The 72089-nt window shown below is 43.4% G+C and overlaps 2 long non-coding RNA genes across 2 annotated transcripts; one reads left to right on the top strand and one right to left on the bottom strand.

The window, feature by feature from the left end:
- The first annotated feature begins 6351 nt into the window (after nt 1-6351).
- On the top strand, nt 6352-52351 carry LOC311607771. The gene is made up of 2 exons (XR_014782734.1): nt 6352-6435; nt 52218-52351. It is a non-coding gene; the product is annotated as an uncharacterized lncRNA (long non-coding RNA).
- Nucleotides 10769-18613, bottom strand: LOC311607081. Its single transcript, XR_014782525.1, has 3 exons — nt 18150-18613; nt 17503-17647; nt 10769-11248 (listed from the first exon to the last, which is right to left on the bottom strand). It is a non-coding gene; the product is annotated as an uncharacterized lncRNA (long non-coding RNA).
- Nucleotides 52352-72089: the final 19738 nt, after the last annotated feature.

Consider the following 72089-nt stretch of genomic DNA (forward strand, 5'->3'; position numbering starts at 1 on the left):
TTCACAGCTGGAATTACAGATGTGCCACCACGCCCATTCTCCTGTTCGACACCTGTAGGACTTCTGTGCATCTGAATTCTGGTCCTCACACTTGCTGGCCAACACTGTGACTACCGAGCCGTCTCCTCATGTCTGTCATTCTCTAAATCCATGAGACCTCCTTCCCTCTTCGTGGCCTATCGTGTCACGCAAAGAGCTATAGGATTCCGCACTTGCGTGGACACCGAGCCGTGGCTTACCACAGACCTTCTGGAATGCGAGATAGAAATCATTCAGGTGAGTTTTGCACAGGAAGGGGAAGGGTTGCTTCTGTACCTTCCGTTTCTGTTACAGACACATGTGGCGATGCGGGAGGTTGGCATTCGGTAAGGAGTCTGCTATGGACCCCTTCGTGTGGCATCTAAGAGCTGCCTGCGCTCTGCCACTGTCATTCTTCTCATCCGGCTTCTAGATGCCCCTCTTCTCAGGGGGACATGGACACGGACTCTTTATGTCCCCAAGCATGTCTGGATGTTCCTTCTCTATGACTTGCTCCCTCCTGCCCTATGGCCTTGGTTTCTTCTCTGTGGGGGAAATTCTTTATTTTCCACACCTCAGCACCAGTAGTGGTTCCTTAGCCTTCTCCCTGGGCAGCGTTATTTCTATAGTTTTCCTTATTGTGTGTACACAGGATCCTCATCTCTCACCACTGTTGGCCTTTTTGGAAAGTGATTTATGCTGATAGGTTTTTTTTTTCTTCCTCATTAGGCCATGTAAAGGGTGAAATGTGAAGTCAGTTTAATTTTTGTATCTTTGGGCCTGGGACATAGAATTTTGGAAATATTGGAAATTGTGTGTGTGTGTGTGTGTGTGTGTGTGTGTGTGTATGTATGTGTGTGTGTATGTGCTTACATATACATGTACATAAGAACATGTGTGTATAGGAAAGTGTGCATTGTTACCATGGCAGTGATAGATGTATTCGTAAAACTCACTAACACTGAGTTCCTTGAGTACCTTGTGGTATTTACTTCCTGAAGCCAGATACTGGGCATGAGGTTGGACTTCATCACAGTATCAAGCAAATGAGATGCAGACTTTAGTAAAATTGTGCAAGAATTTTGTCAGGTGACAGGAGCAGTATGACACCTGTCTCTGTCCTTGTCTTGGGTCTCTCATCACCTATGGAGGTCAGTGACTGGTGTCATTGGGTCTATGTCTTCATAAAGCTAGAGACTGATTATACCATGGCCCCAGGCTGTTGGAATAAGGCATTTATATACCTAAAAATGGGGAAGACATGATCCTATTTTCTTGGCATTCTGAATGGATGTGACTTACAACCAACCTAGGAAGCTCAGATGACCGGCGTATCTTAACTGCTTATGGATAACTTTGGATTTGTTTCAAAACACACCTGCTACCTCTTTGTAGGGAGATCACATGACACCCATGGGCATCCTTCACTGTCAAGGCACACTTGGTCCTGGCATGGCACAAATCCAGTTTTGCCTGAGCCACTTTGGAACTTGGTGGCTTTAATGAGATACTTCTGTCTCTTAGCTTTGGTTTTGCTCTTTGAGAGTAAAAGATAGGTGCTTGTCCCTGCAGAAGTGTGGACAATCACATGGATTAAACAGCCTTGGGCTTTGGACATGCCCCAAATGTGACATTTCAAGGAATAGGGAAAGACTAGGAAGTAGACCAAGATGGGGTGAGGAAATGGGGTGGTGGCAAAAGGAAGAATTGGGAGACAGTGGGGGTGAGAGAGAAGAGCAGGGCTATTATTGGTAATTTCGTCAGCCCTGGCCCAGGACACCTTTGGCTTTGGGGGCGGGGTCTGATAACACTCTGTCACAGGGGACTGTTTCCTGCATTCCCATTGGGTGCTAGCAACCCCCTGTCTCGTTCCTTTAGTAGTTACTACTCTACATGTTTCTAGCCCTTGCTCTCTGTCCCCTGGAGACAAAACCCATACTATGGAGCAGCGCTGCTCCAGACTGCACACTGCAGCTGCGGGGGAGATCTGATGGTGTCAGGTAGGCCACCCCCTCCCCCAAACAACAGACCTGAAAAAAAAACCGGTCTTTTAGTTTCTTCAGTAAAGACCCTACCAAACCCAGAGGATTCACACCATTTCCCAGATAGGCAAAGAGGCAGTGAGACATCTGATCTCAAGAGAACTGGTCACCGCCCAGGTGTGTACACACTTGGAATCCTAGTACTAGGGAGCTAGAGGCAGGTGGATGATGAATTCAGAGTTATCCTTGGCTATGTAAAGGGGGCTTGAGACCAACCTGGGATATATGAGACTCTTGTGGTTTGAATGAGAAATGTCCCCCATAAACTCATGTATTGAGCACTTGATCCTAGGTGGAGGTGTTTGGGGGAAGTCTAGGCAGTGTGGCCATGCTTCAGAATGGCACTGAGTGGTTGACATTTAGGCTTCTGGTCTGTGCACCATCCCCAGGCCTCACTCTCTTTCCATTCTGTGTCTATGGTTTGAGTTGTAAGCTTTCAACTTTCTGCTCCATCCACCATGCCTGCCTGCTGCCTCTGCCCTGCCATTACGGACTGTGACCCCCTTGAAACCGTAAGTTACCTCCATCATGGCATTTTATCACAACAATATAAAATTAATGAATACAGGCCCATTCTCAAAAAAAAAAAAAATCAAACCCACCCCCTCTCCCCACCCAACCAAACAACCAAATGAAACCTTCAGTGACAAAGACTCAAGTTGATTTGAAGCAGCTGCCAGCTTTAGGATGTGGCTTTGATTGGGCCCAAAAATATCAGGGTAGGAATGTTCTGGGGGAGTGAATCCATAGGCATAAATAGAGGGGAACTGGTGCCAACCTTGGTCTACTTCTGTGATTTACTCAGCCAAGGCATCATTGCTCTCACTGATTTAGTTTATCTTCTTGGAAGTGCCCAGTTTTCTCTATTCTCCCTCTATTGCTCTGTTGAAAAAACCAACCAGCAGTCCTGGTAATTGTTGATGCAGCCGTACAACACTTTTTCTCAAGCTTTGCAATGTCCAAGAAATTTTCCTATCAAGCACTGATTCTAGACTATAGTTTTTTTTTTCTTCCTATCATGGCTGTAGTCCTGCTTGCAAAGATTTATTTTATGTATAAAATAAAATAGTTTTCCCATTTGTTCAGCAGACTTTCACAGAAGAAAATGGATGCAACCTTTTTTTCTTGTACATTTGAAAAATAGTTTAAAGTTATTATGTTTTTACTTGACACATGAAAATTGGGCATCTTCACAGGGTACCACATGAAGTCTTAAATTTTTTTTTCTATTTTTATTAGCATATGTTCATTGAAGAGTTAGTTTTATCTTGGCATTTTAATATGTGTCATATTCTTTGTTTATTCCCCTCTTCTTTGTAGTCCCCTGTATTGGTTACTTTTCTATTGCTGTAATAAGACATGACCAAGGCAACTAACAGAAGGAAGGGTTTATTTGGGCTTATGGCTCTAGAGTGATTCCTTCTTCATCATGAAGAAATGGCAGGCGTGGTGGATGAAGCAGCAAGCTGGGAACTTACAGCTTGAAGCACAAGCAGGAAGTAGAGAGAGTACACTTGAAAATACCACAGGTCACTGAGCTCCCAACCCAGCCTCCAGTGACACGCCTCCTCCAGTAAGGCCACACCTCCTAATCCTTCCCAGACAGTGACACGCCTCCTCCAGTAAGGCCACGCCTCCTAATCCTTCCCAGACAGTGACACGCCTTCTCCAATAAGGCCACACCTCCTAATCCTTCCCAGACAGTGCCACTAACTGAGGAGACCAAGTCTTTATATGTCTGAGACTATGGAGCACATTTCAGTCAGACCACCACATCCTCCTTTCTAATGTCGCATCTTTCTGAATTTTTTTCCTTTGCTTCTGAAAATGTCATAGATGCATTGAATAAAATATGATCAAAGGTACACCCCTTACCTCCTGCCCTCCACATACTCCTCCAATATAACCCCTACCAACTTCATGTCTTTTTTTCTCCCTGATGACCCATTAAGTCCAGTTACTGCTTTCTAAACATGCATGGTGCATGGGAACCTACCAGTGATCTCATGCTCAAAAAGAACTTATATTCCCTCCCCAGCATCTATCTACTGTCAACAGCTCCTCTGTCAGGACTGGGGCCTAGAGATCATCTGCCCAATCTGTGCCAGGATTTTGTGCAGGTTACCACAGCTGTTGTGAGTTCATGGATGCCCTGGCTGAGTCACGTCCAAAAGCCAGCATTTTACAGCTGTCCTCACCCTGCTTGCACCAGGGCAGCCATATTTATTTCCTTAAATAGTCATCATTTGTGAAAAAATTTACCCTCACTCAAGATTCTGAGCCTGTACCCCCAAAAATGACTAGCCCTCAGTAATATCACCTTGCTTCCTTCCTGGCAGGTAGTTTGGCTCTTGTATACCTTACTGATTTGACCTGTAAAATGGGGGATATCGATGCATCATTTCCCAAAGGGGAAGAACATATTAACGAAGGCCCGTGCAGCTTTCCAAGCATCTAAGACTTAAAAAGGACAAGATGTCTGCCCCTTAGTGCCAGTGGGTCTTAGAACAGTCTGCTTTTTGTGTATGTTTTAGATCTCCTATTCTGGGCCTTTATCTTTTTAGGATAGCTCTATTACCCTAAGGTACATATTTTTCAGAACATTATAAGATGCCTGGTGTGATAACAGTAGAGGGAGAGACATCCATGCATGTGAGCCAGACATGGTGTGGTTTGAGCACTTACAGCAGGATTGCATTGGCTGTTTGGGATCCTCACATCTGCAGTGCGCGCTAGGCCATACTTACCCGTAATGCAGGGTTTTAAGGTCACTACCGCTTATTATCTGGCTGGTAATGACCACAGAACTATACATTATTGCTATTAGGAGCCATTTTGGTACTATTTTCAGTTTTCTTTTTTATTGAGTAGCTGCTGACATGCAGACTTTCAGGGCTCGGGTTACAGTAGCTGGGAGTCTTGGTCACTCTCTGCATGTTGTGTCCGGGAGATGTTGTGTACAGCTGCTGTTTTGTTCATGTCCTGTCATGGAGACTGTAGGGGATTTGAAATGCTCCTTTAATTTTCAAACAGCACTTGAGACTTTTCACCCTGAGAAATTATGTTTTCCAATCGTTTTAAATGGGGAGCTAAGACTGGAGGGAAAGTTGGATTTGTTGGTTTTCTTTCTTTCTTTCTTTCTTTTTTGAATAATTAGTAATATATCTCAAGAGAATCAGTGTCAGTGACATATATTGCAGAATTAGGAAGCATCTCAGTTGGGGTCCTTACCTTCCTAAGAGGTAAAAAAATGAGGATGGGGTCTGGAGTTAGCCCACCGTGAGAGCATTTCCTTGCCTTGTAATTATAGATTATAGTATGATTATTATGCAAATTCCCCTGAGACTATGGTAGTGCTGGAGTGTGAATTAGTCAGGCCTTTACTTTTCAAACAGGCAAGCAATCCTTTTTGAAATATTTACTGTTAAATAAAAACACCACGGAGTCTTTCTCTCTTTTCTTTTCTTTGTAAGAACTCATTATTTCTTGTTTAGCTTTAGTCAACCTTTATTTTCTGTGGAGATTTGAATAACTATTCAGAAAGTGATATTAATACATGGGAAGGAGAGGCCAGGATTGAGGCATTATGACACTTGATCCAAGACAGGCATTTTCTCCATGGAAATGCACAGTGATGAGAATGGTTTTATTCAGCCGAACAGCTGAGTAGAAAGGTCTTAATAATGGAAGCTCATCCTGACAGCTTTTACTGTTGGACAGCAGGCTTCATTATATTTGCCTTGTTGATTTATTATTTTTAACTCCTTTTACATATGTATGCATGCCATCCAGCAAGTTCCCTGTATCTTTTCTTTTCCATCACTATGTGGACTTTTGCAAGAGCATATTAACACTTTTAATGGGAGATTTTATGTAGGAATAAGGAACAGCTAACATTAATTATTATACTTGTCGAAAGTGGAGAAGAAGCACCACCATATATCCTTGTCTGTTTATGTAACTGTCTAATGCTGGAAAATTATATCCTAGCTGCTGCAGTAAATTAAAAAAAATAATAATCCAAACTAGGGAAGCTGTTTTATAAATCTACAGCTCTATGGAACTATTTTAGAAGAGGATGAAGTTTGCCCAAGACTTTGTTATTATACCACGTTCAAACCGTTGCTACTGTGAGTCGCTATGGTCCAGGTACCGAGACAGTAATTGTGGCCTGTGACATTTCATGATGTTACTCTCCAATCTGTAGCCATAATAGTGTTTTCTTTTACAGGAGAAATGAGACGGGTGGCAAGTTGCGTCCCCTGTGCTTCTTTGCCGTCTTAGAGGGCCATTGAGTATTTGGATGGTGACAGAATGATCTTGTATGCTCTTAAATATATAATCCCAAGAAGGTTTAAATCAATGTGGTTAATTGGTAAGTGATACTGTAATTATATGCATAATCAGGGAAAATTTGAATGCAGATTATTTCACTTGCTCTCAGGAAATTAATCTGCAGAGGTCACGTCTTAGATTGCTTGTTTATTAAGTAGAACCCCCGTAGTTACAGAATTCTGCCTGGTTTTGCCCTCCATGGAGTGTTCCCCTAGATGCTCCCAGCAGGTGTCAATCGCACGTGGCCTCGCACACTTATTGATCCAGATTCAAACAGTCCATTAATCTAAGCACACGTTATAGAGATTTTTCAATGTAATTTTGAGAGGGCTGAAAAACTATATTGAATGATGAGATATGATACTTAAATTATGCTTTATATAGCTCATTTCCCTGGGGATGGTGGCATTGGCACTGTGGTAGATACTGGAGTGTGTGTGTGTGTGTGTGTGTGTGTGTGTGTGTGTGTGTGTGTGTGTATTTTTTTTCCCTTCCATTTCTCTTTGAGATAGCTACTAGAGAAGTTTGCCTCGTATTGCTTTTTCCTAGTAGTCTCCTTACCCTTTCCTATTTGGTACAAGTGTTGAGGCTTCCCAAACACTGCCCAACAAAAAACAAACCGTATCTAATCTGTAAAGGCTGAGAATATCACACACAAACCAAGACTTTTTTTTTTTTAATAAGGTTTCTATTTTTCTTATGGATACAGTAGAAATTTCCTTAAAGTTTTTCATTTATCCTCAAGACTTTTAGTTTTATACCTATGCCTGGTGGTTTCCAATAGTATATTATGCTCTTGAACAAACAGAGAGACCACTGGGCTCTGTAGGAGGTTCTAGAAAGAATCACTGTAAAAAGCTGGAGTGCTACCATCATGGACCCCATTTTATATTTCTCTATCAGAGAGTGTCCTATTCCTCCTGCAGGCAGAGTGGGGAGGCTTTTACCTGTTCATGGCCTGTTGTACATGTTGTCAGTCCTTTCAATTTGGGATGTCCTTACAGCCAGTATTTAATACTGACTATTAGTACCAATACTGTATCCAGTAACTATGTTATTCACACAAATGTGAAATCATTGGCATATTTCCTGAGAAAGAAGCAGTAGAACTTGACAGGAAGAGAAAGCCTAGGAAGGAGAAAAGCTAAGAGGGTGTTGACTACCCGCCCATGTCACCCAGCACACTTCACTGTATTTACCTTAACAGTCAGCCAAGCTTGATTACGAGTAGATCACTCCCTTGATTAGTGAGGAATATTTATTCGGCTTTGTTTTGTCTTCCTAGATTAATAGAGCATGTGCTCACCTTCTCTGTGGGTTTCATTGGGAACATCTTTGATAGAAATGAATGGACTGAGACATCAGCCAACCTTACCCATGACCTTGTCACGCATGAGGCACTGGAGAAAGTGAAGCCTTTGTCCGGAGGCAACCAGGTCACTGGCTTGTCATCGGATGTGTGATGATGGCAAGTTGGGAGTGCCGGCTGTTACTGCTACGTTGAGAGCTCCAGATGAGTGGCAAGGAGTGGCAGTGGGTGTGTCTGAGTCAATGTGAGGAGGTTTATAAGGCGATTTGGAGCTGGAATTCAATACATGTAGACTGATTTGCCAAGATTTGGGAGAATTTCTGGAACTATTTAATATCTCCCCTCACTCAATCGGGCTGTAGTTTTATTTCCCTTTACACCCAGGGTGCCTACATGTCCTCATCTGCGTGAACTGGCTTGAGCAGGGGGCAGCACTGCTGACTTGTGGGATTCCACAGCTACCATGCTTAAGGCTGCTTAACTGCTGGTGTGCAATTATGCTTACTTGGGCAGTTGTAAGTCATTAAGGCCTTCTTCCCCTAGCCTACCCATTGTTTCAGCAGCAATTTGTGCATCATTATGGAAGCTACTGTGTTACCTATTTATGCTAACTTTAACATGTTCCACATTAAAAAAAAAGTGAGGTTATTACAATCAATTTGTCTTACATGGTTACAGTTTTCTACTACGAGAAAAGACTTTCTTCTTCATTTGTAACAGGGAACAAAATAAAAGGTATGTCGATGCCTTCTTACTGTCATTATAGTTTGGGGTGCTTATGGTCCAGAGTTAATTGGGGGGGGATGTGATGGAAGTAGTGGATTTTATTTTGAATCTTAAAGCATGAGAAAAAAGGCAGAAAGGTTAGGAGGAAACGTAAGAAGTGTGGGAGGGAGGTTCATAAAAGGAAGTGGGGCTGGCAGACCCTGTGAACTCCATTTGCCATTATGCCATCTGGTCACTCTGCCCCCCAAAGTCTTCATCATAGGGACTCTCAAAGTTCTCTCTGTTAATTTGACTACCTGGTTGAGTGATGCTTTAGGAAAAGGTCAGTGAACTTCTTTTTCTCACTTTCTTCTTCTTCTTTTTTTAATTTGTGGAAAAGTACAGATAGCTAATGCATTGGGCTTTGAGTGCAGTGTGGTCTCTGTGGCAACTGTTCTACCCTGCATGAACACAGCCACAGGTAGTACAGGGGAAAATGTCATGGATGTGGCCCAAATAAAGTTTTATTAGCAAAAACAGAGCAACAATTTGCTAACTTCTACCTGAGGATGTTGCTATAGTCCTTTTGGTATTACTGCTTCGACATGACTTAACCTGAGAAATGTCTGTTCCTTACATAATCCCTCCACATTGACTTGCTTTGTTTTAAACTCTTGTTTTATAAGGAACTCGAGGTCACTATCAGTATTATGTGTTGTTAAGAGGGAATTACGGCAAATTAACAGCAAGGAAGACAAAACAATGCAGTCATGAGCTATATGTCACCGCCCTCCTCTCCTCCTTTTCTACCGCCTCCTCCTCTTCCTTTTCTCATAATAAGATGATTGGAAATCAGTCTTTTAAAATGGATGATTGTCCCTTGAACATCTCTGGAGACTGTAGCCAAGTAGGCATTGTCCTGGAAGCCGGACAAGAAAGGGGTGGATTAGGGACTTCTATATGAAAGAGTGAGTCATAGTATAACAGCCGAGAGGGCTCCTGGCCAGAGATTGTTGGATCAAATATAGAATGAATGTTAAACTTGAATTCTAGATTAACAGTCTTTTTTTTTTTTTTGGTATAGATATATTCTCAATAGTAATTACATTGGAGCATGCTTCTGTTAAAAACATCATTTGTTTTTAAATCTGAAAGTTGCATTTACTTGGTGTCTGATATTTCTTTTTCCTGGATCTGGTGCTGTAGCCTCAACCTGTGTGTCTCACGGTAGGGGGTAGGCATTCATATGTTGAGAGCCACATTTTCAGTTCCAGTAGCGTTAGAAGGAGAGGCTTTGCATATTATTCTAGACTCATGGGTGAAGTTAGGATCCCCACAATTGGCCGGAAGAAGTTCGCACTGTTCACCCAGGGCAGACATGACTAGACATCTATGAAGTAGGGTGCAGGTCTGACCAGAACCCTAACTCTTCTAGTACCATGGTTATTGGCACTCTAGACCCCGCACTGTGAGAAGAGATTCTGGTGTCTTGCTTGCTACCCAGTCTAAGGTATTTTGTTATAGCAACCAGAAAAGCCTGAGATACCTGACAACAACAAAGGCCTGTGTGAGGACATGCTACCATTGGAGTGGGGGAGGGTTGGGGCGCTGGTGTGTGTAGAAGGTAGATATGGATGTTTCAACTTGCTTTCCATGACAGAGCCCACAGAGGGTCTCTGGAGAGGAAAGATATGCTGATCGCTTGGGTCAGAAATGAAGGCAGGTACCATGACTTGGCATCTCAGCCAGAAGACTGTGCATGGCCAGGCTTCGAACAAGGGAACCACCAGAGGCTCATGAAAAGGAGGCTATGTGGCAGGACAAAAAATGAACCTTTGAAACAACTTGGTGTTTGCCTATTTATGTAGCTCTATCACGCTTTCAGGGCCCCGGAAAAATAATCAAAGGAGAACTTAGAGCTGTTCTCGGATTGTCAGTTTCTCATCTAAAAATGTTAATGTACATTAAACTTTTAATTAAAAAAAGCATATCCCATCACAAACTATTTTTAATGTGGAATATTTAGCGGCGATGCGCACACTCTGTTCTGAGCTCCAGCATGCTATTAGCCAGCATAATTTGGGTTTACAAAACTGAGCTGAATTAGGCTGTGTGTCCTCAGGTTAAGTCCCAAGCAAATCACGTTATTTAAGCTGTCATCTGGACAAGGCGTGCACGTGTTTTCAGTTGTTTTCTGCAGGGTGAAACTGCGACTCTCTGATGCATCAGAAATGCCAGCGACTGACAAAAACCATTTATGGAAAAAAGGAAAGAGGAATCTCATTACAGGTCTCTAGAACCTTTAGAGTCCTCTTTTTAAAAAACATTTTTTTAAAAAAAATATAATTTCAGGCCTGAGAGATTTGAAAGGGCGCACAGGGTTGCCTGGATTTAGTTGCACAGTTGCAAGCTTGTGTGAGGGTGCATTTGGACATGAAAACCTAAAGTTGGCAGCATCTTTTCTATCATCTTTTGTCTCTCCTGGTTGATTTGGGTGTGATTGTAATCAGGAAATAGTTTGAATGTGCTAGGACCTTGATGACTCCTCATTCTGGCTGTCGTGGGCACCAGCCACTTCTGTTTCTCCTAGGGGAGAATTGTAGAGTCAGCTGATAGAAGTTGCCTTTTCAGACGGAGGAGAACCGGTGCACGCCTAGCTCACCTGGCCACTAGGTGGCACTGCAGCCACAAGGAAGTGTGGTCACAGTTACATAGTTCGGCTGTGGCATTAAGGAAGAACTCCAAGGCTGAAGTTGGAAAGGGACAGCCTGGGTGTCTCTGGCCTCCCTGGATTGCGGGGCTCTTTGGATCCTGCTGTATGCTCGATGGATCAAGGATGCTGGAAGCAAAGAAGATTATTTGGTTAGGATGTGAAGTTGCCCATCTGTGCCATGATGTGTGTGTGTGTGTGTATGTGCGCACGCTTGTGCACGCGCGCGTGTTGAGGATTTGCTGGGGTTGGCGTTAGTTGAAGTGAGAAACGGGTTCTGAGCTGTACTCTTTACTCCAGCTGGACAACAGATGGTCTCCTGACCCTACCTTTTTCTTTGGTGTTTATGTACTGGAAATGTTCTCTTCGTAAGGGAGACAGAGTTCTGGAAGCTGGGAAATGTCACAGCGTCTCTCTATGTGCCAGCCTCCTCTTCCAGTTGTTTTCTCTGTTTCTAACCACTGAGAGAAAAAAAATATACTATCTCCTAGAAGAATGCTTTCTGCTTTTTTCTTTACAAACAGAAGCTGAGTGTTTGAAACTTAGGAACCCCACTACGGCCTCAAAGAAGAGTCTAGTAAGAGTATCAAAGGTTAAAAATAAGAGAAAGAATTTTCTCTCAAAATACAAGAATTAGCACATTTTTAGTAATTTCGTCAGGGAATCAGCGGATTTGGCCTCATTGGTGGAAGCTGTGATATTGATCAGCATTGAAGAATGTTTAGTGAAATGAAATTTCCTATCAAATAACACTGGGAAACACTGCTTAAGAGTTTGGTCAGTATTCCAACAGTGGGGGTCAGAGGAGAAACAGTACTGGCTGTGTCTGTTGAAGACCTACTATGTGTCAGACAGTACTGTGTAAGGATTTAGTGTTTAGCCCAAGTCTGTGAAGTGGTGTGTCAGCGCCTGGCTCGGGTTCTAATGGCTTCCAAAGCTCCAAAGAGAACTAGGCCTTTTGGGTTCTGACCCATGTGTCTCATTGTTTGGGAAATGACTTTGTAATGGGGCATGAAGGTAGAGGTAAAATCAATACTGCTTCTCACTGTAGCTTCAGGGCTGTTACAGAGTCTGGCTTGTTCACAGTACGACTTCAGCACTACAGTTGCTCAACCCATAGATACCTATTAGAGAGCTGGAATATTCCATGGCGTTGAACCAAACCAACAACTCCTCCTCTGATGTATGGAGGACTATCATAGCTTCAGAGATGTGCATCTCTGAAATGGTGGAGATGGGGACTTACTTCATCTCATCCATCCTAGCCTTGGGCTTGAGTCACTGGGGTGGCTAGTATCACTCAATTGCAAAATGAGAAAACAGGGCTAAGACGCTTGCAGAGCCTAGGCTGCGAGATTCCAGGTTGTCTGACTTAGGCTAATGGATGGCTTATGAGGCTCCATGTTAGTTCTTAAAAATTCAAAACTCATGTATAATGAATAATAGCCTCATTTTAAATGATCTATGTGATCCACATTCCCAAAGAAAAACCAAAATAATTAGTCTACTTTGGAGGCGCTATGAGATAGACATAGAGAAGCCATTTCATTTAAAAATATCCATGTTAACAAAAAAGACACGAAAGTATGAAAAAGCTTGCTGGGAAGAAAGGGGAGTCCAAGGAGGAGGAGACATGAGGGGAGAGTGGGTAGAGTATGACCAGTACTTTGTATGTATGTATGTATGTATGTATGTATGTATGTATGTGTGCATATATATATACATACATATATATGTATGCATATAAAATTGTGAAAATAAGTAAAAATGAAAAGGTCTTACTTATAACAAATGCTTATTCTAGAAAAATGAGTAGTTATAGAAGAGCAAATTGAAACACTATTAAGTCATCATTTTCTTTGAGAGTTAGGGATAAACGTGTAGATATATAATAAATATATACTGTGCATATATGATTTTAAAGAGAGATCATGTTTGGTAATTTGCTTTTGAAGAGCAGTAGGTTGTACACGTTTTATGTGTCAGTAAATTATTTCTATGTCATAATTTTTAATGGCTGCAGAGTGATCTACAGGATGAACATATAATTTATTTACCCAGCTCCTGTTCTTGGCCACTTGGGTAGATTCCAGACTTGAACTGTCATAGGGCAACAGGGCAATGAGTACTCTTTGAATATGTATCTTTGTGCAGTTGGTCTTGACCCACGAATTGACACCGAGCAGGTGGTTAGGGTGCTTAGTTGAGAGGCAGAACCTGGTCACTGATCAACTCTTTCTGCTTCATCGGTGGAGGTCCCAGAATCTGTCGGGGTGGCAGTGGCCATTATGTTCTCTAGAATTCTGTGAAAATGGAGACTTCTGGGATTCTTTCGTGAGCATAGCAAAGCTATGCCTGGGAAGCAAGTCAAACTCACAAAAGGCAGAGCCAGTGACGTCATTAACCCTGTAAGTAGGACTCAGACCTGAGCTCCCTCTCCTGCTTTTCTTCTCTAACGTAGTGTTTCCTCAGTTTCCTTCCTGGTTCTGTGACCTCTTCCCCTTTACTTCCTCATTACCTAACAGTTGCCAATACTTCTTTACTTCCTGTCTTTCCCCGTTTGAGTGGCTTCCTCAGTTGTCATGAGTCGATTACTGTCTACCAAGTGCTGGCCATTTACATTCTGGAAGCTTCTACTTGGAGCCACTGCTCTCCAGGGGCTCGGTTTTCAGTCATCTGGTTCATTGGTTGCTACACGGTCATCTCTCAGTCCTTGCCAAGTCTGTCAGACTGCTCTGACTGTTTGGCCTTCTGCCCTCGCCTCCATCCACCACCTCTTCTCCAATTCTTAGTCACATCACCTTTTGCCTGGATGGTTGCAGTGGCCCCATATGGTCCTATTTCTTCCCTGCCATGGCCAAGGCATCTTGCACAGGCTTGGCAAATTCATCTTCCCACATAGGTCACTGCCTTGTTCCCTTCAAGACTCTTAGTAATTTGACCCCAGAGTACCTTCTGGCCTTTTTTCAGTGTTAAGAGTCTAAACCAGTCTCTTTTAAAAGATTAATTAATTCATTCACTTTACATCCTGATCGTAGTCCCTCCCTCCTCTCCTTCTGGTCCCACCAATCCCTTTCTCTTCTTCCATCCCCCTCCCTTATTCCTCAGAAAAGGGGGGGCCCCAAAACCCACCCACCCCAGCTCACCAGGGCTGAGCATGTCCTCTTCCCCTATGGCCTGGCAAGGCAGTCCCTGCAGCGAGGAGTGACCAAAAAGTGGGCAACCAAGTCCATGTCAGAGACCACCCCTGCTCCCCTTGCTAGGGGACCCACAAGAAGCCTGAGCTGCCCATCTGCTATATTTGTGTAGGGGGCCTAGGTCCAGTTTATTCATGGTCCTTGGTTAGTGCTTCAGTTTCCTCAAACACCCTGAGCCCTGGTAGTTGGCTTTGTTGGTCTTCTTGTGGAGCTCCTGTCACCTCCAGGTCCTTCTATTCATCCCCCCAACTTTTCTTCCATCCCCCTCCCTTATTCCTCAGAAAAGGGGGCCCCCTCCCATGCCTCACCCAATGTTTGGCTATGAGTCTGTTTGGATCTGTTGCTGGGTGTAGCCTCTCAAGAGGACAGCTATGCTAGGCTCCTGTTTGTGAGCATAGCCGAGTATCATTATTAGTGCCAAGGGTTGGCTCTCTTCAATGGCCTGGGTCTCAGGTTGGGCCAAGGCATTGGCTGCACATTCCCTCAATCTCTGCTCTATCTTTATCCCTGAACATCTTGTAGGCAGGGTAGGTTTTGGGTTGAAGTTTTTGTGGGTGGGTTGGTGTTTCCATCCCCTAGGAGTCCTGTCTGGTTAGAGGGTGTCTTCTTCAGTCTCCATGACCCCTGCTACTAGGATTCTCAGTTTGAGTCACCCCCATATCCTTCCAGAAGCCTACTCTGTCCTATGTCTGCAGCCTGTCACAGAGGCCTCCTGGCCACGGTCTCTCTTCTCTCTGCAGGCCTCTCTGTCCTGCCCTTGCTCGTCCCAGGTCTGATCACCACACTTACTTCTCTCTGCGTTTCCTTTCCTACCTTGTTGTTCCCTCTCTTCAACCAATTCTGCTGTCTATTCTATTTCCCCTTCTGAGTGACATTTAATCATCCTTCCTTGGGTCCTCCTTGTTAAATATCTTCTTTGGGTCTGTGAACTGTAGTATGCTAAACCAGTATCTTAAAAAAAAAAGAGATTATTTATAGTATTTATTGCATATGAGTGCTTTATCTGCAGAAGAAGGCATCAGATAACATTATAGATGGTTGTGAGCCAACATGTAGTTGCTGGGAGTTGAACTCAGGACCTCTGGGAGAGGAGGCAGTGCCCTTAACCACTGAGCCATTTCTCTAGCCCAGTTAAACCAGTATCTTAAATATGCTGGCCAAGGGCTCTGCCACTGAGCTATAACCCCACTCCACTCCAATTTTCTAGTACCCATTTTCCTACACTCTTAGTATCTTTGTTCATGACTGTCTCTGAGCTGGGCAAGGCAGTAGTAGCTGCCTGCTTCTGCCTTTTATCATAAAGCACAAATACCACCTCTTCCGGTAGCCTTGTCTGGCTTCTGAAGCCAAAGGTTTCCTCTTGGTTACCCAAAGCTGGTGACCCAAAACATCTACTGTAACTACTTTGGTTTGTGACTTAGGCCCCACTTCAGATTTTTTTTTTAAAGATTTATTTATTTATTATTATGTATACAGTGTTCTGTCTGCATGTACACCTGCAGGCCAGAAGAGAGCATCAGATTACATTATAGATGGTTGTGAGCCACCATGCGGTTGCTGGGAATTGAACTCAGGACCTCTGGAAGAGCGGGCAGTGCTCTTAACCACTGAGCCATCTCTCCAGCCCCCCACTTCAGATTTTAATCTCCTTGTAGATAGTCTGAATCTTCTCACTTCAATTTCAAGTCTCCCCCTTAACACAGGGCCCACGCCCCATTGTACGTTCTCAAAAGTTATCATTTGAGCAAGTAAATTAGTGTGGGGTTTAAAGATACTTTGTATGAAAATTTGTTGGACATATAGCCACACTATAAAGCCAAATATAAGGGCTCAATCTGGTGAAGCAGACCCTTCTTATATGTGTTTGAAATAGCAGTTTCTTTCTTTCTTTTTTCTTTTTTTGTTTTGGTATTTAAACTTGTTTAATTAATTTAGGACCTTTTTGACAATGAGACATGTCAGCTCCTGGGAGTACCCCCATACAACCTCAAAGAAGATGATGAGCACTAAAGAATATTCTTTTGGAGTTTGCTTCATTTTTGGCAAGAAAATGTCCTTGCTTCAACTGCAGACAGAATACTGTTCAAAGTGGACAAACTTGACCCAGGATATTTAACTGTTGAGCCTTGCAAGGACATGGTAGGCAAGTCCTTCATAATTCTGAAATAGCAGTTTCTTACTGGGCCTTCTGCTTGCTCAATGTCCTGGCAACACATGTGAACAGGATTCAAAAGTAGCTGCTCAGAAGGTCAGTGGAATTGTCTGGAGGCTTCTACTGTTGTGAGTGGGAAGCCTTTTCTCTGTCCTTAAAATACACGCTGCTCCATCCCTAGCAGAAAGGTCACAAGGCTGGAGCCAAACAAGTCTGAAATGTTTGGTCTCTGCTACTTAGAACCTGTGTAATCCTGGGCAACTTTTTGTTACTTATGACACAGTGATGACTACCGTGTTACTTAAAGATCGCATTTGCCTGTTGGTCCTAGAAACTTGAGATGGTGACATGGAAATGAAGATTTATTTCCTTTCTTGTAATAGCCTGAAGATAACCTGAAGTTCCTGGGAAATTGGGACCTCAGCTCTTCCTATTTTGCCTTTGGGTTTATATATAATTTTCATACTCAAGATAGCCCCACAGACCAACATGGCTGCATGAGCCTTCACCTCTATGTGTATTTTCCTTACTAAGAAGAACTGAAAAACATTTTCTCCACGAATTTTACCCAATAACTTTAGTTTAGTCTGATACAGTGCCAACAACATAATCAAAATATATGAGGGCTTTAAAAATGTCTGTACTTAGCCTTGATGCAAGTAAGTTAAATTAGAATGTGTGTGGTTGTGGCACAGAATCAATATTTTATCTATCATCTATCTATCTATCTATCTATCTATCTATCTATCTATCTATCATCTATTATCTACCTATCTATTTTTTTTTTGAGACAGAGTTTCTCTGTGTATCCCTGGCTGTCTTTGAACTCACTCTGTAGACCAGGCTGGCCTTGAACTCACAGAGATCACCTGCCTCTGCCTCACAAGTGCGTACAAGAGTAAAGACATGTGCCACCATTGCCGAGCTCAGAGCCAGTATTGCAAACAAAACAAAACAAAAAACAAAACACCCCAGGTGATCTGATTATACAATCAAGATTGAAGACCACTGACCCAGGGTGAGTATGTACTTACTTATTCAGATGGAGAGGGAGAAGGGACAAATGATGTAAGCTGAGCTTATCGCAGGTGAACTCAGAAGAACAGTGGATGTAATTATATCTCATCTTGTCTCCATCTCTCTCAAGTGGATAGACAGATAGCTTTAATCTGGTACTATCTTAGAAGGAGAAGAAAGAGCGGGAGAGAAGACATTAGCTGAACACCCAGCATTCCCTTCTTCCCCAACACAGGCACTGTGCATCGTCAAGTGAGCTAAGTGAGAGAAAAATCATTTTGTAAGATGCAAAGCTTGTCTTGAAGTCTGTCTTGAAGTGTGCCTTCAAGTATGATAACCCAAGTTTCATCCCAGAAACCATATAGTGGAAAGAGGGAGTCAGCTCCCAAAAGTTGACCTCCACATGCGTGTTTTGGCACATGCACACTTATCCATACATGTTCCTTGTTGGCTAGGGTTGGAGTCAATGAGGGAACACACACACACACACACACACACACACACACACACACACACGCACGCACGCACGCACGCGCGCACACACACACACACACACACACACACACACGAGAAAACAAGGATGAAATAAATGAACACATACAAAGCCTTTCCTCTGGGGACCCTTATGCAACGGGTATTTGACCATTCTTGCTCCTAAGATCACCTGAAAAATGCCAAATAAGGTCATCTTTGCTCTTTCAGCCATCATCAGTGACAGGGATCCTCTTGAGGGACACTGGGTAGGGTCATTTCTCTCAAATGCCTTCTGTCCCCATAGCTCCTTTACTTTCTGACCACTGGCAAAGGGCTCAGCTAGCTCAAGGACCTAATAGCCAGAATGAAGTCAATAATTTCAGCGACTCACCAGGCATCTTGGGAGATTTGCATCTTTGCAGTCCCCTTTGCCCCTGGCGGCTCTGTCTTCCCACCCTCCTCTTGGCCACCAGCCACGGTGTTGCTGGCGTAATCTTCCTTTCGTTGGCGGCCTTTCGAACTTGTATACTTTCTTCCTTGGGGCTTGCTCCTCTAATCTTGCCTGCACTGAGTTTTGCTGTAGTCTTGTCTTCCTTTATTCCTTCTGCTTTGCTTTTATCTCCTTACCTTTCCTCCCTCGGAGTGTAAACAAACCTTAAGGCAAAAAAAAAAAAAAAAAAAAAAAAAAAAAAAAAAAAGCCAGACAGGATACTGCTTAGCTCCCTTGAAGGGGAAACGCTGGCTAAATCTTAGAGACAGCACTACGTCCCGCTGGCAGAGTCAAAATTCAATACTTTGTACTTGTAGGACGGCTGTCTAGACAATTAGAAGCTGTGTAGGAAAGTTAGAAGGGCTCCGGGGAGGGATAGGTGAAGGCAGAGTGCTTCTCAGTCAGCTTGCCCGTGTATCCTGGAGGATGGCTACACAGCCTGCCTTTGTCTCACGGGTGTGATGTTTCTAATTGCATTTGGACCATGCCCAGCAAACGTCTCCTGTAGACCTTGCTGACCACATTACCTATTTGGCAAGTGTCATTCAGCTGCCTGGTGCAAAAGCAGCTGCAGACAGCGCGTAAGGCGTAGGCGTGACTGTGTTGCCAATAAAACTTTATCTGTGGACACTGACATTTGGATTCCTGTAGTTCTCACATGCTAAGTCTTTTAACTTGTTTTTTCAGCAAGTATATGTGGGACTGGGGGATGGCTCAGTTAGTAAAGCACTCGTCTCACAATTGCAAGGACTTAAGCTTGCTTCCCAGAACACACACACACAGATACACATACACACACACACACACACACACACACACACACACACATACACACACACACACACACACACACACACACACACACAAACAAAACAACCCAAAGATTGTGGCATGTGCTGGTACTTTCAAAGCTCAAGGGGCTCCCTGGGTCTTCATGGACAGCCAATGTGGCCTAACTGGTGAGCTCCAGACAATGAGACCTTGTTTCAAAGGTCAATGACAATGACATTAGAGGTTGTCCTCCGGCCTCCACATGTGCTCTTTCTCTCTCTCTTACATTTGTACACACACACACACAGACACACACACACACACACCATGTGCACGCACACACGAGCATGCACACCTACATGTACCTATTCCCCCTTCCCCAGTTAAAGCAAAAAAGATGTACAAGTCACTCTTGGCTCTAGGTTGTAGGACATCATGGGTGGCACATGGCCCTGGGCTACAGTCTCTCACCCCGTATCCTCATGTCATGCAAGAAACACAGTAACAGTCCTGGGAAAACCACAGTTCTGGGGACTTCATCTAGAGGCTAGATTCTGTTTTCGTATTTAAAAACAATAGATAAGCTAGGTGTCGCAGCAGTCAGAAGGCAGAAGCAGGGGGATTGCCACCAATTTGAAGTCATCCAGCCTACATAGTAAGTCCTAGGTCAGTCTGAGCTATACACTGAAATCCTGTCTTGAAAACAAATTAATAAGCAAAGAAGCAACAACCCCCTCTGCTAATCCCAGGTAACATGACAGTTTGTGGGGTAATCCCATTCAGCCCATAGGGCGGACCTTCATTTATTGCTGGATGGGAATGCAAAATGGAACAGCCAATTTGGAAGAGCGCCTGACAATTTCTCACCAAACTACCCCTACCTCCACCATCTGCTTCAGCACTCACACCCCACCCGAGGATTCAAAACTTACACCCACACCAAAATTGACACGTGCCTATTCGTGATGCTTTTATTCAGAACTTCCTAAGCTTGGAGGCAACTGAAATGTCTCTTAATAAGTAAACAGAGGAAGGAACTGTAATATTACCATGCAGTGGAATATTATTCAATGCTAAAAAGAAACAAGCCATTAAGTCATGAAAACCCTTGGGAGAAACCCCAAAGTACAGTAGTCAGGGGCAGACGCCTGTGTGGCCAACATACTTATTGTATGATGTCAACATCCTGACACACCAGAGAAGGTGCTCAATGAAGGCAGAGAGACGGTCAGTGGGTGCCAAGGTATGGGACTGGGGAAGGGTGAGATGGAGCACAGGTGATGTAAGGCAGACGCTGCTCTGTAGAGTGCTGCAGTGGTGGTGGCTGGTGGCTGCTGGCCACCTTGCAGTAGTGTAGCACCAATGGGAGCCCAGATGGGACACAGGCTTCACTCACTCTGATGGGGGATGGTCACAGGAGAGGAGGCATGTGTGGGGAAGGGGAGATACCATGAATCTCCGCATCTTCTGCTCAGTGCTGCACGAGTCCCAGCACTCAGGAGGCAAAGGCAGAGGCAGAGGCAGAGGCAGAGGCAGAGGCAGAGGCAGAAGGATCTCTGAGTTCAAGGCCAGCTTGCTCTACAGAGCAAGTTCTAGGGCTGCCAAGGCTACATGGAGAAACCATGTCTTGAAAAACTAAACCAAACCAATCAAAACCAACCAACCAACCAACCAACCAACCAACCAACCAACCAACCAACAAACCAACAAACCAAAAGCCCAGAGAGATGGCTTAGCAGTTTAGAACACTTGTTGCTTTTCTAGAAGACCTGGATTTGGTTATCTAGCGCTAACATGGCAGCTCATAACTACCTGTAACTCCAGTGTCATGGAAGCTGACACCCTCATTTGACCTCTTCAGACACTGGGCAGGCATGTGGTGCACATACATTCATGCAGGCAAAACATTCACTCACATGGGATCATAAAATAATTAAAAATTAAAAATTAAAGGCTGTCTAGATGATCTGCTGGAGATATCTACATATTACAGTGATGACAGGAAGGGTAAAAAAACAAGGAAGGGTGAGGAGGAAGGACTGAATTCAAGTAATGAACATTGGGGTCATGAAAGAGAATGTAAGGCTAATTGTTTTTCTAGTTTTAGCTCTGCCATACAATAATTTTCATTTTCTTTTTCTTTTTTGAGTGGCATATAAGTGTATAAAATATATTAGAACCAGGCATAGTGGTTTACATTTCAAATCCCAGCACTGAGGCAGGTGGATCTCTCTGAGTTGGAGGCCAGCCTGGCTAGCCAAGACTACATAATGAGATCTTGTCCCAAAAATATATATGATAGTGAAAAATATAAAATGCAACACAAAGTGCCACAGTTTCATGTTGGTTATTCTGATTGTATAGAGGTCACTAAGATATATAGATTTTGGGTCTGGTTAATTTTACTGCATTTTTTCAAGGTATATATAATAACGTTTTATTTAAGGGAAAAAAAAGCCCATTAAATATAATACCTGCTCAACCTAACTCACCACTGTCAAGTGGGTGTCATGTTGGTTTGTTTGCTTTGAGACAGGATCTCACTGAGCCCAGCCTGGCCTGGAACTTACTATGTGCCCAGAAATGACTTTGAACTCGTGGTAGACCTGTTTTTAACTCTCAAGTGCTGGCATAACAGGCTTGTACTACAGGGTTAGTTTGTAAAACAATGAGTGAACAGGAGTGTGAGTTACCAAGTACAGCTACTGTCTCCTCTTTCCCCTGAGTGTTCTCAGAAACAAGAATCCAGTGAAATATCTCTTGAATAAAACATGTCTGGGTACGTTTTAGAGATTCCCTACGTACACATTAATGTTTCTGAGGAGACGTGTCATTAGAAACAACTGTCACCAAATGCAAAAATCTCATTAAGCTTGTTTAACCCCATGTTCCCCACATGTATGCACAACTTCCAAGTCAACTGGCAAGTATAACACCGTTAAAATTAGGTGTCCTGGGGTCTGTGTCACTCTTCAGACAATGGCGGCTGAAAGCATTTGAATTAATGCCGGAGAAAAATAGCCCAATGCTAGGGATACTTTGGTGGACAGGAGAAAGACAACAATGTCTTACACTGATGATGTTTGTTCTACTACTATTTGATGTTACCTATCCCAATGTTATGTTTTATTAGAAAATTAGCAGCTGTTAGCCAATGTATGCATTTACATTGATTTCTTAAATACAACCAGTTAAGTGCCTCCCCCGCCTCCCAATAACAGACTTTCAAAATACAAAGACAGGGGCTGGAGGGTAAAGTGTTTGCGAGACAAGTACGAAGACTTGAGTTAAGATCCCCAGAACCCATATAAAAAATTGGGTGGGGCAGCCTGTGCTGGGAAGGCGGAAGTGGGTGGATCCTTGGACTTTGATAGACAGCCAGACTAGGCAATCCATGATGTCCAGGTTCAGTGAGAGACCTTGTCTCAAAAGACAAGATATAGTATCAAGTCTCTTCTTGGTAACCTGCTATCCTTCCTCTGAGTGCCACTAAGTCTCCCCCTCCAGGGGACATGGTCAAATATGAGGCATCTTGTTTTATTTTTATTTATTTATTTTTATTTTTTTATTGTGCTTTGAAGCTTATTTTTATTTTTTCTTTTTATTAATTTATTCTTGTTACATCTCAATGGTTATCCCATCCCTTGTATCCTCCCATTCTTCCCTCCCTCCCATTTTCCCCTTATTCCCCTCCCTATGAGCATATACAAGGGGAGGAAGTCCCCCTCAGGAACAGTCATAGGGGAGGGGAATAAGGGGAAAATGGGAGGGAGGAAAGAATGGGAGGATACAAGGGATGGGATAACCATTGAGCTGTAACAAGAATAAATTAATAAAAAAATTAAAAAAACAAAAAAACATGAACTTGAAAAAAAAGAAAAGACAAGATATAGAAATGACTGAGAAAGACAGTCACCATTGACCTCTGGCCTCCACATGCACAAGTACATACGTGGGCAATGTGTACATACAGACATACAAGAGAAAGGCTGGTTAATAGAAGAATTTGCTCCACGTTGTTTTTTTCTTTCTTATAGTTCTTGATATCACAGCACATGTTAGTAGATTAACTGAGTTTATTAGTGAAGGTAATGACTTGCTAGCCTATTTGGTGGTGTTCGTGAGAATAATTAATTATCTGAACGTTGGAGAATTTTTGAGCAGCTCAGTCAGCAGGCTCTGACATGGAGTTGCCCTCAGTGAGAAGGAGTTGGATTGACCTCTCCTTGTGAGCACAGATGGCTTTTTGGTCCAGGGAAGGCATATTCCTAGACTGACCATGACATACTTTCTTGAGAAATCCCATTTCAGATAGCTCTTAGTGACAAGCACGTGCCTCCTCAAGATGCTCCATGATCCCAGATGAACGTTCCACACCCTACATGGCTCACTTTTCACCCGGCCTTCCAAAACATCCTCTCATGTGAAGTCTATCCTGTTGAGTCTCTGGGTGTCATGCATAGGCATACGTAAGCATCTCCAGGGATCAGACAAGGGCCTTGGGATTAAATGACATTTTTATGTCACAGCTCTCAATAGTTATATGTTTATAGAGCTTCGTAGTATCCTCTGGCCCCTTAACACGCTAAGCAGTGGCAGCTTCAATGGGACAAAGATCCTTTTTTTTTTTTTAATCTTTTAAAAATAATTTATTCAGATTACAGCCCAACTGTTATCTCCTCATTTGTATCTTCCTGTTCCCACCCTTCCTCCCTCTTCCACCCTATTCCTCTGCCCTGGACCTCTGACAGAAAGGGACCTTCTCTCCCACCATATGACCACAGCCTATCAGGGCTCGGCTAGCCTGCTTCCCCTTCCTCTGTGTGCCTACTGGGCCACCCCACCAAGGGGAAATGATCCAATCGGGGGCACCAGAGTTCATGTCAGAGGCAGTCCGTCCCCAACCCTCCCCCCCCCCCCATTTAGATCCACCAGCCTTAATGGTTTCCTTAACCCTCTGGGCTCTTCTATGCCCCGCCCCCCCATTCTTCCACACCTCTCTCACCTGGAGTCCAGCAGCGGGAACAAGGATTCTTTTTCACACAAACCAGCAAAGGCCAGAGAGGTTGGAGTCTGTGGCCAAGGATGCCCAGCTTGACCTGGGGCTTGAATGGTACTATTGTCTCTAGCTTCTTTCTTCTCTGCTGCCTTCTCAGAGATGGACATCTACACATGGACAGGTAATTATGAATATACCAAGACTGGTCATTTAATTAACATTCGTGGTTCCTTCTACCTGACAGCCACTACTATTTCTGTTTTCTGTGTACTTCAGATTGTGTCCTGCTAAATCTAGAGCTATAAAAAAAGAACATCCCACCAGAAATCATTTAAAAAATATCTGAGAGGAGAGGAGTGTATTCCCTTCCGATGCTTATCCCCGTTTGGACAAAGTCACTCACAGCTAAGCTTATTTTAACTATTAACTGGATGGATTTGAAGATCTCACATGGATACCTTTTTTCCTGTTACTGTCTAAGACCGTATCTCCGCCACATCTAGTTTTCTAAGTGTGCTTTGTTGCATGGACCATCTTCCAACTTTGTGGCTTGGATGCCAGATCACAGTTATCCCTCATGGCTCTGTGCCCTGACTGACTTCATTTGGAGTTCAGTGTGACTGTAATCAGCTTCCCGTGAGGGGAGGCAGCCTCTGGGGATATGTGAGCGCAGATCTCTGGGTCACTTGCTCATCTGAGGCTCAGTTGGAGACAGACATGTGGACGTTACCTTCATAGAGAAGCTCAGGTGTGTCTCTTCTCTAAACATAGTTGTTGAGTTCTCAGGCCTCATGTCCCAGGAGTGGGGGTTTAGAGACATGTGCACAGAAGTTGGAGGCTCTAATGACCTAGTTTTGAGGTCTGTGCTTTTGGTTCTTTGTATTCAAGAAGCCAGTCCCTAAGACTGCTGGGGAGTCAACATACAGGCACCAGACTCTCTTAGCGGAAAGCATAGCTAAACAAATAGGAAGAATTACTATCACAGACATCCAGTTACTGCTCAAATTGATCTAATTTGGATAGCTTTTTTCCCCTCTAAAGCAGGAGCAAAAAGATGCTTACGGATTGCGTTGAGTGGATGTGATGTCCCTGTTTCTTTTTTACTCCACGACGGTCCTTCTCTTTCTTCTCTCACTTGGAGTCATTTGTTAAGAAGAAGAAAGCTTTGCTTGTTTAATTCTCTGGACGGTGCTTTGCTGCTAGCGTCTTCGGCGTACCTCGGTCCCCCTTCATTTCACGTTTGCAAACTGACTGCAAGACCCAGAGGCTTGATCGCATTCAGGCCCAAGGATTTTGTAGAAACACTTTGTGGGTGGTGGCGTGCAGTTCTTATAGCATCACTCCAGGAGGTACAGAATCAGTTTTCTCCTCTCTGGTGATAGTGAAATTGATTTGTGAGTTCAAGTGTTGGATCCTGGGCTTCTGGCTCCAATTGAGCTTTTTAAAAGGAAGCTTTGAAGTGCTTGCCTCCCAGTTTGAAGGCTGAAATGTTAGGTGTCTACATTCGTACACCTCAGCTTTTGCTGTGTGCTAACCACCTGCTAGGCATCTCTTTAGTTTATTACCTGATCTATTTTTCATCAATAACCCAACAGAGGAGACATTTGAGCGTCCTCATTTTACAGAGGCAGTAATTGAGGCACAGACCTTCTGTGCCAAGCCTCAAGGTGGTGGGTATTGTCAATGTAAATCCTTCCCTCCCTCCCTCCCTCCCTTCATCCCTCCCTCCCTCCCTCCCTCCTTCCCTCTCTCCCTCCCCCTCTCTCTCCCTTCCTCTCTTCCTCCCTCCCCCCTCTCTCCCCCCTCTTTCCCCCCTCTCTCTGTCTCTCTTTCTCTCCCCCCCTCTCTCCCTCTCCCCCCTCTTCAAGTGGGTTACTTCTATTTTCAGGATTTCTAGAGAAAACCAACCTTGGCCCAGAAGAAAGAAAACAAGGTTCGTATGAGGAAGAAATGAGGATTTTTACAGATGTATTTACTCTCTCTCAAAAAACCAAAGGTCTCTGGACAAGATCCAGGAGAACTCATAGGCTATGAGCAAATTGTGCCATGGCTTCCCTGTGTAGGAAAACGATGTATTTCACACAAGCATCCTCTTCCCTGTGTGTGATGGGGCCAGCAGGGTGTGGCCACTCCCTCTGCAGAGGGTGTCGATAATGCCCCCCTACCCCCTGGTTTATATTAGTGGTAGTTGTTTTACCCAGGCACTGGGTGCCTGCAGGAATCTCAGAAGTGACAAATTTATTTTAAAGAAAATATTTGCAAATGCAATTTGCAGTTTATACATGAAGAGTAATGAGCAAAATGGACGCAGCTGTCTCTTAAAGGAACCCTGCCGTGCCACCTTGTATTGCTTCCCACCCAAGTGAGAATGTATCCAGCTTTCCTGCCAGTCATGAGAACTTTGGAGCTTTCTGGAGCTTCAAAGAGAGAGTGAGTGGGGCTAAAATAATATGCATGCATGTCCCATGGTGCCTGGTGTATGTCGTTTACTTCCAGTGCTGAGAAAGAGAAGGCTTGAAGAAAGCCAACCCAGGCAGAAGACAGAGATACATAGACGGGTACCCAGGCTTAAGTGGTGATGTCTTTTATCAGGAGCAATTCCTCTTCTCCAGGGAACATAGCTGAGCTGCAGCAGCCTTTCCCGCATCTCTACACAGCTCCTTAGGATGGGCTTGGTGCTGGATGTCCAGCCTTAGCACAGAATCAAATAGTCATGCTCTATCTACCTCATAGCCCTGCTCACTGCCATCTTAAGGTGTTTCGTCACTGGTGTGCTAGAATAGAGTTGCTTCTCTCTTCAACAGAGGACTGTTTTTGGAATTCTGCTTTTCCCTGTGGGTATGAACGTGGGTAGCTTGGTTAGTCTCCAGGTTCGTGGACTTTGGATGTTGACTAATGTTTGAAAGGGCAAGATGACTAGTTCTGCCGATCTCTTGGTGTTCTTAGCATTGGCTTGTGGTTGTTTCAAAGAATACGGAGGGAATGAAATTCATTACTATAGCAAACACAAATATGGTACCTCAGGCACAACAGGAACATACATTCCTAGGAAAATTCTTGGTCCAACAAGGATCTAGAATTCACTTGGAAGTGTCATGACTACTTATATAGGTAAATCCTGACTTGCTTTTGTAGGGGTACTGGCTGTAGCTGCCAGACTGGCATCTGTAATGACTTGAGCACATTGGTGAAGATATCTCTACTGGCCAAGCAGTGCCTCATTAAGAATGTAATGTCACGGCAATGGCTGCTCACTGCTTAAGATCTGTTTCTATAGCTTGTACCTTTCTCATAGACAAAGAGACACTGCTATCTTGTGTCTTCAGGTTTGAGTTGTACCATTTATTTTTGTTCCAGGACAGTAGAGAGGAAAAGGAGGAAAGCAAGGGAAGAGGCTCAAGGGAGGGAAGAGTAGAAAGGGAAAAGGAGGAAAAAGAGTGGAGTGGGATGAGAAAAAGAAGACACAAACTTGTACTGTACTAGTCTGGGAAATCCATGAGTGTTGAATCGAGTGAGGCATTGTAGACTTGCTTGTCCTCCAATGTCTCTTCTAGGAGAATGGGTTCTTCTCTTTTGGCTGATTTAGAGGCCACCAACAGTTCCACTTTCATCTTAGGAGAACAGTGTGGTATCTCAGGTGGGGCACCATACTCCTGGGTGATGTAACAGGAATTATTATCTCACTTTTGTATGCCGTTCACACAGCGGAGGATCAGGGAGCTGGGCTGCACTGATGTTCTAAGAGGAGCACCAATTATAGAACAGATTTTCCAATATCCAGAGCCATTTTTAATCCACTGCCTACCACAGCTGCCAGCCCATAGAGATAATAGTTTTAGTTATTATAGGGAAATAAAATGTGCATAAACGCACCCTCTTCTCCCTCCTCCTCCTCTTCCTTCCTCTCTCTGTTTCCCTCCCTTCCTTTCACTTCCTGGTACTAAACATATACTTTCTATTATTTCTGTTGAATGAACTCTTTTGGAGGGTAAATACATTGGCCACCTGTGTAATTTCTATAGAACTGTAAACTTGGGGGACTTACATTTTGGGTGACACTTCCTATCCAGCATCCACTTTATAACATGTTTCATGCTTTTCAGTTCAGGGGACTTTGTAGTTTTATTTTATTTTCCTTTATTTTGATTGAGTGCTGGTGCTCAGAATATAAAGTGAACATTCCTTGCTTTTGAAGTGTTTATTTTATTGGATCCATGCAAAAGTTGGATGGATCATCACTTTGCTGATGAGGAAAGTGGGGTCCAGGGGAGAACTTTGAAGGGCCCCTGGGAAAGGTGGGTGACTGGTAGCTGAAGTTGAGAGTGGAGTCCTTAGGGTCTAGTATGAGTTTACTGTGCTATAGATACTATGTTGTCATTCCATAGGGGGAAAGGCTACAGCTGCAAACCTCCAGCTTGTGGTTGCTTGTCCAAACCTTTTACTTGGACATCGTTTAGGATTCAGAACTCCTCACTCTCCACTTTGCCCAATCAAAAGGCGTTTGGTTTCTCTAGAAAAATTCCACAAGCCATGACTCTGAGCCTATGTTCCCTTGAATTAAGACTGAATGGCCACTGGCTTTTGCTCCCTCATCCTTGAGCCCCTGAAGTCACCTATGGAATCTCCCATCTACAGGCTTTGTGCTTTCTCCTTTCTATCTGGGAGAAGATAAAGATGTGAGGACTTTACTCAGAGTAGCGTTCTTGAAGGATTTTTACAACAATCTCTCAGTTTTTCTATGCCTTGATTTATCATCTTGAAAAAATAAAGATTTGGGCCCAGGGGTCCCGCTCAAACTAAGGCACCAGCCAAGGACAATACAGGCGGTAAACCTTAAGCCCCTACCCAGATCTAGACAATGGACAGAACACTCTCCACAGTAGAGTGGAGAGTGGGATATTACTTTCTCACATACTCTGGTGCCTCACCTTTGACCATGTCCCCTGGACGGGGAGACCTGGTGGCAATCAGAGGAAGGACAGCAGGTTACCAAGAAGAGACTTGATACCCTATGATCATATAGAGGGGGAGGTAATCACCCTCAGGAACAGTCATAGGGGAGGGGAATAAGGGGAAATTGGGAGGGAGGGAAGAATGGGAGGATACAAGGGATGGGATAACCATTGAGATGTAACAAGAATAAATTAATAAAGGAGAAAAAAAATTAAAAAAAAAATAAAATGTGTCGCTGAGCAACTTAAAAAAAAAATAAATAAAAGACCCTAAATTTACCAAGGTTATCCTCAGGAGCTCCCAATCCCAAGGAACCAGGATTTAGAGATCCAGGAAAGATGTTCGCCTTATCAAGCACCGTAGGCTGGTGCTCCATTTGTGTTCTTGAGTGAGCATTCATGGCTATGACCAGATCTAATTGCTATCTGTCTCCTCATCCGGTTTAAGACATCTTTTGGGGGGGATGAAGAGAAAGGGAAGTATGTGGGCATTTGCACCTGAGCTTTAGTTCCCCAGCCAAGTGAGTAAATCCCTGTGCTGTGTCTCGGTTCTGCTTAGAAGGGAAATGAGGCTATGGCTATTACAATGAGCAGAGAGACGGATCTGGCCCCAAACGCTCCTTAGATGCAAGGTGCTGCAAAACTCTAATTTGCTGTGCAAGCTTAATTGAATCATTTGATTTAGCCATGGGAATGTTAGGCTAGACAGATCACCTAGGAATCTAAAAACAGCACAGAAGTTCAAGGGACTTTCTGAGCAGGGATCACAGGCTTTCTTCCTTATGCGGTGCTATCACCTTCCAGCAGTTAGGGTTGATGTTACAGTCTGCCGAGGGTCCCGCACTGAACAGGGGGTTTCCTTGGATTGTGATTGAAAGCTGGAGATGCTGTTCTCTATCCACACGCTGAGAAAGTGGCCGCCCGGAGCAGCGTAATTTGATTTCTAAGCTACTGATGGCTCTCTCTATGCCCCGCTTGCCCCCTCAATATTCTCCTTTTTTTCCCCTTCAATACTTGAAATTCCACTTAAGCTGTGCTGTTTTGGCTTTAGGCTTTGATTTTTGTGTTACAAAATCAGCTACCAGCTTTTCAAAGTGCAGAGTTTGCACAACACGTCCTTACTCCGTCTCTCCGTCCATCTTCGCAGGAGCCCTAGTAGGAACGTTACATTATCTCCTTTGGGGATAGGAGATATGATTTGGGAACCAGATATGCTGCTTTGAATTTCAGCTGTATCACTCATTAACTTGAGTAACCTTTGATAGGGGATTTAGTTGCTTTGCCAGCATGCGTAGGATTCGGATTCTACTTCACGGAGCCACTGTAAGGAGTGAGGTGCAGGTTCTCTTTTCCTTGTTCATTCATGACTCATTCATTCTAGAAATAATTGTTCAGCCCCTTACCGAGAACCGAGAACTTGTCCTAATTTTCAGAGAAACAGTAGGAAGCTAGTTAGACTTCCATCGTGCCCTCATGGGGCTTAGGGTCTAGAGTAAGCACAACACTGATGATGTAACTGTCCACCAATAAGAGGATGCTATATGTGGAGCCATGGCGATTGCAGACAAGAGACAGGAGCCAAGTTCAAGACCAGGCTTTCTCTCCAAAGTCTTTGGCTACTGTGGGAGCTTGGGTCATTTCGTTTCTGTCTTCGTCTCTGGTTGATATTTTAGGGCAACATAGTAGAAGGACTATGATCCAGTTCTGAGTTGAACCCCGACCCTGCTATTTAAACTGTCAGGACAGTTGGCTAGATCACTCCAATTCTCAGATTCCTTATTTATAGATGACAGTCTTTGCCCCAGCAGCTCCTCAGGAGGGTCATATTGTGAAGCTCCTAGAATGCAGGCTTGCTTCATGGTGGTGGAATTCATGGGGTCCCATGTTGCCGGGGAAGACACAATACTCATCTTTCTCAGTATTGATCACCTTACTCCTGGACATGGGTGTCAATGGCAGGAGCTGGCCTGAGCATCTCTGCCTCTAAGCAGTCATCTACTCCCTCTAGTGCTGTGCCAGGCTGAGGCAGGTCAAGAGGACAGGACTTCCCTTGTTTCTATACAGTCCTGTCATGGTCACAGGGTGTGAGCAGAAGTAGGTTTTAGGACAGAGATCTGACAGTGTGGAGAAGGTGCTGTGTGTCACCCTGCCTCCTTCTGTCAGGGCCTGAAATGGAGTGGCTGTGTTCAAGTCCTAGTTCTGATTCTAAAATATAAGTAATCTAATTTTATTTCTTTAAAAATATTTGTTTTTATTATTTTTACTTGGGCATATGTGTGGGTATATGCAGACGAGTGTACATGTCCTCAGAAGCCAGAGGGATCAGATCTCCCTGGAGCTGGAATGTCAGGCAGTTTTTAAGCTCCCTAATAGAGGTGCTAATAATAGAATTTAGGTCCTCATAATCTCTGAGCCACCTCCCCGGTTTGTAAACCAGACTTTTTGTATCACATTCTGTCTCCTTGGCAATAAGAGAGTAATAGTTAAGCTCTGCCTAGACTGTTCCCTAAACTTCCAATTTACTAACCCTCTGCCTCACATTCCCAGTCCGTTCTCATCGTTATACCTGCTGGTAGATTAGGACCCCAAGAGAGTGAGATTGCTTTGCCCAAGGTAAGTAACAGATCCAGGATTCAGAACAGACACACTGATTCCAGAGATAATCCGCCTTAACCACCTTGATGCGTGCCTCCTCTTTTGCGGGGTGTGTGTGGTACTAAGAATCTCCGTTAGAGGTTCTTCCCTTTCTTAAAGATAGGAAGAGGTAAACAAAGAAAGCAGTGAGCACCAAGCCTGGCAGATGCTAGGCGCTCAGAGAATATTAACTATGCGAGTCTCTGAAAGTGGGGTGGCTTTCGCCTTCTATCTCAAAACATGAGGGTGTTTGAACAGTAGATGTAAGGTACTCTACATTGAGCTTTGTTTCAGTGTGCAGTATACCTTGACCTCATGCTGGAAGCTTGAAACCGGATGGATGTTCATGAATTGTGCCATGATAATACACACCGTGTCTCTTCTGTACTAACACTAATAGTTCCTGTGAGAACAAAGTGTATGTTGGGTACCTGTATACATCTGATGCAACTTCAGATGCTCCAGGTGTGATGAGCAGCTTTGAACCCCTGCTTTGTCCAAACAAAGAAGGCTCTATTTGTTTTGCACTGGCTTTTGTGTTTAGCCACTTGGCCTGTGGACATTTTCCATGAATGCATTTAAAGGCCACTGTCTATCACTGTCAGGAGCCTCATTACCATTGTGATTAATGTTGTCAACTTGGTAGGATCTAGAGTCATCTAGACCATTCCAGAAGCCAGAACTGCAAACACACAAAGAATCTCTTTGTCATGTGGTTGAGTCAAGGGAAACAACAAATGGCAGAACAAGACCCTTAAGTATGTTGCATGCTACATGTCAGAGTTATGATGACACATAAAAACAATGTGGAGAATGAGACAAACAGATTTAAAGTGCTCAGATTTAAAGTTGGCGGCCTGGAAACAAGAACACAGAAACAGACTTACATAATCTATGGACCCAAAAGTCTTTCAAAGAAACTGGGAAGATTTGAAAAAAGGAGCAAAAGGACATCTAGAAATGAAAATGTGATTGTTGAAATTAAATGTAAACAGAGAATTGAAAAGAATTTATCATTACCACTCAGAGTGAGCAGTATTAGCTATCTCGTGCAATTCATGTGAAAATTTTATAAGCATTTTCACAAGGCAAATATTCTGTACAGCTATAGTTGTGCATGCTAACATTTACTTTCTCTATAAAAAGCATCCCAATGTATAGAAATAAACACACACAAATATTTCCTATTGTTGCATTTATTTGCTATTACTAGAAACACTCAAGGAGCATGTGACAGAAGCTTCTAGCCTTTATTAATGAGTTATCCTTTTTGGAAAGTGGGGCTGAATGAGAAGGACATTAGATAATTGCTAAGTAGAGAAGAGATTTCCATATTTTACTGAGAAGGATTGGATCTTTATAAATCCTGTGTTTGAGTTCATAGTTCTTTTTCTATAGGGTCTAATTGTGGAAATTATAAGAATTTTCTAGAAAGAGACCAAAACAAACAAACAAGAATAAGTTGGAGAAAGAAAGTCACAGAGAGTATTACATCCTTGTGTCTGAAGCAGGAGTCATGGCCAGTGTCATACTCTTTGATCACTGAAATGATTGCTAGGGCCATTCGAATCCTGCTCTGTCAGGATGGAGAGGAAGATGGAGAAGGATAGAGAAAAGGTAAGAATGAACTCAGAGCCCAGATCAATTTACCTTTCTTGTTTCAACGTAGATCAGGTTGTAGTGATACCACCCATCCGACAGAGAGGGCTCCACAAACAGACATCTTTGTCTTGAGTGCTTTTCTTGGTAGACACAGTCACATTCAGTCTGCACTGCAATGTGTGCACTGCAAGAGTACATTAGAGTACGTCAGCGTGTGACTCTACAGGTCAAGACCCAATGACTCTTTTTATTTTTTTGCTGAAAAAAATCACTAAATTTATATTATATTCTCTGAAGACTATAATTCTGTTAGAGCATTACAAAATATTGGATTACATTTTTAAAGGAAAAATAAGACATTACATAGTATGTATATTACGTTTCAACAGTGAATACATCTATAGAGCTTTTAAGACTTGCTAAAATCATTCAGTAAGTTCATAAATATATACCAACTGAATGTGAATGTATAAAATGTAGATTACTGTCATCTTGCCCTCCCCACTTCCCTCTAATCTTTATTACTCATCCTACTTTCTGCAAATCCCCTTTCCATACTCATGTCTTTTTGTCTTGTTTTGTGACCTGCTAAATTTAACCAGAGCCATCTATCAATAGGTACACAACCTAGGAGACTGCCTTCACTCTCCAAGAACCTATCGGTAGCTTGGATTTCAGCTTGGAGTGGTAGGCTCCATGACCCCTTCTCCAGTCATAACCAACTGTTGACATACACGTAGATCATGATTGCATTGGCTATGCCATGCTCAGAAGACAGAATGCTCTAATACCCTGCCCTGTCTTTCTACCTCTTCTGAGTTGTTCCCTGAGCTTTACAGGAAGTTGAAATAATGTCCTGCTTAGGGCTAAACCCTTGAAGGGCCTTACAGACAGACTTTCTCTTAGAGATTATTAGCTGGAACCCTCACCTAGCAGAGAGAGGCAGAAACTTGCTTACCATCCCTATCTTGCCAACCTCAGAAGTTCATCTAGAGCTAGCCCCTTCTTGCAGGTCCAGCTGTCTCTGTACCTTCACCATCACACCCAACTGTCCTAAGAGCCACCACGGTACACATACCACTGCTTCCTGAGTTCTTCTGCTCTTTGTGATTGTCCTTGAGAACATCACGGTCCCCAGCATCCTTCTGGCCTTCTTTCCTGGCTACATTACTTCCAGTGGTGTGGCACAAGGGACGTCCCACTATGACATATCTGAATTAGTGTCTTCCTCTATGTATTGAACAATGGCATCCTGAATATTTCTTGGGCTGGGCATGAGGTGGGGGAACTTTGAAAGACCTTATAGGTTACTCCACACCCTAAGGAGTATAGGGTACTCCTTAGCATAAAGAGCCCTAGGTCCTAACCTATGAGATACACCACTCCATGCATCCTCCTTAGGACGGTTCACTGTTACAGATTTTCACAAGTACAGATATGTTATCCACGAGGAGCCTTGGGGCAGGAAATTGTGGGGAGTGTGAGTGTGGCATTGTGAACTGACCAGCCAAAATGAATGCTCTCATATAGACCCCAACTCTATTTCTTGCCCATCAGTCATCTGTGCCACTGCTGTGGGCATTGATAAGGCTCACTGGGGATGCTGGATCTTTGGATCTCATCAAATAAAGAGGGAAAACAGTTCTTACTAGTGACCATTGGCAGCATGAGTTACTAATTGTGGTCAGCTTTTGTTGGAAGCCATTTCTGGCGATCTTGTCAAGAAAGGACTCAGTATCCTTAAACTCTTCCACTGGGGGCGGGGTGTAGAGTGTCAACGTTGGATGAACCAACTCAAGTTTTGAGATTTTGTTACTCATTAAATTTCCATGGCTAGTAAGTGATGGGAGCTGAGAGAAGGACTCAAATCCAGATCTCCCTGGCTCAGTTTGGAAGCACAGTTCTACACTTCCTTATCCCCAAAGGGTGACCGTCTATTGCTCTAATTCCACCCAGCAGGGCATTGTACGAGAAATGCCTTCTCATTGTTTTCTGAATACCAATTAACTTCCAAGGTCTATATTATTTGCTTTAAAGCAATAGTGATTAATAATGTGTCTCACTGATTCCAAGACGAGTACCCCCCACCTCCATTTTAGCATCTCTCAAATTGGATGCCTCTAACAAGTGATGGTGTATCATCGTTTAATTGGCAGCATTTTTCTTTCTTAGTGGCACATAAAATAATGGTGTAGCTCACAATTGATAACATCTTTGACTTGATGAAAAGCACTAATAACGACTTGGCTCAGAGAAAGGATGAGCAGTGTGGGGGAGCATCAACACAGTGTGACATGGAATGTCAGGGCAGGGCCCTCCCTGCCGGGGGCAGCATAACCTATCTTCTATCCCATCCCCTGCTGTTGCAGCTAAGCCCTTTAGTGTCTCTTAACTGGATGGGTAGCTATCTCTGTTTTGATTTTCTCTCCTACATCTCCTACACCTTAAAACAAACAAACAAACAAACAAAAAACAAAACAGCTCCCAAGGGACAATGATAGCACTGTTAACAGACCTCACAATGACTCCAGGAGTGCCCTACTTACCCACTATGCCACTGAGGTGCCTGAGTGACCTGTGAGTACTTGATGCAGTTTAGAATTCTTTCAGCTGCTCAGGATATCCCAAGGAGCATATAGTCTCGATGGTGACAAATCTGTTAACACCTTGTTACTCTGCCTCCCAGTTTCTTTTCCTTTTTCCCCTTAGAATTTCAACATGGACATTTTCATATTAAATTTGATTGTAGTGACTTTCTATGAGCCTTCTTTTGTCCCCCATCCTATCTTGTGCTCGCATATATTTGTACATTTGTGCTTTTTGTACTTTCTATATTTCCCTTCTACTTCTATGTCTTTTTTCTTACAGACCTAGATTCTGTACTCAAGAGAAAACATGGTATTTGTCTTTCTGAGTTTGGCTTATTTCACCCCACTTTCAGCAAACAAATTATTTGATTCTTCTTTATAATTGAATGATATTCTGTCATGTATCTTGATATATTACAGTTGCTTTATCTACTCATCCATTGCGAGGACCTAGACTGATTCTGTATTTTGGCTATTGAAAACAGTCCCTCAATAAAATGGGTTTGCACATATCTCTGTTGCATGCTGACTTTGAGTCTGCTGGGTGTATTTGGGAGGGGTGGAATAGCTGGATTACCTTACCTTTGTTATAGAGAGAGGCCAGGCTCAAGCAACCTTCTGTTTTCACTTGCTTTATTTTTGTAGTTCTGTCATAGGTAGGACATGAGACATTGGCTTTCCAGTTACAACAGGTCTCAGAACTGCCTTTTGGAGTAGAAATTTCAACGTTAGTATCAATGATAAAAGCAAATAACATTTAGCAACAACCAATGTAGATATTGTGTGGCTGCATCAAGAGCTACAAGTGTGAAACTCACTTCATAAACATGAGGTGTTGGTGGCCAATTCCAGGAACCCCCTTCTCTCCCTGTGTTTTCCCATTCTGCCGCTAAATCCTTCTTCACTAACATGAGAATTCTGTGTGTCATATATGAGACTCTCCTAGCCCAAACAGAGCCTGCGTGCCCACAGGACATTGCTTGATATTTAACCACACTTGCTCTAATCTTCTTATGATAGCCAAAGAATCACATACCGATCTCTGTTGTGATGGGAACCTTATAGATAAGGGACTGCTTTTTCATCCATTCCCATGTCTTCCATGTTGCTGTAAGAAAAACAACAACAACAACAAAGAATGAGGAAGTTGGCAGCCATTTTATGCAATGTTCCCTCATGTCAATATTCAGCCAGGTAACAGACATCTCCCTGGCTCCCCTTTCTTTGAAGGGGACACTTAAAAGAAAGGGCACCATAAGTAGCCAGTTCTGGAGGCATCTGTAGAGTCTCTGTTGTTTACCATGTAATTATTATTCGTGGAAATTCACTGGACCACTTACTGCCACTCATGGGGAAGGGAACCCTGGGAGTAAAGCCACAGAAAGGCCAGGAAGATGTGTGCCAGATGTGCCATGTGTGCCTGTGTGTGTGTGTGTGTGTGTGTGTGTGTGTGTGTGTACATGTGTGCATATGCACTGAGGAGGTGGTGCTTGATTGAGCTAACAGGGTGTCTTCTGCTTAACTTCACTCTTCATTTGAAGTCTAAAAGACAAAATTCAGTGACCAAAGATAATGATAATCTGAGCAGAAAGAAAGAGAGATAAAGAAAATACTAGCAGTTTTTATACTCCAGCAGTCCTGTTATCCTTTCCAGGGCCTCAGATAAGGAGCTCTGCTCAGCCTGCACAGCCCAGGCAAAGGGAAGGGTGTGGAATCTAGATGCTGTTTTGCCAGAGAGCGCTCCTGCTGCCCGCCCCCCCCCCCCCGTGCTGTCTCCTGGGGAGAGAAGGAAAAAAGAAAAAGGAAGTGGGGCGGGGCGAGGGGGGGGGTCTGGGAAGATCCCAGACCACTAACTACTCCATCAGTTCAGGGGGACTCACGGTGCTTAAACAACACCCCATAAAAGCCCCCTTGTTTATTAATCATATCTCTGCCTGCCGGGACGGAAGCCAGAGTCCACCCGCGGAAGGGAGGTGATAAAAATAGGAGGCAGCTTTATGGGACACACCTTTTATCTTCGTGTGAGACTTTCAAAGCAGATCGCGCCGTTCTCTATCAAAAATAGCTCTGCTCTGCTCACAGTGTGTTCTTGAAGAATCTGATGCGGGAGGGGGGGCGCGGGGGGGGGGTGCGGGGGGGGCGGGGAGGAAGGCTGTGGCATGAGGCCTAGTGGTGCACTCTGGGCTTGCTGTTCCTCCTTTTAGGATTCACCGTCCCTGAGGTGCTATCAACATGATAGGTTAATTGTACTCCAAGGACCGTTCTCAGTCCACTCCAGACTGACACTGACATATGCTGGTCTATGGCGTGAGAACCTTTATTTTTAAAGAAAAAAATCTTCACCTAGTTGTCAATCACTTAAAAAGGAGAGCCGGGTGTAATGATTTATGGCAACTGGGTGCGTCTCACTGCCCTGGCATCGTCAATGATTCTTTCCTTGGGTCTTGGCTGACAGATCTAACTCGAAGAGGGCAGATAATAAGGTTCTCCCAGTATCGGGGCTTCCCAGGATCTCCCTACTGCTCTGGCAAGCCGAATCGGAATAATAATTAACCTGATCAATTTGCCAGTAGGGGTTAATTTCTGCTGGTACCTTCTGGATCCCATGGAAGGGCACAACCCTGTGGTCCGCTGATCTTTAAAAGAACACACAGCAAATCTGTCTCTGAGGCCATTGAAAGTGATTTAACAGTTACATGTTAATATATGGGACAGTTGGTCTTGCTGCAGCAATGCAATTATTTTGGAAAAGAAATTTCAGTGATGAAAATAAAAGAAAGTTAAAATAGTCATAATTTACTGCTCCCGTGTATGGGGCAGCTGTTTTCTGCCTCGATCTGTATTCTAATAAGTCTTTTAAATGAAGAGATTTATGAGATTATTTTAATTTTGATGTCTTTTTAATGCTTCATGCATTTTAAATACAACCTTTTAATAGTTTTTGAGATTGAAGAATTTAATTTTGTTTTATACTGCAGAAATAAATGTATTCTCAGGAGACCGCACCATGATTGTGGCCCTTTTCTCTGTGAAATCAGCATGTCCTCTACACACACACACAGCTCAATCGCTAACCAAAGCCTGTACTGTCAGACCGCACACAGCTAAGACTTTTCTAGGTGGGGGAGTGAGCAGGCTGGAGGCCAGAATGTGCAGTTTGTTCTAGATTTCTTTCTTTTCATTTGATCACTTAATCAGTTAACTGATTACTTGTGTGCGACTGTGTGACTGTCTACGGAAGTGTTGGTGTGGGTATCCAATTCTGTGGAGGTCAGACAAAGTCTTTGGGAGTCAGAGCTCTCTCTTCCACCTCATTTCCAGGTGGGGGAACCTTGGTCCTTTCTGCTGGTGTGCAGATGGCTGCAGGCAAGCTGGCCTGTGACTCTCTAGCCTGTTCTCCTCTCTACGCTGCCCCTTCTTGCTGGGATGATAGACGCACACTAGCGCCTCTGGACTGTTCCTTCGTGTGTTCTGAGACTGACCTGGGGTCATCGGGCCTGGCCTGGAATATATTTCTTAATGATGTCCCAACGTATTGATTAATCAAATATATTGGTGTCTTATGAACAAGTGTGTGTGTGTGTGTCTGTGTGTGAAAAGTCAAATTATGATAGGACAGATCACTGCTGTGTGTGAATAAAATGGCTAAAAAATGCCTTCAGAGTAGTTTTATGGGGCTGGAGAGGTGGTTCAGTGGTTAAGAGTAAATACTGTTCCTGCAGAGGGCCAGAACGTGCTTGCGCCAGCACCTGTATCTGGTAGTTCACAACTGTAGGCCACTGTAGCTCCAAGAGACCTGACTCCCTTTTCTGGACTCTGAGCCCCTCAGTATTGTGAAGAATATTCACCCAGAGGCATAGTTTTAGAAAAATAACAATCTCCTCGTGTGCATCTGAAGCAAGGTACAAACACACATACGTATGCGCACAATTAAGAATAAAATAAAGTAAATGCTTAAGGGACAGGAAAGATGGCTCAGTGATTAAGAGCAGTTAGTATTGTTACACAGGACTTGGTGTCAGTTACCAGCACCCACATGGCAGCTCATAACTCCAGTTCCAAGGGATCCGATGTCCTCCTCTGGCCTTTGCAGGCACTACACATGCATGTGGCACACAGAGATACATGCAGGTGAACGTTTACACACACAACAAAATCTTAAAAAAAAAATGTTAACCCCCCCAACAGTATTATGAACAATAACCACCCAGAAACGTATTTTCAGAAAAGTAACAACCTTCTAGTACAATCATATTTTAAAGAACTTTGTAATAATATTTTACTCTTATATTAGGCAGACAAACCATGGGAGCTAAGGAAAAATTTCATACCCAAACATTTGAAGTATCCCAAGATGCCTGGGAGAGGCAAACTCCTCTTCCCTAATATTTTAAAGCAAAAATGAATGACAGCCCCAGGCTGCTTTAGCCCATCTGTTCATGTGTCAGCTGGAAAATTCGATCTTCTATCATGTCAGAACAGTCTGAAACACAGAAAGCCCCTGATTCCCCTCTCCCCAGAGATGAGGTATCACTGTGTACTCCTGGCTGTCCTGGAACTTGCTTTGTAGATCAGGCTGGCCTCAAACTCAGAGATCCACCTGCCTCTGCCTCCCAAGTGGACCACTATGTCTGGCTCATAGGGCCCTCTTGAATCCACTACTTTCTCTTTTTCTTTTTTCTGTCTCTCTGTTTCTCTCTTTCTCTCTCTTTTTTAATTAATTTATTCTTGTTACATCTCAATGGTTATCCCATCCCTTGTATCCTCCCATTCTTCCCTCCCTCCCATTTTCCCCTTACTCCCCTCCCCTATGACTGTGCCTGAGGGGGACCTCCTCCCCCTGTATATGTTCATAGGGTATCAAGTCTCTGTTTCTCTTGTGTTGGGTCTAGAACCCAGAACCCGAAGTACAAGCACCCAAGCAGTCTGCCACTGGGCTCTCTCTCTTTTTAAGAAGGAGTGATCAAAACTCAAAGGCTACTAAAAATAGCATCCCCACAACAGCCAATACCATGGGCCATGCTCCTGACAGACTGTTGCCTTTGACGAGGGAAGGAAGTTGTATTTGTTGACAACAACGGATCATGAGGATATGACGTACCTGGAGGGGCATGCATCCTATTCTGAGGTCTGTAAGCACACAAGTGCAAATCATGCGCGTGGAGGGGGACAGAGGATAGAGAGCAGCCAGAGACTGTGGCACTTAGAGTGAGCTGTCGCCTTTCCCCATACTTCTCGATACAAAAGGGGTTTAGAGATAGCACTAGACCTGATAAGAGTGCACGCGCCTCTGTAAAGCAGTGCGTAGAAGCAGTCAGGATTTATTCTATAAATTGCTAAAAATCTTCCCTTCTTGTTGCGATCATAGTATTTCTCAAACAGTGATCTTTTAATTTGTATTCGGGGGAGAAGGAGTAGAAGCTTCCTGTCCTGGGATTCAGATCTCATTTCCCAGCTGCAGTCACAGGCCTGTCTGAGGAATAATCACATCCCAGGGCTCCCTGGATCCGCTGCTACAATCCAGCTTTCCAAGAGCTGCTTTTTGCAACTCACCATTTCAGTCCTTTTCTCTGGGGGGGAAAAAAAGTTACTTACAATTCATGCCTTGGTTAATGATTATTCCAGTTTTACAGTACCATTAAAATCTCTAAACCCATCTAAATGGCTTTGTCAACAGAAAAGGCAGATCATAAACTCCTAACCAGTTTTCTCTCCTCTAGATCACGTCATGACAGTTGACACTATCTAGCTTTCAATTTGTAGCTTTGGAACGAGGCCTCTCCCATCCCGTAACTAACATCTCTATTTTGGGGAGAAGCCTGCACTTGATTAATTTTCCTGCACCTCAGTTTTCTGAGCTACCCGATGGGTCTAAGACCTGGCTTGCGGAGCTGCTGAGAAGACGTAAGATGCAAATGATAGTGCTATGCAAATATTGCTATCTATGCAAATGAGGGCACGCATTCAAATAGCAGTATGCATTCAAAAGGTAGACTCATTGTGACTGTTGTCCTTATTTATGTTATAATTATTAGTTGTAATATGAACAGGCTTTCTCAAGGCTAGAGCTCTGGTTCTCCTTGGTCCCTAATAATAATAGCAGCCAACATTATCTGTGTGTTTATTTTGTTCCAGACATATCTCTTATTGCCCTGTATGCATTAATCTCACTTAATATCTACAAGAAGCTCTGGAGAGGGATGCTGTCTTCCTGTTTTGCTAATGAAGAATCGGAAGCCTAGATTTCTACAGCTCATGGAGGGTCTCCGAGCTAATAATAATGGAGGCTCAGAGTTGAGTCCCTTTGCCTCGCAGCCCTCTTCTAACTACTTACAGCAAGCCTCTGAGCTAGGAAGCAGAAACAACTGTTTGATGAGACATTACTGTGGGTGTAAGAAGTTTAGTGTCTTGGAAATGCTGGGACATAGACCTCCCTCATCTGAGTCCCTTAATGTTAAAAAAAAAAAAAAAAAGCCTGTTGGGACTGGAGAGATGGCTCCGAGGTTAAGAGCACTGGCTGTTCTTCCAAAGATCCCGAGTTCAATTCCCAGCAACTACACGGTGGCTCATAACCATCTATAATGAGATCTGGTGCCCTCTTCTGGTATGCAGGCACACATGCATGCAGGCAGAATATTGTATAAATAATAAATAAATATTAAACAACAACAACACCCCAAGGCCTGTTGCTAACATGCTCTTCAAAGTCTACCTAAGGGTCCTCATTGGAGTACTGTATAATCTGCTATGCAAGGTGACTGGGCATATAAGAGGACCCCCAATTTTTCCAGTTAAAATATAGAGTTTGGAATATACTTGTCGTTTAAGACACCTCTGTTCCAATGCACACCCTGTGCAGTGGACTTGGGCATGTGTCTATTTGCAGGCAGGGCACAGACAGCCAGGTGCTTTATTAAATGTTGGCAGACAACCAGTGCCAGCCTACACTGCCCCATGATACACAACCGGAAGACTCTCAGCCTTCCAAGTGGAATAGGCGGGTTCTGGTGGAGAGCCAATCCATGCTCATGTTCTCCTCCTTGAGGTACAGGAGGATGTGTGCAGCTTGCTCCTCCCGGCTTCATACTCTCCTCACAGAGCAGGATATATTAAGCAAGGTGAAGCAAGCTGCAGGTAAGTACCCGGTATAAGACACCCGAGTTTGGCATGGATTTTTCAGGTTAAGAAGTCATCTTATACACTGGAAAAATATGGCATATTCAAAATTTGACCAAAAATATTTAAAAAGTAAAATCACCATGAACACAAAGCAAGACCATAGTTAAGCATACTATTTATGTGAGAACTGTCTGCCATCTTCTTTTTTTTTTTTTTTTTTTGTCCTTTAGAAAAATTGATGAAAAAAGATTGAGAACTATTTGTAGACACTGACTTATAGATAACAGGGTGCCTATCAACATATTTCAGTGAGTCATCCCTGCAAACGGGTAGCTCCATCTAACCTTGACTCAGTTCTAAACAGGGCTCAGAGTCTACAAATGAGTCACCGTCTACAAATAGTCTAAAAAACATGTTTAGAAACATTCTTTAGAATTTTTTTCTTGCTTAAGACTACTGCCTTCCTATTGATTTCTAACCTCAATAATTCTGCCGTCTACCCTCAGCTTCCTTTCTTCTTCTTCTTCTTTTTCTTTTCTCCTCTCTTCGTTCTAAATTCTGGATGGTCTTGTAAGAACACTGAAGGGAAATTTGAAAAAGAGCAAGGAAAATAATTCTTATTCCTGCAACATAGCTCTTTTTTATTGCTTTGAGTTGGCATATTATTTTATCTTTACGAATTTTTTGGTTTGCATACATAATTTATAATTATATGATTGCGGTTGAAGCGAACAAACAATCTAACTCAGCTTTGTTTCGCGCATTTAATGAGTGCGCATTATTCCATTAAGCTGAAGTCCATAATTTATGTTGTTTTTTTCCATTGCTGATTTTTTTTTTGGTTGTTTCTAAGATTTTGTTCTTTTAGACAATTCCTAGTGAACATTTTTTTTTTTTTAACTTTGCCTCTGCCAAAGTTCCGAACACTAAATCAAATACTTCAGTGCCCAAAATGGAACTTTTAAAAATTTGGTCCAAATTTCTTCAACAATATTGATGTATTTTTACCAACTAACCTTAAGTCTACTTCATGTGGCAAGAATTATTCAGTTAGCTTAATCTTGACTACTTGGTAATTGGTCTAGGAAAAACTAATTCAATCCTGTTTCCAAATTACTGATAGCCAGCAACTGAATTCTTTGTATTAGCCATTTTTTAACGGTTGACTGTAAGCATGCGTGTTAGCTAGATGACTGGCATTTTATGAACAAGCATTTGGACATATCTGGGTATATCTTTGTTTTGTGACTCCATGACTGTGCATTCTTTCCTAGTCCTGTAGTGACTGATAACACCGCTGGCTTCTTCCCCAGTTCACAGTGATGTTTGTTGAAGGAGTTGGCACATTCCCACCCTTCTTAAATGGAAATCAGCTCTTCATCTAAACATCTGTCTGTGTTGTCACTGAAATTGCTCTAGCAATGGACAGTGAGGGTTTCTATTATCAAACATCCGTCCTTGCCTCATTTAACCTCAGACAGCGTTTTGTTTCCCGAGAATCTCTACTCCTCAGGTCTCCTGGTCTCAGGCTTTTTGGTCATTTTTGCTGACTCTGTGTCTTTGACTCAACGTGGAGAAGTGACCAGGTCTCTACACTCCTCAATTTGCCCTTCATTCTGCAGTAACCCATCCGTACACCCAAACGCACACCCTCTCACACATACTTGCCTACATACATCCATATGGTCACACACACACACACACACACACACACACACACACACACACACACACACACACACACACGTTCCTCACTTTCCCCTGCCTTCTATCTGCACGCCCAGGGCTATTTGCTGTGTATTCTCATGTTGGTTTTCCACCCTTTGCTTCTGTGGGTTGCCTGCCAATCCTTGTTGGCTTCCGTTTACTTTGAACTGGGATAGCCAGTGCCTCCTGGGATTCCATACTTCCCAAGCCTAACTCTGCCTTTGCTCAGATCTTACTTAGATAATGGTAACAGTTACCTTGTCTAGCAACCTGGGAATTCCATTAGCTACAGCCTCTCATTTTCTAACATCTAACTGAGTACCCAGACACCCTTAGTCTGTTTTTAGCTGGCCCATCCCCCTTTCTTTTCTTTGTTGTTCCATTGTTTCCACCTGGGATAAGTCTGCAGAGTTACGCCACTTTGTATCCTTGGATGTAGTCTTAATTGCTATCACTTCTCTTCTTGCTATAGCCAGAAGAGGGTAACTCATCTAACCCTCTTTGTCTTATCCAGAAAGGATGATGTTGACTCTCTCTCAATGGTCTGACTCTGTGACCAGCCACGCACTACCTCTTTCGTTGACATCTAAGATTCTTGCCTGCACTCTGCCACAATGACTCTCCTGTGTTTCCATGCATCTCGAGGTTCTGTGACCTAGAATATTAACTCTTTTGTCTTGCCCGCGCTGTCCGTACTAAGCACCTGTTCACCTCGTAAGATGCAGCTAAGGGCTCTCCTCCTCTTTTCACCTTGCACTTGTGTTATTCTCTTCCCTCTTAGTCTTACACAGACTGACAATCTTCCATCTCTCCAGTAGAGTCTAACTACTTGAGGGCAAGGGTCATGCTCATGTTTTCCTTTCAATGGCGTTTATGCCCTACAATTTAAAAACCAATCACCCAGGTGTGATGGTCCGAGCTGCTAGCCCCAGCTCCCGGAGAGGCTGAAGGAGAAGGATTGGAAGCAAAGGTTTGAGGCCAGCCTGGCCTGGAGAAATTAGCAAGATCCTGTCTTAAAACAACATTAGAACAAAAGAACTCAAGGTACAGTAACAGAGACGTTATGTTGTATGCTCAAGGCTTTGGGTTCAATTCCCAGCACAGCAAAAAGCAATCAACAACCGCTTTATTTTTTAATCATGAAAAATTTAATAAGTAAGTTCTAAGGAAGTAATCAAAGCTACACCCCCAGTATTGACTTTCATCCAATGTACTTATTATTTCCCTTTTTGGGGGGACCATAGATGTAGATCATCATCACTGGTTTTCTGTGGTGCTAAGAGCTGAATCTGGGTCTTTATGCACACTAGCTAAACACACTATCAATTGAGCCAGCCCCTATAATTATTTCTGAAGTGATTCCTTTGAACTTTAAAATGGAGTGTTTTATGAAAGGCCTTGCTGTGTATTTAGTCTTCAAAAACATAATTTCTAATGGCTGGATTATATTTGACAATATTATATCATATAGATATACCATAATTTATTTAACCATTCTTCATTGATGCATGCTTAATTTTTCCAATTTCAATATGCTAATGCCTCATTGAATAGCTTTTATTGATATTTAACAGATTTTATGAGATAGAAGAGTACAAGGAAGATTGATCATAAGTTTAATTTCTTCGAACTTTACCAAGTCAGTTAGAGATTTGTCTGTAAAGTAACAACTGCTTGGTGTATTAAAACTTTGTTAACCCTTTAGATGTTTTTCACAATGTTGATAATTACTCATGTTTAAAATATATTACTATTGCTCTAGATTAAACATAAAAAAGGAGTGTTGCTAAGGGAACCCCAGCTTTTCCATATTCTGATTTTGCAGTAATATAGCTTTTTATATAACCAGTTCATATTTGTGAAGTGCTTTGAAGATGAAAGCTATTATGTAAAGGCAAAAATCACTTCATAAAAATGTTACATATAAGATACAAAAATCCATAGACAGGCTCTAAGATTTTCAAAGCAACATCAACTCTTTCATGTAATCATTTATAACCACCGTCTTTAGACTAGTAATCCAGCATTCATTTATAGATTATTCTCAGAGTATTTTAGTGTTATCTATTGCGGTGAAATTGTTTTTCCAGTCAAAGGCAGTGGTTAGGAATGACGTTATTCATTTTAACCATGGTTATTGAAGTTGTAGCACATTTATAAATACATGAGGATAAATAAAAATTGGCCATAAGTATAAATTATTCTTTCTGACACCCAGCATTACGGCTACAAGGATTGGTATTTGGAAGCAAAAGATTTTATCGTGTGCTGTGTAGGCCTTAAAGTTGCAGCATTTGTAAATTGCGGCAGCTCGTTTTATTTCTATAGCGTATTAAAGAGAGTGGAGTGGGATGGGGTCTGATGAACCTAGAATCTCACGTGGAGTTTCTTCTCCTGTGTCTTTGACCACCACTCCATCTGATCATTGTATGACCACAAACTCCAGGCATACCCTGTAAACATTGGATAGCTTTCATTTGAGTAATACTCTTAAATTTTAATGCATGGAGTTGGTGTTGGGGAGGTGGATTAGCAGGTAAGAATGCTCACTGCACCAGCGTGAAGATCCAAGTTCAAATCCCCGGAACCTAAGTAAAAGAGTCTGGTGTGTCAGTGTGCACCCAGCAGTATGAAGGGGTGAAGATAGGAAGGTTATTGGAGCTTGCTCAGTGCTACCAGCTGCAGGCTCAGTGAGAAGCTTTGCCTCAAGAGAATAAGGCAGAGAGTGATAGACTAGAGTACCCAACATCCTCCTTTGGCCTCTGAGTATATGCACTAGTACACAAGTACATGTACCATACAGAAACACTTTACACACACCCAAAAACGAAATAAAATGCTGGTGTTTCTCTGGCTCACTCCTCTCCAACTTACCTTACACATTACTGCTGTCCCCCGAAACTGAGGCTACGTATTTTGAGTTAGTCCCTTTCATTAATGTAACACTCCTCATGTCTCATAGCAACTCACCAACTCCAGATGCTTACCAGACCTTCTTATGGTACATGCTTTCCTTGGCCAGAATTCAAAGTCAATTATAGTGGGGTTAAGGTCAGGCGACAGGGGCTGGAGAGATGGCTCAGAGGTTATAAACACTGACTGCTCTTCCAGAGATCCTGAGTTCAATTCCCAGCAACCATATGGTGGCTCACAACCATCTATAATATGATCTAATGCCCTCTTCTGATGTGTAGGTGTACGTGCAGCCAGAGCATTGCATATATAACAAATAAATAAATCTTAAAAAAGAAAACCAGGAGACAGAGTCGCTGCAGCTCAAGGCACCAAGAATTGGACCAAACTTGGGGTCACATCATGGTGGAAGTCTAGTAGCCTTGATTTAGCTGTTTTAGACTTCTCTTTTGGGTTTCATGGATATGCATGTGTGAGCTCAGACACCTAAGTTTGGTGGCAAGAGACATGACCCACTGGGCTGTCTCGCTGGCTCTCAACCTAGTGTCTTGCTCACTTAGTTTTAGTTGCTATTTTTTGTTCCTAAGTTTGTCCTTCCTGTGTCTCATCTAGCAAACTGAAACCTGGGCTCTGTCCCAGGCTGAACCTGGTTGGCTTCTTGAGTGCTGAAGCCCAGTACCCCAAAGGTCTTTTTATTACATTTCCCAACTTTCCCCCTAGTGTAAAAAGAAATCGACAAATTTGGCTTTCAGCATTATGGGGTCTAGTAATTCTCCAGTCTATAACAGTTTGGTACTTGGTGCCCTCCAGCATTTTTTATTGCATGTAATTTTATTGCTAAAAGGTTAGGCCATTTTGGCCATTTTACTTTAGACTTAGCCATCAAATATTGCTCACCGAAAATTAAAATCCCGTGTAATTTAAAACATAACCAACATTTAGCCATTTATTGGGAAGGGCGTACCCTGAGGCTCAGGAGGAGAAGAACCCTAGAAGCGGAACACATGGTCGATGGGCTCATGTTCCTGGAGGGTGGGTGGATGGGAGCACAGGTGGACCTAGTACTGCCTACAAGCAAGCCATGTCTCGGGCAATCTGATGAGGAGGTGTTTCCCTAACTGCAGTCCCCTTTTAGTCATCCATAAATATTTCCAGAACACCAGCCTTTTGTCAAATGGTGAATTCTTTCATTCTGATGTGACAAGGAATAGATCAGGGAGCAGCTTAGGGGAGACTCTTGCAGTGTGTTTTATTTTCTGAAAGGCTTAAGTGTGATTAAGAGGACGTTAAGATGGGATTTTTATAAACTTTATAACATTTTTGGTGATTGGGAAATGGGAAGATGCTTTGCATAATCGGGGATCTTTAGAAAATTACCCAAAGATGAAGATAACCTTATCTGGTCTTGAGTCTGGGGAATATGTCCTAAAAATGTGTCAAGTTTTCACAGAGACCTAGCCACTTTTGCGGTCAGTCCTCGTCATTTCCTACAGGGCTAAAGTGCTAAAGTGTGTGCATACCATGAGGCATGCAGCCAATACCGAAGCGCTTTTGGACCTCACCAATTGATGAAGGGCTCTTGCCTTGCTCAGGGTGGAAAGCTAGGTGCTGGTGTGCGCTTCATGCACTAACCAACTGCAGTCATGCACCAAAGAGTGGTGTCTCAGCTAGTGACTGACACACATACAGCAGTGGTCACCTGAAGGTGAATTGCTCAGGGACACCGCAGTCTTCTTGGTTGTGTAAGTACTCCACGGTGTTCGTGTTCGAAGGTTGATGGTTTCTCGTAGCCGTGCGTGCCTGAGAATGTATCCTGTTGTGGAGTGACACATGACTATATACATCACACTTAAAATCTCCTTAATGAGTTAGTGATAATAGTTAATAGTGATGATTTCCCAAAGGAAAGTAAGCGTACGAGCTGTTAGTGTTTAACGTGTGACTGGGGAGCTCTTAAAGGGAAAGCAAAAGCCAGTGTGCAGTGTATTCTCTCTGCTCTAAGGACTATCACTGGCATAGTCTACACCAGTGATTTTTACAATGTCATTTGGCATTGCAGGCCACCATGGGCCTTTGCCATCTCTTTATCCCCAGGCTTCTCTCATGAGGAAAAAAAAAAAAAAAAAAAAAAGGACCTTGGGCTTTCTTATTTCTTTCGCTTTGGACACTAATGTCATGGTACCTTCTGTCCTCTCCTTCCATGTCAACCTAAATTCCTTTTTTCAAGGAAGGCATAAGCGCTATGGTCAGTCTTAGTTGTCAACTTGAATGAACTGAGAGATGCCTCGAGGATTAGGAAAGTGAGACTCCGATAATGTCCGTGATAGCATTTCTAGAGACGATCAGATCATCAGGGCTCTGACCTGATAAGTAAATGAATCTAGTGATGGATTCGTATTGTGGCAGCACTAAAGGCAGGTGGTGAAGGTGGGGCCTAGTTGGAGGAAGTAAGTCATCAGGAGCATATTCCTGGAAAAAAATACATATTTAAAATTATGAAGCTGTGTGACTATTTCATACACGTATGTAATGTATTTGGGCTACTCTCCCCCTCCCCCCCATTCCTTTCTTAGCTCTCATTCCTATTAACACCCCCTCCTCCCTACCTGTCTCTTTGTTAGATTCATCACTTTTTGTTTTGTTTTGGGACCTATGTGACCATTGGGTTGGTGTGATCCACTAGGCCCTCAGTGGGGACACAACTGAAGGCAATGACATTCCCCTCTCCCCCCTGCTTCCCTGTCAGTAGGAAATAGTACAGCAGGGGTTGGCAGGACCTCTCCATCCATTGCCTACTGTGGATGGGCCCGTTCTTGTACAGACCCAATGAAATCATCTGCAGTTTTTAGAGTTTGTGGGAATGATGCCCTACCCTGTTTCCTTCATCTAGTCCCTTTCTGATTTTTGACTGTCCTGATGTTAAATGCTCTGTTCCTCCATGTCCTCTGTCATGACTGACTGACACCTCTGAGACTATGGGCTGTGACAAGCCTCTTTTCTCCTTAAATTGTCCTCTCAGGTCCTTTGGTCACAGTGACAAGGAAGTCATGAGCACAGTGGCCTATCTCTCTCCATCTTAAGCACCACACACTTAAGATGTCTGTGTTGGCTTTAGATTCCATTTATAATGATTTTCTTTGATTATTCTTTTCACAATGTCTTTTATTGTTTTCCTTATTGTTTGTCAGATTCCAAGCTCCTATGATACTCTCTGGCTTGGTGTGGGTGCTGAATGATAAATATTTATCAAAAAATTAATTGATTAATTGATACAGAAATGCCCAACATAAGCATGATTCTTCCTTCAGCGAGGCGACATGACACTCTCCTTTTCGAGCTGTCTTTTGGCCCTACCTTCTGTTTAACTATTGGAGAAGCTGACTGATTTTGATAAAATTTGGTACACCGCAGAGCACAAGCCCCATCTTGAATTGGATTTATAACTTAGTCTGTCATCTTGAATCCAAATGGTGGCAGATAAACCTTGACAAATGGGACTTTGAGCAGATTTCAGTACAGTTTGGTACACGGATCGATGTGGCATTTAATTGAAATGTGTGGAATCTTACATTTAACAAATCTTAACTCTAACCTGAGCCCACCCCAACCCAATTTTCCCTTTAAACGACACCGATTTCTTCAAAACTTAACACAGCGGGGCTAGATTAAAAGTGTCCTGGGAGGTGAAAATCAACAAGGACTTTTAATCGTGGATGTTGAGCTATTTTCTCAAAATGTCTTTGCATCCCTCAACCTGACAAGGCAGATGATGGACACAGTATGTCTGCATGGCATCTGTCAGCCAGACCGTGTGGAAAGGCCTAGAAGGACAAAGAGGGACTGTCGGGGGGAGTCATTCTCAGCCATACCAGCATGCCAAGGGTAGAAGCAGAAAGAAGAAAAGAGTGCCAGCCTTGGGTCAGTGGAAATGAGCCTGTCCCATGATCTGTCCCTCATTAGGACTATTAAGGTCCTCAGATTTAGCACAGGAAGCATTCTGAACATAGTTGGGAAATTTTTACTCTGATAGTTGGCCTTTCATTTTTGAAATCCATGATATGCCATTGGAAGTTTCATTTTTTGTCTTTTTAGCTTAAACTTTATGTGTGTGTGTATATATGTATATATATATATATATAATGTGTGTGTGTATATTGGTGTGCATACGTGTGTGTACTGGTGTGTGTGTATGTGTGTGTACTGGTGTGTGTGTATGTATGTGTAATGTGTGTGTACTGGTGTGTGTTTGTATGTATGTGTATGTGTACTGGTGTGGGTCTAACATGTCATAGAGCACACATGGAGTGAGATGCCAGCTGTGGGAGTCAGCTCTCTCCCTTTGCCACTTGACCCACAGTGATGAAGTCAGGCCAGCAGGCTTCTTTACTATCTCAGGAGCTCTTCTGGGTTGTCTTGCTGGAAGAAAACCCCACAGGCGATGTTTTAGGAAATAAAGGTGTTTGTCTCTTTGCTTTTGTTTCAGGGTCTGTATGCCTGGGCTTGGTGCGAGCTTCCTTTGCTGTAGCGTTGGCACGTGCGTTCCTCTGGGGCTTATTTGTGTCTGCAATCGCATAGCAGTTCCTAGCAACTTCCAAAACACAGAAGGAGCCGGTGCCAACATGACAGGCAAAAAAGACGAGTACACAGACTGCGGGTTGTTTGCTATTTGTAGCAGCAAATTCTGACCTAAGTCCCCTCCAGAAAGTGGCCCTTTGAGTGAGTAACCATCAAAGTTTCATTTGATGTGTTCTTAAAAACGCACCTCTCTCTCCGGCTTACTCCGGTGCACACCTCCTCCTCACTCCCAGCCGGGCACACCCCCATTCCTTCTGATCCTTCCCATCTCCCCCCTTTTGATGGCCCCCCAATAAAAGGTTTATTTTAGTTGATTTATTGTGAATTTGCAATCTGTGTATACACACACACACATATACACACACACACATATATATATATACACACTCACATACATATAAACCAAAATATATATTATGTATGTTTGAAATTCAAATATATATAATATATATTGTATATGTATATTTGAAAGAGAACAAAAGTCACCCACAATTCAATACTTAGAGATAAATGACATTCACATGAGTGTAGTGTGTCTCTTCTTAGCCTCATTCCTTTGCCTAGAAGTGCAGAGATGGGGAGAAACTATTTTGTGGCAGAAATATTACAGCCTTTTCCTTTCTGCTTGTTCTCTGTGGTCTGAGAAATTCATCCCGTGGCCTTGCCAAAGATGGAAAAGAACAAATATCTTTTGTTTGCTTGTCTCTCCTCTTGCGTCTGTGCAGACACCTCTTCGCCCTTGTATCACTCGACCGACTGTTTGCTCATTTGCTCCCTCGGACCGCGTTCCTCCCTTCTCTTGCTCTCTTGGCTGCAGGAGTCCAGGGCTGCCCTACTTATCTCCCGGCCTGCAGTCCTCTGAGTTCACACTTGTAGCTTCTCCCTTCCCGGGTGTGGAACTGAATCGTACCTTCCTGCTTTTGAGCAGCTGATGGCAGGGACAGTGTCTGAACCTTGAAGCCCTGAATTGTTGTCCTGGTTTGCTTGAATCTGCTCAGCTAGAGACTTAGGGATTCTTAAAAAAAAATCCAGCCTGGCTTTGTCCATTTGTTTCCTCCATGAGCACAGAACCCCCTTTACTTCCAGGAGGGGATGGTGAGTGACATATGGTTCATTTGTTCTCTCTGCTTGTTCGCTCCCTAATCAGGGCTCAGGAAATAGATATTATAAACTCATTTTGGTGGAGAGAAAGCCAAAGCTTGGTGAGACGAAGTGGTTTGCTTACAGTCACCGTGAAAGGAATTTTGCTTGTTTGTTTGTTTGGTTTTGAGACAGTGTTTCTCTGTGTAACCCTGGCTGTCCTGGGACTATGTCTGCAGACAAGGCTGGTCTCGAACTCATTGAGATCTGTCTGCCTCTGCCTCCTGAGTGCTGGAATTAAAGGTGCGTCCCATCACCATCAGGCTCGTATGTGAGGATTTAAAACCAGATCTGCACAGTTCCAGTGCGTGTGTGTCTACCATCTACAGAGCCTTCTGGGGGTGGGGGTAGTAAAGGAATCTTTAGTCCTTCCGTGCAAGAAACCTCTGGATAAGGCCTAGGGCTATCTGCCCAGGGGGAGGTAAGTACTTTACCAAGAGAAGCTGTACAAGTAAATGGACCCAAGAAAAAATGAACAGTCCCTAAATTAGGAACAAGCTTCGGAAGAATGTGAAAGCTAGACAGGACCTCTGAAGGCGTTATGCAAACTGGAGATAGTCAATCTGGCTGGGTATCACCCATTAGGTCAAACCACACGAAGGCGTCATTTATTACATATGTGAAGGCATCAGAAACCCCCCTCAGGTCCTCACACCCCCCCCTTTGTTTGGGGGTAGGGTCTCTTTTGTTGTTGGCTGCTGAATGCGCCTGCTGGAGGCTCATATACTGCTACGTATTCCTCACTCTTAGCCTCCTATCTTTCAGTAGGAGGGCTGGGGTTACAAATGGACCTTATGGTGTCTGGCTTTACTTGGGTTCTGGGGATTTGAACTTGAGTCCTCATACTTGTATGCCTAGATTTTTTTATTCACGGAGCCCTAGACCCAGCCCCACAGGTACCAATTTTTTGACTTAAAAAAAATTTTTTTTTCAACAAAAGAAAAACAAACAAACAAGAAACTTCCAGAAACAACCAACCAACCAAAGAAAGATAAAAGACTCTAGGATTTCGTATGCTTACATTTTATTTCACTTTTTTTTTTAACCTTCAGAAATATATTCACAGAAGAAATTTCATGTTACTATTTTAAATGGGAAAAATCACTATCTCATGCTGAAAAGAGAAAGGCAATTGAAAGAGGCCCCTCCCCCCAAAGTTAACACATTTAGGCAGACCCTGCTGCCTAAGGGCTGTGAGCTGAAATCTGTTAGAAGGCTGGGAGCAGAAGCCTTGATGTCTTTTGTTGTTAAGAAGGAGCAAGGAATGTGTTCTTTGTGAAGAAGGAGAAGGTTCCTAGAGGCGGGAAAAACTTGTTGTCCCTGAGCCAAACCATCCTTTTCTGGAATTTCAGAGAGTAGACGCAGAATGAACGCGAAGACAGCACAGGGTTAGTGCCTTGTGTAGCCACTGCTCTCTGAAGGCATCCACTCTCTGAGCCCCAGGGTGTGCTTGTGACTTGCCGGACCCCTGCTAGCTTGCCAGGGTGGCGGGCACCCAAGACTTGGCGTCCTCTCTTCATTGTGACTTAGTCAAATGTGTTGCTGGCGCAGTAGTGCCTCCTTGAATGATTACACAATGGCAAATATGCCAAATTTTCCTTGCTGCATTTATAGCTACAGTTTTGTGGGGATGCTAAAGAAGCTACCACACTTCTCAAAAGGGAGTGAGGTTAGTGTTTTATATTTCATTCTCTATGTGACCAGGGCGTTCTCCCTCTTTCCCGGGAGCTTCAGTTTGCTCCCATATAAGCCGGCTTCCACTCAGCCTCTCTTAACCTGCTTCACAGGATTATGATAATGATGGATAAGACAGTGATTGGCAAGCGCATTTAGGATGTAAAGTGTTGCTATTACTCTATTCAAATTAATTTACCTGTAACTCCCATGCCACCGAGCAGGGCTGTTGTAACCCTTGCCCCGATCAGGGAAGATGAACTGTTAGACATCCTATTCTTGATGGAACAGCTACGCTTAGAGTTTGAACGCGAGGTGAGACTCTGTTGGAATTTAATTGTTCCATGTTGAAAATAACTGGTTAAGCAAGACTGTATAAAAATAGGATGCATGCTTATTGAAAACCTGCGCAAAACAGAAAAAGGCCCAGAGAAGGAAGTCTTGGTTATTTGTTTCCCTCTCTGTTTTTCTTCATCTTTTTTTTCCCCCTCCTGTGTTAATGTTGCTATTAATTATCACGGATCTTTAAGTCATGTGGCCTTGGGTAAAGATGGGGAACTTGCCCAGACTCATGCCTCTCTGCTGTGGTGTACGGTCAGCCAGATGGGGTGCTAGTGGGAGGCGGAAGGGACGGATGCAGAGCAGGTTCAGGGATCTCTGACATGTCTGCATCCCTTTGTTGGGAGAGTTTGTACAAATCCTTCCAAAGGAAAGGGATGGAGCTCACAGGTTGTGAGAGATACACCTTCTTCGCTCCTTCCCTCCCCCTTCCCCACATGTGTCTCCCAGCGTATACACCACATGCTGGGTTTAGTATTAGGGAAAGTTCTGATTTGATGCTTGTTAAGTTTTGACTTCCCTTCTGCACAGTGCTTAAGAAATTCATCAAAAATATTAGTCAGTTCCTAGCACAGCCTACTGTGTATAGGACACTTAAATCTTCTTTCATATCTTATGTGGTATAGATTATATAAAACAAACATGAAATAACACATTGATATTTCAAAAGCCTTTGGTCAGGGGACCTGCCTTCTGATTATAAAGTTAGAGCCTGAAGGGAGAAACCCCAAAATTCAGTTCCATTGCTGTGGGAATCTTGGTCAACTGGCTTCATGTAGAAGTATAGTAAAGGGTAGAATTATATTTAAAATCAAGAGGATTTTTTTTCTTTCAGCTCTAAATTTGCCCATATGTGCCTGTGACTACAAAATATCTTTATCGTGTATTAAAAGTATCTGGTTAACCTTTGGTGGCTACCCCATTCATTATTTCAGGAAGGCCACTCTGAGCTCCGTCAGCCCTTTACCACTGCCCCCTGAACAGATTGCCTGGTCTGAGCTGGAGAAGTTCAGATATTATGCAAATGGAGTTCAGAACTCATCCTGTCTTCCTGTAGCTCCCAGTGTGCATTTGACCCAGCTGGTGACAGGAATCACGTCTTACATCTTAACAAACAGCACAGTGTTTAGGTGCTGTGACTTGGAAGCCAATGAGAAATTTCTCTGTCGTTTTGGCAATGTATAGGAAGATATATATAAATTTTGGTGTCTTTTACTTCCTCTCTTCTCCATGTAGAACCATAGGTAGAGGGCGTCATGTGCTTCTCTTGAATACAAACCTGCATTTGCTAGCTTTTCATGAGGTGTGATTGTCCGCAATTGCTGTGACTGTCCCTGTTTCTCAAGAGTGTTTTACTCTTTCTCTCGGTGTTCAATCCAAAACACTGGCTATCTTTTTAAGCATAAAAGGAGACTCAAAGTGGCTCGATTGACTTACATCTTTCCTAAGAATGAAGAAACAACAAACAATAATATCTTCATTAAGACAGTATAAATATTAACACATGTTGACTCAGTAAGAATGTTTATAGGCATCAACTTTCTATTTCTCAGCAAGCAAGGGAAGATATTTTAGGTAATTGAGGAGATCTCTGATACCGTCCCTTCTAAACCACTTATTAATTTGCACTAATTTGGGATTGTTGTCACCTTTCAAAATGGAAGTGGCCAGCATTGTTTGTAGACATGCGTGGTTTTGCTGAACAGATTCCTGACATAGCAGGGCCCCTTGAAAAGTTCACTTCATTTGGAATTTTCTAGTGTTTGAGCCTTTTATATTGGAGGGATTAAGTAAGTGCTTCTTAAGTCAAGAGCCATTTAAGGTCTAAATTTCATTCAGCTTTGATTCTATCCTATATGATTTGATTGTTAGGAATAATCTGGTCCAGTTATTCCTGGTTAGTGTTTACTTTACTTTACTTTTCTTTTTTTGTGTTTACTTTTCTTATGACGGAAATGCAAGTGTCCTCTTCATTAATTCTCCTGATGCCACCTCCCATTCCTTCCTCAGGTGCCCACTTTTCCTTACACAGCTGTGACCACTAGCCCTTGTGCTGTTAATAGCAACAAGCAGCCATTAGCCCAAATGCTTCTCTTGACAGCAATTGCCTTTCAAAAGGACTAAAGTCACATTTTGAACAATTTTGTCCATTATGATCTATTTTGAGCGTATACAGCAGAAGAGAGCAAAGAGTTCAGAGACACACAGCCTCATCATTTCTTCACAAGTGTTCACATAAAGGAAAACTGCCTCAGTCACTGCTTTCTCCCCTTCTGGAATGTTCCTGGATGGGATCCCAGCATAGCTGTCATCTTGAGAGCATGATCCGAGTGGGAAGGTACCGGGAAAGGGTAGGAAATAGTTCCCTTTTATTTCAGAGAAGCAGATCCTCTTGTTTATGGCGGGTCCCAGTGGGCTTTTCCTTGGCCGCCTCTGAGAATGGCCTGCCAATGTCAGCTTTCACAGGCTTTAAATTCATCATGATGAGGGTGTTGCCTAAAAATAGCACAAGGATCTAAACCTTGAAGACAGAATAGAGGGCCTTCATCTGACCTCAAGTTTTTGGGGGTGACTTCTGACTGAGTCACCAGGCCCTTCGGAAATTCCAAGATGCTGGTTTGATAGGTGTCAGTTTGTGTCTTCCTGTTTGAAACAGAGGAGACTTCTCATGTTGGAGGTGGGGTAAGGAAGCTAGAATTAGAAGACAAAGGAAGTAGACAAAACAATAAATATCATTTCCTGTCTAGATTCCTAGAGGTTACATTGCACATTAGGGCAGAAAAAGAAAGCCACCGATAAACAATTTCTGGAAGGTATAAACTTCAGGTAAGTATCTGCTCTCACATACATTGCACAGTCAATAAAAATTGGCCTAGTCATTTGAATAAACATGACATGATTTCTTTTCTCATTAAAGATTTAAGGAGTCATGCTACGTAAACTCCAACCCTCTCCAGTGAATGAAATTGAATAAAGTATGTGAAAAGGATTTTTGGCTGGCTTTCAAGAAGAGAGAGATGCTAGTGTTTTGGTTCAAATGCCAAGGAATCCCATTTTCCTACTTAATATTTCTGAGGTTGTGAATTTCTGTTCTTGGCGAGGAAGTTCCTGGCCGATGGGTCTTCTAGGCTCAAAGGTCCTCATCCAGTCATTTGGAGGTCAAGGGCTAGTTAGCTCTTTCTTCCACCTTAACCCCTCTGCCTCTCACAGTGGTGATCATGAGAGAAGCCAAAATTAGAAGTGTAGCATAGCAAGTGAGCTGGCTGTTCTAAAATTTTCATTGTATATTCTCTAATTTTGAACCTGTCAAGTGTTATCTGTCAATCACTTGCCTATAGCTCTTTAAGATTACAGAGTCGTGAATGCGCATAAAGAGACTGACTAAATCCTGTGATTAGCAACGGAACCTGAAGAAGAAAAGTTAAAGCATACAGTTAAAAAAAAAAAAACCCGTATTTCTAATAAAGGCCCCAGTGTTCACTCATGAAAAATAGAGAATATGTGATTGGGGAAAAAAGGCACTTTTGAAGACTGCTGCACAACTGGAGTTTATCTGATGTACCTTTAATAATATAATAATGCTGCCGCACCTGCGACGCTTAAGAAGAAGAGAGATGATTAGATTTGTGCATGGAAGGTAAAATTACTGCAAAGAATTGCTTTGGGGAATATACAAGCTCCAGGAAATGAAATGGAATAAAATAAATACAAGGGAGAATACTGGTTTTCCCCATTGCTGGGTGCATTCAATTAATTGCTAATATCTCACTGAGCTATAGAAGACTCAATCATGGCCATCGTTTCAATTTTGGAAATTTCCTTTTAAATACAGATTCATTAGAAAAGCCAAAGTCACGGGATGGGTAATAAGCTTATGACTTCAAATGCTGACTTTTCACAGTCAGCTGTAGAATATTGAAAAATCTGATAATTTTAAACAATCCAAAAGATACTGCTGCCCCCCAACTTTTTGCCTTATTGCCCTTAAAAGTCCTATCAGAAGGTTAACTAGACCAGTGAGCTGGGCCAATTCTCAGAGCTCACACTGCCTGTGGTGTTACTGTAGGTGTTTGAGGGTCAGGAAATGTATAGGGAAAAGAGCTGGGAATTTTGGCGCCAACAGGTCCGGTTCGAAATCTTGTTTTCCAGGAGAATATCTCTAAGTCATGAAACTTTCCTGAGCCTCAGCATTCTCTGAGGCATATGGTGAGGGCTAGTGTAGTTTGTTCATGCACCTTTTATTCAGCACAGTTACACTGGCAAGCCCCGTGCTCCATGAATTACTGCAGTTCACATCTATTGAGAACATGGTTGTGCTTGGATTTTATGTTAATTAGTTCATGACCAATATGTAATTGTACTGTAGTTATACAACATGTTAAGGTATACACATAAGCACAACTATATATGTATTCATATGGAAATATGAAAATGAATAATTGTATTATAGAAATATTATAGTCTGTTCTCAGGAGCCAGTGCTCTCACCAGAGATACATTTACATTTCTTTGTTTCTAATTTTCCTTCTTACTGTAGAAGAGAGAGCTAGGCTTGCTGTCTCAGGCCTGGAGTACCAGAGACTCTGGAGGCTGCACAACGGGACCACAAATCCAAGTTGTAGTGGAATAAAGAGCTAGTTCAAGGCTAGCCCAGGTAACTTACTGAGTCACTACCTCAAAATAAAAAGTGAAAAAATGGGGCATGTAACTCAGTTGGTAGAGTGCTGGGCAGAGTGTGAGGTCCATGTTCAAATCTAGTACAGCCTCCCTGAGCCCCCAGAGCAGAGGACACTTGCCTACAGTAACCAGAGCAAGTGTAGGAAGAAGATGGAGGGACGGTCTGATGAATGAGAAGGGATGCCCAAGACCATTGCCTTTTGAGATGGGAAGTAGTTGGACCTTGAGGCACAAACTTTGGACAAAGCATGACACACCCATGGTTTTAGCACTTGAAGATTTAAAAATATTTTTAGTGTTTAATTATCAGTCTGCATGTATAAACTACAGCTTGGCTGATTTCCCATCATGCCTCCTTTTCTCATCTCCTTTCCTGTTGTTCCTGTCTTTTCCATAGACAGTTTCGCTTCTATGTTCACAACATGATTTTATGTATCTATGTAAGTCTTAGGGACTACAGATGGGAGACATATTACGTGGCACTTTTCTTTTTGAGATAGGCTGAATTCACTTAATGGGGTCATTTCCAGTTGTATCCAGTTCCCTGCAAATGGCATGACTGTTCTTTATGGGAGGGAGTTTCATTGTGAATATAAACCACATTTTCTCTGTCCATTCCTTTGTTGCTGGACACAGGCTGGCTCCATATCATAGTTGTGAGTGAAGCTGCAGTAAATGTTGGTGTGCAAATATCTCTGACATGCTGACGTGGGATCCTTTGGGCAAATACCTAGGAGTGGTACATATGTCTGGGCCATCGGGAAGATCAATTTCATCTTTGGGAAACTTATATACTGACTACCATAGTGGCTGAGTTAGTTTTCAATCCTAACAACAGCTTTTAACACAGCTCGTCTTGTCTGAACCTTCCTTTGGCTAAGAGTTACACTATCAGACCTGCCATGCAAAACACAGTTTGCAGTTTATTAATGCATAGAGGGGACAGTGCGGTTGCATGCAGAAATCCTCTTCTATCATTTGAGTGTCTCTAAACAGGCCTTAAACACCTGAACCCTTAAATCTCTAGACAGTCTGCCTTGCTTGCAGTCCCTGTGAACCAGGAGTGCTGGCTCACCCACTGTTGATATTTGCAAACCATTTATTTTGCAGTTGTGGATGTTTTAAAAAGGGATGGACTTATTAGGGAGATCTTGGGCATCTAAAGCTTAGTCTCCTGAGAAAATCTTTAGCCAAGTCAGGTTTTTTAATCGCTATGTTAGTCATCCCACTGATTACATAAGGGGCCGGCAGGAGCATTCAAATGCCACCAGCTCTTGGCAGCAGAATGACAATAGGGAGGAAGCATTAAAAATCAGGTACCCAGAAGAAGGCAGACATAAAGAGAGACCTCCAACTCCCTGCCCCAGAGTATGCCTCCACATTAATTCTGCTCTTTTGTAAGAGAACTCACTGGAAGAGAAGCATAATTTGAATTAATTATTTGCACATATGGTGCATTCCTGATGTCAGCTAATGCTACATTAAGGACAGACATGCTGGGCACCCATTAAATAATCAAGTAAATATTTGTATTGTTTATGATAAATGCATTCCTTCTGTGGCTATTTTCTGTGCCTTTGTAAACATGCCTTTAGGAGGCGGATTCTGTTTGTTGGGGCTCCATACTGGGCTTAAATCTGACAGAGAGTGCTGTTTAAATTCCAAACATGACAAAGAAACTTCACACCCACTGTGTTTTTTGGAGCTAAGTGAATATTTAGTAACACTTTAATATAATAGCCAAATCATTATGGTGTATTACCAAGCTGAAAACAGTGTTAGTATTAGTCACGTGCTCTGGTCCCTATCCTAGCTTGCATGTTGTGTGTCTGTGTGATCCCCACTATAATTCAATAGTAATTAGTGATACAATTACTTCAAACTGGCACCAAATGTGCATATTGAACCAACACAAGTGTTGGGGTGCAGAATATAAGTGAACCTGGTCTCTGGGTAAATATTAGTGTCAAGGCAAAGTGCCTTGGTTTTTCTGTGGCGATAGATGTTATGCAACTGGAATGTTGAAAGTGTCCTGAAAGTGTGATCCAGGTTGACTCTTTACAGAATCCAATGACAGTCACAGTGTCAAGTGGAGGTATGTAAAGGAATGCTCTCTGGGTACTGTTCTCTGCCAAGAATTCAGTGTTTGGAAAAAGCTCACAGGGTGTCTGAGAGAGAATGACATCAAGAGAGGAAACACTTACGATATGAGTGTCCAGTTTTCTGACTGTAAAGTGCTAAGGACTGTGAGGGCCTCCTGGCATAGAGTCCTAATAATGACCCTCAGTAGGTGTTAGTTGTTGCACAGTGTTTGGAGAGAGCTTCTGTGTACTCCTTCCCTTCCCTTCTCTACCTTGTCTTACCTCCTGGAAGGAAGGCCATCATGCACGTATCGTTCCCATAATGCAAGTGGGGAAGGGAACAGTAGTGGTCCACCAGGATTCTGCCAGAACTTAACAAATCATATCTGACTGCCCATGAATGGAGACTGGCGTAACCATTTGGAAGAGCAACTTCTAGACATTTCTTGGAAAGACAGAGGCAAGATCTCATTCATTTTCGGAAAATAGGGAGAGTAGGCCAGCAAATGCTTTTATCCACTTTGAGGCAATGTGGCTTAGCCTTGGCTACTTCTTGGCTTGAGGAATTTAGTTAGCAATGAAAAACATTAATCACTTGATCTCTCTCTGAACTTTGTTTTAAACAAAAAACAAATGCAAAGTGTATTTACTTTTTCTTTGACCCCAAGGACAGAACTCTGATCTCCTAATGAATTCATTTCTTCATTTGGTCATTTGCTGAGCCCTAGGAATGGGACTGGATGATGAAAGTGACTCTGGAGCCCAAAACTTGTTGTGTGTGTGTGTATGTGTGTGTAAGAGAGAGAGAGAGAGAGAGAGAGAGAGAGAGAGAGAGAGAGAGAGAGAGAGAGAGAGAGAGAGAGAAACAGACAGACAGAGACTAAATGCGAGGCAAGAGATGAACATTCTAAGGATGAAGCTGAACACAGCCAGCTCTGAAGTCAATGCATTTCTGAAAGAGCAGGATTGGGAGTGGGACCCTTGAGTGGCGTCTGCTATGTTGGGAATGGGCTGTGAGGAGTTCTGGCTCAGTTGCAACACTGAGTGAATACAAGTTCCAAGTAGGATGTTCTCCGACTAGATCTTAAAGCTTTGTTATGACAGAAAAGCTCAGAACGTCAGGATTGGGCTATCTGTTTCCCTGTTCCTTCTTTTTATTTTTCTCTTCATTCCTTCCTACCTCTTCCCTTCCCTTCTTTCACTGGGACTGAACCCAGGGCCTCTTGCACGCCAGGCAGTCTCTGTTCCTCTGAGACACAGCACAGACTATGACTTACCATTTCTTTTTTATTTCCCATATTGGAATTCATTCCAGACCATGACTTTGGTCCAAGAGAAGGATTCTGTTGGTGGCTGCCATCTTCCTGGCTTCCTGGATGTTGGAACATAGCCTTTCAGCTGATCCCAGAGGCCTCAGCTCCTCCACGGTAGAAAGCTGGCCTTGGTGGCAGGATGGGAATGCAGTAGCTTTCTTTTGGTTCAGGTTTCTACTGGTTCAAGCTCTGAATGTTAGCTCCTCAGCCTTCACCTGAATGTCTTGCATCAAAAGCAGCACTAGCATTTTCTCTTTGATTTTTTTAAATTCAGACTGTCTTGGACCAATGGTGTTGAATTGAACTCAAGGTGTTAGGTGCATAGCCCATTGGCTTAGTTACGTTCTTATTGCTGTAAAGAGATATCATGACCAAGGAGATTCATAAAATGCGGTATTTAGTTTGGGGGCCCGTGGTTCCTGAGGGTGAGCTCATGACCATCATGGCAGAGAATGTGGTGGCAGGGGAGCATGGCACTGGAGTAGAAGATGAGAGCACACATCTGATCCACAAGCAGAAGGGCAAGGAGAGAGTCAGAACTGGGAGTTGGGGGGTGGGGGGCTTTTGAAACCTCCAAGCCTGCTCCTTGTGACACACCTCATCCAATAAGGCAAACTTCTTAATTCATCCCAAATAGTTCCAGCAAATGGGAACCAAGCATTCAAATAGTGAGCCTATTGGGGGGATATTATTCAAACTGCTACTCTCATCAGTAGGAAAAGATAGATAAGAAAATGTGGAGAGAGATAGATGTTAGATACACATACATGCATTCATACACATGCATATGTACAAACACATGCACACAGACACACACAGACACACAGACACACAGACATACAGACACACACACACACACACACACACAGAGAGAGAGAGAGAGAGAGAGAGAGAGAGAGAGAGAGAGAGAGAGAGAGAGAGAGAGAAAGCCCACAACATTAATCCTAACACTGCTTTTAAGACAAGAAATCTCCTCTTCAGACCTTGTTGCTGACTGTTGCTATAGGAACTGAATCTTTAAAGTCTTGGACTGTCTGAGGTGAACCCTGGAGTTTTCGTACCCACTGTGACCTTGCATGTTTCCTACATGGTATTTAAGGTAGGTATTTTTCTTTAAACGAGATCCTACCCACACTTCTCTCTGAAGTTCTTTGGGACTGGCCTTTTGGGTGTGACTTTGGTATCTGCTGTTCCTGCTCCTGACTGCCCTGTTGTGTCCTCAGTCCTGATTCTTTACCCTAACAACAAGTAGGGATCCCAATCCCTGGGATCTTATTTGAGATCTCGTCTCGTCACCTGCTTTCTTATGTCTGTCTGCAATTCCCCCTTTCCCCCAAGGGTCATCTGCAATGAAATGGTGACTAGCTATTGAATTGAATTCTCAAGCTATATGTCTAAACATCCATATTTAAGACATATGACATAACTGAGTGAAACCAAATTACATCTTCCACTACGTAAAGCCTGGCTTGATCCTATAGATTAAGTGTGCCTCTCATTCCCATTGTAGAGACGACAAAAATAGACGGAGGCTTCAGCAGGACCACATCCTGCCCTGTTGTACGACACCTGCTATTTTCTCCTTTCTGCCACCTCATTGTTTCAGAAGATGCCCTGATGGTCTCTGATGAGCCAACCGTTATTTTGAGAGTAGCCGCAAACAGTGACGCCTAAATTCCTCAGCCATGCTCTTATGGGGCTTCTCTTCCAAGGAGGGAGGTGGGGTTCACACCAACAAACACATCACAGGCCAAGCAGTGAGAGTGACGGGTGCTAAGGAGACAGGCAGGCAGGCTGTAAGATGGGGGAAAGAGAGATCTTCTAGCTTCTGGACATACGGAGGTGAGTGGACTCAAGCAGAGTGGCTGGCAAGAGAGCTGGAGTTCTGAGGTCTAGAGAGTATATGGTTTACAGGGAGACAGGCTCATGAATTCCCAGGTAGAGTTTGGAATCTGTTCTGAAGCCAAAAGGTGTTTGAGCAAAGAGTGACAACTACATTTATGCTGAGTGTGTTTGTGTTTATGTTTATGTGTGTGTATCTTCTTCCTCTGGCTTGCCACTCATCTTGTAACTTGAGATGGACTCTACCACTGGGACCCAGGGCTGGCAGATTATGCTTGCTGCCTGGCCACCAAGCCTAGGGAACCACCTATCCCTGGTTCCTCAGAACTGGCATTATAGGACCATGATACCACACCAAGATGGTTATGTGGGTTCTGGGGATGAAACTTGGATTCTTATGTTGGCATGGTAAGTACTTTATGGACTGAGCCATCTTCCCAGCTCTGGGTTATGGTTTTGACAGCAGATTCCTGCAGCTGTGTGGACTACAGATTGTGGTGGTTGAGGGTGGCCGATGGGGACCAGTAAACAAGCATTCAATGTTTAGGCTCTATTCCCTGGTCTATGCACAGCCAGCAATGAAAGCTATTATGCTAGGATAGAATAGCACAAGCAAGGCAACTAAACTTTCTGGAGAACAGTATCCATAGACGGTGCTCAGGAAATAAAGTATTAGAATTTGTGTCCACTTAATTTGCTTGGACAAGTGCCCATAATAGCAACTTACACCCTTGGTCACCTTAAAGAATCATGTGTGCCTGACACAACGAAGCCATTTATCCAGCTGGACAGTAGGTTCGTACTGAATAGAGAGCCTGTAATTTACTTACAGGTGTCCATAGTGGGATAACTCAGGTTAATGTCCATGAACACAGACCAACAATTAGCAAGTTAATTAGGGTCCTGATTTTAGTAGCAGAGGATAATCATTTATTAGCTTAGGTCAGACCCTGGGCCTTCCTGTGAAGTGACTTAGTGTGAAAATATTGACTAAGAGTGAATCCATGCCACTTCCCACAGAGAACTCACATGAGCTTGGGAACCTCATTATCTCAGAGAGAGACAGCCTGGAGGACTGCATGACGTTCAGAGCCTTGGCTTTGGCCAGTGAGTTTAAGTTGGTGACCTTAGTATAAATAGAATTCTGACATGATGTGAATACCGACTTTCATGTACCATTGTGTTTTTGATTGGTGCATGCTGTTTCTTTTAATGTTAATTATTTAATTTAATTAATTAATTACAAATCTCCTCTCTCTCTCTCTCTCTCTCTCTCTCTCTCCCTCTCCCTCCCTCCCTCCCCCCCTCTGTGTGTGTGTGTGTACAAGTGCACATGCATATGTGTATATGTGATATGTGTACCATGGCTCATGTGGAGGTCAGAGGAAAACTTCTGAGAGTTTACACTTGCCCTTCCGCTTCTTTGGGGCAGGTGTTTCTTGTTTTTGCTTCTGTGTACCTCTGAGTTTCCAGGCAATTCTTCTTTCTCTGTCCCCCCATTTCCTGCAGGGATTCTAGAACCGCATCTTTCTCTACGGGTTCTGGAGGGTCTCACTCAAGTCATCACAGTGAGTGGTTTTACCCACAGAGTGACCTCCCTGGCCCTTGGCATGCTCTTTTGTACTCAAATCTCAGATACATTAACATTCTCCAGTTGGGCACTTGCCGAGAAACAAAGCAGAGCACCCTACAAAGGGCATTGTTGCAACGTGGTGCTGAAAGGAAATAGTCAGCTTTCCTTTTTTTTTCTTTCTTGTTTTTCACTGTGACAGCCATTGACCCACACCTGGGATTCTATACAAGAGGCCGGAGATTATAAATCCAATTTAGAGAGGGGGAGAGGGCATGGATTGAAGGGTCAGCTCGCCACGGAGGAAGATTGAACCACAGCTCCTCTTTCCTGCAGTCAAAGGCAGACCATTGTGTCTGCTGTGATGGTGTTTCTCTCTCCCACCCTTCGCTCTTTCCTTTGGCACTAGTGTCTGCTTAGAGCAGTGGCCAAGTTGCTTAGCATGTCCCTTGCCTAATACGGTGGATGGTTGGCTATGCTTCATAAGCTATAGAAAGGATGATGGACAAGGCTTTTAAAATCTGTTTGGCTCCTGCTTCCAAGTCCATCAGTCATGGATTGTACGAGTGAGTTGTTCCTGTTTGTGAAATAGAACTGGCGATGAGGTTGAGACAAATGCAGCTTTGCTAACCTACTTTAGCTTTCTGAGAGAAGTTGACCCAGGGCTCTGGAACATTCTTGATCTTCCTTTGCTGCCCGCGCGTTACCTGTACACTTCTCTCCTGTTGGTTTTAGCTGACATTGTTCAAGGCAATGCTTAATATGAAATGCTAAAGTTAAGACAAATGGATGATTTTAAATGACATATGGGTTGTTTCTTTAGTCTTAGCAATACTCTGGTAAACTTAATTTTTAGCAATACAGGAAAACTACGTGATGCGAATTTTGGTGGTGGGCTCAGAGGAGTTACAAAAGTCTTTTAAAGTGGAGACTATGTCCTAGCCATGGTGTGTGTGTGTGTGTGTGTGTGTGTGTGTGTGTGTTTGACAGAGAGAGAGAGAGAGAGAGAGAGAGAGAGAGAGAGAGAGAGAGAGAGAAGAGAGAGAGAGAGAGAGAGAGAGACAGACAGACACAGAGAAAGAGAGAAACAAAGAGAGACAGAGACAGAGAACACTGACAAGGATATGGCACCCATTGCTGGTTCTGAGCTGTAAATGGCTGTGTGCACAGAACTGCTACCAATAGACACTAGATGATCCTACCCCTGAGGCTCAGAAGCTCAGGCTCTGTCCTGACAAGGCTTTGATTGGAGAGCAGCGAGATGCCTGTCAGGGTTCTGGACCACAGTTAAGAAGATACATTTGTTTTGGTTGAGGCCATGCATTTGTAGTCATCTGCTGTAGGAGTGATGGGAGGCCATGCATCAGCTTTCCTGCTGAGCCTAGACTCTGTATGCTGCAAGCAGAGAGGGCTGTTAAATATCCCAAAGCAAATCTATGCTTCGAGAGCATTTCAAAGAATCCTCACTTGTGCTCTTAAGTTGCGAGGAGGTCAGAAGATAGGAGTGATGGCGAAGATCTGAGTGAATGTTCCGGGGGACCCTCATGTATTGAACTCTGCTGGATACTCACTGTCTTAACCCACACTGGCACCTGTCACGTAGCTATCATACTTTACACGCGGGAACTCGGGTCTGAGATGTTAATAACTTTCCCAGGCTTTCTGCAGAAGTGGCAAGTGACATGATGACATCCCTGACCTCCAGAAAAGATGCTGTTCTCCATTCTGTCCCTTCTTAGCAGATACATCTTAAAAGCGAGGACGTCAACATTTAGTGGCCAATTCTGCCATGGAAACCAATAAAAGAGAGCCAGCTTATATCTGTAATTCCAGGACTCAGGAGGCCGAGGCTGGTCTGCACAGTGACTTCCAGGCCAGCTGGAGGTCAGATTCAGTACCTGTCTTTTAAAAATGTAGGACCTTCCCAGTCTCTCCTTCATGTGTTTTCAGTCACTGGAACACAGATGAAGGTGGAAGACATTTTGTGGGACCCAGAAGAAATGGTTCATCTCTGTCCCCACCCAACTCCTTTCTGGGCTGGGTTCCTCAACCATGGCAATCAATGCTCTCTAGCCTGCAGAAGGAGCACCTCATTTGCTAGCAAGGGATTCAGACTGGTATTTAAGATGAAAGAATCTGGGGGAAAAATGATTATCTCAGAGTGCCACTTGGGACTGGCTTTCCAGCCTTGCTACCCCTAAATCAGATTCAGGTTTTGGGGGAGGGGGATATTGGCTGGATTAGATGCACATGATATGACCCTGACGTGTAGGATGTTCTGCCTGCCACTTAACAGGCCTACACATCATGCAGAGAGAATGCTGGCCCTGTTTTGGTTAACAGAGCCCTAGAGTTGTGGAAGACGGCTTCTTTGGATGCATCTGGAATACTTATTGGCAGAACACTCCATAGCATTAACTCCAGGACGACCTAAAAGCAGCATAAGAAGCATACCCAGCTCTGGAGGATCTCCCTGCTGAAGAGAGAGAAGGTTGATTGTAACAGAGAGCAGGGTCTGGGGAGACAGCTTGCCTTGTAAGACCCATCCTGGGTCCCTTGCAGTGAACCCATCCTGGTTAGTACTCAGACACCCACCCGCGTGATGGCTCACAGCCATCTCTAACTCTGGTTGTTGTGGATATGACTGGCTCTTTTGGCCTCCATGGGCACTAGACATGCACACAGTGCATGTACAGACATTCAGGAAAAACGTTTATATATGTAAAATAAAAATGAATCTTAAAAAGGTAACTTAATCTCTCAAAGAACTAATAAAAAAAAGCAGAACAAAAACCAAACTGAATGGCTCTTCAGAAATGACACTTGAGGTTGACCTCTGGCCTTTACACACATGCATCCACATATATATATGACCACCAAAATGCAAACATGTACTCATACAACACACACACACACACGCACATACACACGTGCACACACACACACACACACACACACACACAGAGAGAGAGAGAGAGAGAGACAGACAGACAGACAGACAGACAGACAGAGACAGAGACAGAGAAAGATAGAGAGACACAGAGAAAGGCAGAGACAGAGAGATAGAGACAGAGAAAGAGAGATATAGAGAGACACACACAGAGAAAGAGAAAGACAGAGAGAGACAGGGAGACATATACATACAGACAGACCGACAGACGAGGGGGGGGGGCGGGAGGGGGAGAAAGACAGTGAGAGGAAACAGGCTTTGGTGACTAGATGGTCTTGTGCTTCTCAGATGGGGAGGAAACTCTGAGATCACATGACTGGGTGTGGCTGTTGGTGATGCATGTCTGCTCATGAGTTGGCTTAGAATGGAAGTTCTCAACTTGTGGGTTTAGACCCCCCAAATCAGATATCCTGCATATAAGATATTTACATTACAATTTATAACAGTAACAAAATTACTATTATGAAGCAGCAACACAATTTTATGGTTGGAGGCTGCAGCGCTAGGAAGGTTGAGAACCTCTGGTTTGGAAGGAGGCTCGACGCATCCTTGTATCTCCTGCAGCTTAGCAAGCTTCAGCCCTTGGCCTGGTTCCGACGGCAGGACTTGAACATCTTATTCTAGAGCTAGGTCCACCCCACCCCCTGAGATGTGAGGGAGAACTGCACATCCTCAGAGCGTCTTAACCCACAGGGACTGCATGCTGCTAGCTAGCCATTTGTTCTCACAAATTCCTTGGCTTAAAGTTGTAGCAGCTTCTGGAACTCTCTTCTGCTCAATGTGAGGCTTTGGCCTAATTGTGCTGGCCATGCCTGCTCTAGCTTTACTTTTACCTAGATTAGGGCTGGCACCTCCCATCACGGGCCATCAGAGGCTGATGCCTGTGTGTATTTGTCCCAGCTTGCCACTTGTCCTCAGGCTTGAAGTCCTCTCTCCCGGATGGCTCCCGTATCTGGGTCAGTTTTCCACTTCTCTCCTGGTCATAGCTGCCCCAGTCCCAGTGGCTGTGTAGTTATAGACACGCCTCATTTGGGAGTTGGAATGGGAACAGAGAAAACTCCAAACCAGTCCCTGTGGGGTCGGCTTGATTGACAACCGCAGGTTTTTCTGCCTCCCTTTGAGGTTTTTGCTACGATGCTAGAACCCAAGGAATATCATATCCAGCTCTGCAGCTGCTCTCCAGGCGAGAAGGAATGAAAATCCATGTTGGAACCGTAAAGCTAAACTGGTTTTCTTCATTGCCCATAGCTGGGTCTCTGCCTCACTCAGTATAGCATTTCCCAGCTCCATCTGTTTATGTGCTAATTTAATTTTTCTTTACAGTAAAAAAAAAAAAAAAAAAAAAAGAGTCCATTTTCTATAGGTACCTTTTCATTATCTGTTCATTTGCTGGTGGACAGCTAGGCTGCTTCCATCTCCTGCTCCTTGTGAATAGAGGGACTCTGAGGGCAGATGAGCATGCATCTCTGTAGTATGGAATAGAGTCCACTGGGGGCATGCTCAGGAGTGGCACCACTGGAGCGCATGGTAGCCTTATTTCTAGTCCTCACTCGGAGCTGTCACTCTGATTTCAGCAGTGGCTTCAGCAGTTTGAACCCCACAAAGAGCGAGTAGGTGCTCCCCATTCGCACCACCTCTTTGCCAGCATTGCTTGTCTGGATCTTAGCCATTCTGGCTAGGGGAAGACAAAGTCTCAAAGTAGTTTTAATTTACATTATTTCCCTGATGGCCAAGGATGGGGAATACTTTAAAAATGTTTTCCTTAGCCATTAAAGAAAAGTTTATTTATTTTATTTGTGTGGGCATTTTTCCTGCATGCGTGTCCACCACGTGCATGTCTGGTGCATGGATCCCTAGAACTGGAGTTACAGACAGTTGTGAGCTGCCATGTGGCTTCTGGGAAAGAGAAACTCCTAACCAGGGAGCCATTTTTCCATCCCCTTTCTTAGCCATTTGCACGTCTTCTGAGAACTTTCTGTTTAATTCCATGGAGCAGTTTTCAAAATCGATTCTTTGTGAATTTCTCATCATGCACCCCAATCCCACTCACCCCTCTGCCATTGCTACCTCCCCCAAACAAAAGAAGCAAGCAAGCAAGCAAGCAAGCAAGCAAGCAAGCAGACAAACAACTTGCCATGGAAGCTGTAGTGTGTCACACACTACACCCTTTTGTTCAAACGGCTTCACTTGCAAA

The sequence above is a fragment of the Acomys minous genome, assembly GCF_964271855.1.
Source record: "Acomys minous genome assembly, chromosome: 10".
Taxonomy (NCBI): Eukaryota; Metazoa; Chordata; class Mammalia; order Rodentia; family Muridae; genus Acomys; species Acomys minous.